This window comes from Heterodontus francisci, chromosome 36 (assembly GCF_036365525.1).
Source record: "Heterodontus francisci isolate sHetFra1 chromosome 36, sHetFra1.hap1, whole genome shotgun sequence".
Lineage (NCBI taxonomy): Eukaryota > Metazoa > Chordata > Chondrichthyes > Heterodontiformes > Heterodontidae > Heterodontus > Heterodontus francisci.
In genome coordinates, this window is record NC_090406.1 from 34,407,929 (window position 1) to 34,480,017 (window position 72,089).

Consider the following 72,089-nt stretch of genomic DNA (forward strand, 5'->3'; position numbering starts at 1 on the left):
CTATGATTTCCAAAATTCAGTTAGCCTAACATCGGTCATTGGGAAAATGTTGGAATCTATTATTAAGAAAGTCTTAACAATGCACTTAGAAAAGTACTGTATGATTAGAACAAGTCAACATTGCTTTATTTATTTAATTTTTTTTTAAATTTAGAGATACAGCACTGAAACAGACCCTTCGGCCCACCGAGTCTGTGCTGACCAACAATCACCCATTTGTACTAACCCGACTGTAATCCCATATTCCCTACCTACACTAGTGGCAATTTACAACTGCCAATTTACCTATCACCTGCAAGTCTTTGGCTGTGGGAGGAAACTGGAGCACCCGGCAAAAACCCACGCGGTCACAGGGAGAACTTCCAAATTCCGCACAGGCAGTACCCAGAATTGAACGCGGGTCCCTGGAGCTGTGAGGCTGCGGTGCTAACCACTGCACCACTGTGCCGCTTTTACTAAAAGGGAAATCCTGTTTGACAAATTTATTAGAGTTTTTTGAGGATGTAACTAGTAGGGTAGATAAAGGGGAACCAGTAGATGTCGTATACCTGGATTTCCAAAAGGCATTTGATAAGGTGCCACACAAAACGTTAATAGGCAAGATAAAGGCTCACGGAGTTGGGGGTAACAGCATAGATAGAGAATTGGTTAATGGAAAAGAAGCAAAGAGTAGGCATAAATGGGGCATTTTCAAGTTGGCAGGCAGTGAATAGTGGAGTTCTGCAAGGATCAGTGCTGGGGCCTCAGCTAAAGCCTGGCTTGGGTATAAAATTAAAACCTGACCCGGGCCCGTCCTGCCAACAGCCAACCCGAACCCGACCCAGGCCCGAGTCCTTTAATTTTTTTAAATGCCTGACCCGACCTGAACCCAACACATGTGCTTGGGTTTGGTCGGGTAGCCAGGCTTTACTGCAGAGTGCGGAATCCGGACTGCACATTTCCCACTTTGACGTCCTGAATGTTCATTTGAAGATTACTTCCGGAGCAAGGAAGCACTGTCCACGTCCAGCCTGACCCCTCAAATCAAACGTAGAATTTATTCTTAACTTTTTAAATATACAGAGTGCACGAGCATTTGCGGTTTAACATGATTTTGTCAATCTGAGGTTCTGCGGACGGGGATGAGCAGTGCTGCATCACCTTCATTCAGCAGCTGTTGCCAACAGGGGGTCTCCCGAGCCCGAATGCTGGACCCAGAAGACAGAACCGACCCGACTCAAACCCGACACATGTCGTCAGGTCAGGACAGGTTCGGGTTGGGTAGCCACGCTTTAGCCTCAGCTATTTACAATCTATATTAATGACTTAGATGAAGTGACAGAGAGTAATGTATCTAAGTTTGCTGATGATACAAAGGTCAGTGGATAGGTAAGCCTTGGGGAGGACACAGAAAGGCTGCAAAAGAGTTATAGACAGTTTAAGTGAGTGGGTAACAAGATGGCAGATGGAGCATAATGTAGGAAAGTGTGAAGTTATTTACTTTCATCGTAATAATAGAAAAGCAGAATATTTTTTAAAAGGTGTGAAACTTGTAGGTGTTGATGTTCAAAGAGATTTGAATGTGCTTGTGCAAGGAACGCAGCAGGTTAGCATGCAGGCACAGCAAGCAATTAGGAAGGCAAATGGCATGTTGGCCTTTATTGTAAGGGGATTGGAGTACAGGAATAAGGAAGCCTTGTTATAATTGTTTATGGTTTTGGTGAGACCACATCTGGAGTACTGTATGCAGTTTTGGTCTCCACATTTAAGAAAGGATATACTTGCATTGGAGGCAGTACAGCGAAGGTTCACTAAATTGGTGCCTGGGATGAGGGGGTTGTCCTATGATGAGAGGTTGAGTAAACTGGGCCTGTATTCTCTGGAGTTCAGAAGAATGAGAGGTAATCTAATTGGAACATGCAAGTTTCTGAAGGGGCTGGATAGATACTGAGAGATTGTTTCTGCTGGTTGGGGAATCCAAAACACAGGGACACAGTTTCAGGATAAGGGGACAATCATTTAGAACTGAGATGAGGACAAATTACTTCGCTCAAAAGGTTGTGACTGGTTTGAATTCTCTAGCCCAAAGGGTTGTGGATGCTCCAGTGTTGAATACATTTAAGGCTGGGATAGACAGATTTTTGGTCTCTCAGGGAATCAAGGGATATGGCGAGCGAGTGGGAAAAGTGAAGTTGAAGCCTAAGATTAGTCATGATCGTATTAAATTTAGGCCAGAATGTGCAGTTTTTGCAGATGCAGTCATTTAATTTGCACTTGAAATTTTTATATACTATTCTCACAGTGAGAAACATTGAAAATATTATACCTTGTTGAATGAGGTACAAATGAGCTTTTAATGGCATGCTAAATCAGAATTACTGCTGAACAATCTCTCCGGCCTGAAAAAACAGCATTTCATAAATTTGTTTATGATATTTCAGTTTCTACCTTAATCCCATGTACATGTCAAAATCTTTATTTTGCTTTCTGTAAAATGATTAAAATGTGGTTTCTAATCCATGCTTTTATTTCTTGGTTTGCTGTCTGTGAGAATTCTTCAATCTGATTGGTTGTTGAGGCTGCTTGATGATTTCAATGTTGCTGGATGCTATAGATTCCCTATAGGTGGCACCAGATTAAAAGTCATGTTGCAATAGGGCAGAGGTTCTCATCCCCAGGGTCCATGGCTCCCCAGGGATCTGCAAGAAGATTTCAAGGGGTCCACCAAAAAAACTTACACAAAGTAAAGCTGATCCTTATTAACAGTGCTTGCACCTGGGATGATGCTGCTACCCAGTGGCCCCACGGGGAACAGCAGCTTTGAGAATAGTTTCAGTCTCTGGTTTATTCATTTCATGGAATCATAGAAATTTACAGCAAGGAAGGAGGCCACTGGGCCCAGCATGTCCACGCCAGCTGACAATAAGCCACCCAACCTAATCCCACTTTCCAGCTCTTGGTCTTGTACTTTTTAAATGTTATGAGGGTTTCTGCCTCTACCCACTCTTTCAGGCAGTGAGTTCCAGAACCCCACCACCCACTGGGTGAAAAAATATCACCTCAAATCCATTTAATCCTCTTACCTCTTACCCCAAATGTATGTCCCCTGGTTATGGACCCCTCATCCAAGGGGAATAGGGCCTTGCTATCTAGTCCCCTGATAATTTATACACTTCAATTTGGTCTCCCCTCAGTCTCCTCTGTTCCGAAGTAGCAACAGGTCTACTTGGATTTTGAAGTAGCAGTCGAGCAATAGGAGTTTTCTTGAGCTTTCAGGATCACCCAAAATACAAGGAGCAACAGGAATTACTCTTGAGGCAGGGATTCTTCAGAGACTGGAGGCAATAGGCATCTGCTACCTTTGACAATGCAGGGCCTCCTCTCTGCAAAGCAGTGTTCCTCTACAGAGTGTAGCAATTCCTCTTTTCCTGGTTCTTTTTTCTCTCCAGGGGTCTTTTTCTCTCTCCAGGCAGACCACAGCCACACCTCAAATGTCATTCTTTCCAAGAGATGCAAGTGTTCCTTTTCAGAGAGAGTTTTTTTCCTCTGGTCTGCAAACAAGTCCCTGGCAGACTTCACTGCTAGCTGCTTCCAGCTCCCTGGTCTTTTTTTACACACTGCAAAACTGAAACTCTAAGAATCAAGTCATGTGACAGTCATAAATCCTCTTGTCATTTCCCTGCTGAGTTGCTTGGAAACAAGTGCCTTGTAGTCTGGGTCACTCAGTTCAAACACCTAGTTTCAGCACTCATTGTTCACAGAGAAAAATCCTTTTTCTCAGTTTTTAAAAATACACAGAATTTTTAGCTTTCAAATGAAAAAAAAAACTCTTGTGACACGTACCATGTGTCCTAGACAACACATCTGCAGGAAGTGTCACCTGCTGCAGAAGCTTGAGCTCCAGGTTTCGGAACTCGAGAGGTGGTTGGAGTCACTGTTGTGCATCCGTGAGGTGGAGGACTACATAAATAGCACATTTAGGGAGGTGGTCACACCACAGGTTAGGAGCATGCAGGCAGATAGGGAATGGGTGACCGCCAGGCAGTCTAAGAGAACCAGGCAGGCAGTGTAGGAGCCCCCTGACTCCATCTTGCTTGCTAATCGGCTTTCCATTTTGGATACTGGTGAGGGCGATGGTTCCTCAGAGGAGTGCAGCCAGAGCTAAGTCCGTGGCACCATGGGTGTCTCAGCGCACAGGAGGGGAGGAAGACGAGTGGAAGAACAATAATGAAGGATTCAATATTCAGGGGATCAGACAGTAAACGCAACTCCAGGATGGTGTGTTGCCTCCCTGGTACCAGGGTCATGGAGGTCAAGGAACATCCTTCTGGGGGAGGGTGACCAGCCAGAGGTCGTAGTTCACATTGGTACCAATGACATAGGTAGGAAGAGGGATGAGGCCCTGAAAGCAGATTTTAGGGAGTTAGGAAGGAAATTAAAAAGCAGGACCTCAAGAGCAGTAATCTCAGGACTACTCCCAGTGCCACGTGCTAGTGAGCATAGGAATAGGAGGATTGAGTGATTGAACACGTGGCTGGAGAATTGATGTGGGAGGGAGGGTATCAGATTTCTGAGGCACTGGGACAGGTTCTGGGACAGGTGGGACCTGTACAAGATTGGCAGGCTACATCTTAACAGAACCGGGACTAATATCCTTGCAGGGAGATTTGCTAGTGCTGTTGGGGAGGGTTTAAACTAGCTTATCAGAGAGATGGGAACTTGAGGGGCAGCTCAAATTGAAAGGAAATAAAGCTGGTAACAGAAAGTTGAAAAGTAGTAAGCGACATTAGAAGGCAGGTGAAACAAATGCGAGCATCAACTAGGCTTAGAATGGAAAATGATGTCAAAAAGACAAATTTAAGGGCAATCCACCTGAATGCACACAGCATTCGCAACAAGATAAATGATTTAAAGGCGCAAATAGAGGTTGGAGGTGGGGGTAGGGTGCCTCAGAAGCAAAACGATTGAAAACCCCTGCACAGGGGAAATCAACACTCTAGAACCCACTAACTCTTTGTGGCCAGCTTTCTCCCTCCGAAGTCAGTGGTAAGCACTTTCCCTTCGCCGTTGACTGCAAACTCTGTGCCAGTAAGCACGGGGCGACTTGCTAAAACAGTTCACTTGTTAACATTTTAAGGGGAAAATGGTGCATTGCTGTCATGGTGCATCGGCCACTTGCAAATCACAGGCTGCTGGCTGTCATTTGTGGAGCATACTGCTGCGTCCTTCAGCGGAGTTAGATGGCAGTCGGTTAAAAGGGCAGAAATATAATATACCATCTATTATGCAGCGCTGACATTTGAATCGACCAAGCACTGGTTTTCATCCAGGAGCTGTCCGCCTTGTTATGGTGCTGAATTTCACGCAAGAGGCGCTTTGAGAGGGAAAATATGGGACTAACCACTGAACCATGCCCTCATGCTCTGTTAAGTGAACAATGCGATTGCTGGAACGTTTATGCATTTTGTCAGCATATTCGCTGCCGTTCACTTTGAAATATAAAGATGCCATTGAGCAAAAAGCTTTTCTTTTTTAGGTCGCAAATGAACTCCAAACTGCTGTTGAATTAATTTTAAATTTGAAAAATAAAACAATTATAGTAAAACAACCAGACTGTTCAAGTAGCTTTATAATCTGTGATTCATTTTAGGTTCTGTGTAAAACGTACAGAATGACATGAAGAAATGTGTATCCGTTGAAGGGCTAACTACCTAACAATGATTTACTGCTGGAACCATTTAGTATAGCCAGATCCTGTGTAATGGCTGGATGTAGAAAAATTCACATTGAGCTTCTGTTCACGTAGCAGAGATCTTTCCGAAAGGCTGCAGTTCCATATAATGGTCACAGAAAAATTAAAACAAATTTGTGCATAGGTTAAAGCCAAAGCTGTTTAATGTTAACTCTGATCCTCTCTCTGCAGATGCTGTCTGATCTGCTGAATGTTTCCAGCATTCGCGGTATTTGTTTTTGCTTCCGACAGTAATTGTATCTCTCCCAGCTTTCTTCCCTCCTAAAAAGATGCTGTCTCATTCTAGCTGCACAAGTCACTTTTAACTTACATGCCCCTGCAGTCAGAAAACAACACTGGTTTTAATTAAGGGAATATTTAGAGGTAGTTGCTTTTCAAAAGAACAGGAAAGCTGTTATTTGGGCAATTACCACTGTTTATTTAATAATCGTCCACATTTGATATTTAAAACAATAAGAACTGGCATTGTATTTTTAATGTTGCAAAATAACCTATGGCTTTTATGAGGAGAAGCCTTTGAATAGACATCAAGCAGGAGTTAGAAGAGTTGGAGAAAGTGAAAAGAGGCAAGTTTGAACTGGAGGTTTTGAGGAGTCTTTTGGATGTCGGGAAAATGTGACAATGCGGGGAAGGGGTTAGGAAGTGAGTTGCAAGGTGCAGGGCACTGATGGTGAAGTGGTAAAGCAGATGGAATGGGAAGGAGATTGGACTATTCAGGAATGTGATGTATTTTCTCAGAACAAAACATGATGCTAGAAAATTCCTCCTAGGCCAAATACACAGGTTGTGTTGACACCAAGAGCTTTTGCTTTACGTCAATGCTAATTGTATAAATATAGCAGTGCACAGCCTGGAAGAGTCCATCTGCTCGTCTTAACATTTGACGAATATCATATACTACTGTATACCTCTCAATTCTTTTCTTAGTCAAATATTTATTGACATTCCTCTTGAATTTACCATCGCTAATGGGACAATAGTTTAAGAAGTCGAGGTGCCATGTTTCACAATTAGTTATGTTCCCTTTTGCAATTAAATATGTTGTCAACTCGGGTGTGAAGTCACTGAATTGAATTTAGAGATCGACTTATTTCTTGGAGGTGGCTTTGATTGCCTAGGCCTCATGCTAGCTGGAAATCTTTTGGCCACAAAATTTGCCTCCATAGTGTTCATATTTTTAGCACTACAGGTGTCATTTTGCTTGCAAAGTTACATCCATACATTTTTTTCTTTTGTTTTTGGCCTTTATACCCCAGGCCCTTTTATATATTTTTGTTCAGGGGGCCTTTATTCCCCAGGCCCCCTTTATATACATTTTCAAATAACTATTAAAAACAGATAAATAAACCAAAAACTCAAATTAAAATGCCATTCTTGGCATTGATGATGCACTCCAACCCCTGCGGTGCCCACCGGTCGCAGAAAGCCTCAAGCTTTCCGGTGGACACCGCATGCTCCTTTTCCAGGGACACCCGGGCGCGAACGTAACCACGGAAGAGGGGCAGGCAATCAGTGCGGATGGACCCCCCAATGGACCACAGCCTGGACTTGTGAATTGCTGCCTTGGCCAGGCCCAGGAGCAGACCGAGGAGGAGAACCTCCTCCCAGCCCAGGCCCCTCCGCACCGGGTACCCAGTGACCAGGAGCATGGGGCTGAAGTGCAGCCAGAACTTGAGGAGCAGCCCCTTTAAATATGCAAACAGGGCTGCAACCTCGCACACTCTATATATATGTGGAATACGATCTTGTCCAGGCTGCAGAAATTACAGACGGCCTGGGAGTCCGTGAAACTGCTTAAAAGTCTATTGCACGGGACTGCCCTGTGCAGCACCCTCCACCCCAGGTCCCCGATGTAAAGGGGGAGGACTCCCATGTAGAGAGACCTCCACTGGGGTTTCCTGTCATGCTACAGGCCAAGGGGAATGGTAACTAAAGCTCCCATGACTGAGAGCAAGTTGTCTGAGCAGAACCCTTGAAGTGAGAACCAAGGCTTTCACTACGTGTTGCCAGATGGCAACACAAACCACCAGGGCATGTCTGGCTGGCGGACAAGGGTAAGGAAGTGAGAGTGTGCAGGAGCACCACATACGGAAAAACCCCTCTGCACCGTTTGGAATGGCAGGGAGGGCATTTCTGAGAGGTGGCTTGGGTTGTGTGGGACCAGCTCCCTTGGAGGGTTTCGGGGGTTACATCCATACTGCAAGTACACACTTCCAGGGCAGCCTGCGCCGGACGCCACTTTGCTGAGGGCATCAGCACAGCCTTTTTGGGGTGTGCAGTAGAAGTATGCAGAGTCAGCAGATTGATTAATTTGATACCACCAGTGTCATTTTCATCATCAATGCTCCAGCTAATGTCCTCTCTTAACCTTACACAGCTGAACATTCATTCAGAAGCAGGAAGGAACCCCACCACTACTTAAAGGGATCACCAACTACCTTCTGGTTAGTTGCTGGTTGATTTATAATGGCTCTGTCTGAGTTTGGGGTCATGCTAGGAGTTTTATAGTGCTATTAAAGTTGGTGAAATCAACAGGGGCGATGTTTCACATAGTGAAAGTCTTGGTTCTCACTTCAAGGGTTCTGCTCAGACCACTTGCTCTCAGTCATGGGAGCTTTAGTTACCATTCCCCTTGGCCTGTAGCATGACAGGAAGATTGCGCAGAGGGAACACAGAGAAGGACAAGCTACTTGTAGAGGGAGGAGGAGGAGGAGGGCTCTCAGCAGGAGGCCTTATCCACTCAGGGGGTAATTCTCCTATCTCAACCTCACTGAAGAACAGTGTATGGGATGCCTCCATTTTATGGAGGTGCTCACTGAAATCTGCTACCTGCTGCAGGCAGACCTGCAGACTCAGAGCAGAGCGAGGACAGTACTGCCAGTGGCTGTAAAGGTGACTGGGGCCATTAACTTCTTCATGTCAAGATCCTTCCAGACTAGAGAAGGCGACTTCTCTAACAAGTTGCAGTTCACTGTCCACTGCTGTATGAGGGAGGTGACTGACACACTGTATGCCAGAATACATTGCATTCTCTCTTTCCAGAAAGAATCAAGTGGAGTGTGCATGTGGCTTTGCCAGTTTAGTGGGCTTCCTCATGTTTCACATGCCATTGACTGCATACAAGTTTCTTTGCAGGCCAGCATCTAAATGCAGAGAAGTACTTCAACTACAAAGGTTTCCATTCCCTGAATGCGCTGTAGGTGTGCTACCATGTTCAGCACATCATGCAGGTGAATGCTCAGTATCCTAGCAGCAGTCGTGATCCCTTCATTTGGAGTCAGTCCACTGTTCCATCAGTATCATAGCCACCATGTCAAACCAGAGAGTGGATGCTGGGCAACAAGGGCTATCTGCTGACCACCTGGTTCTTGAATCTGGTGTGCAACTCAACCAGATATGGGCAGCATGCTTATGAAAAGAGCCATGCTGCCACAAGAAAGATCATTGAACAGACTATAGGGTGCTCAGGAAATGCTTCCACTGCCTGGACCACTCTGGAGGACTCTGGAGTATTTGCCAGAGCATGTGTCATGCTTCGTTGTGGTCTGTTGTATCCTGCACAACCTCACCATCATGAGGGCACAGCCCTTGCTAACATGTATATGGTGAGCAGCTGAGAAGGATGAGCAAGGGAGGAGGCAATGAACACATCCCCTTTATGGCTGGGCTGTCCACTATCAGCTCATCCAATTGCGGTACCAGTGAACACAACTAAAATTTCCCATTCTACAACAGTCCCACACCTTACCATCCCTTGACAACTGACCATTACAGTGTCCTCCTGGCCACAATGCTGAAATGAAAGGAATCACAAAACAAATATTCCAAACCAACTTTATCAGACAAACCATCCAATATTCCATACAAGAGTCAACTAACTGTCCTATGCATTCATTCCCTTAGAACATGTCTTCTGGGTGCCTTGCCTGGTCTATGCATTGCTACCCCAGTGACTGCAGCATGGCTGGTGGAAGACTGCTGCTTTTTACAGGGAGACTGTAGATGGCCTTGTAGGATATCCTTGAGCAGCTCTGGCCCTAGAAAATCCCGCTTTGGACTGCATCACCTCAGCATAGGGCAGCAGCAGTCTAGGCTGGCGGACAACAGCAAGGCAGTGGTGGGAGGATGAATGCTGTCATCCTGAGGGTCAATAGCAGGTTCACGATCCACTCCCCTGGAATGGCACTTCAGCAATCCTAGTAATCTGTTGGAGGCCGCTTTGTGCACTGGTATCTGCAGCCTTGATGGCAGCAGTCTGAGTCTGCACAGCAGCAAGCTGAGATATCGGACCTCAGTCTGAGCTTCCACTCCAGCACTCAGACATTGCGTGGCTTCTGTTTATGCTGCAATGGCAGTTGAGACATCGGCCATCAGCTGCTGCATCACGGTTGGGTCTGCAAGTGTTCTCATGAAGTTGGTCGCCATTTCCACTCTTCTCCAGCCACTGCCAGCACCTGCTGGAGGCAGAATCCACCCCCCCTTTAAGAGGTGCAGGCAGACTTTAAGTAGTGCAGGCTAGCACTTGGGTCCCCTGCTGAGGCTTGCAGATACTCAACAGCATGTTTAGCCCTGGGCTGCACACTGCTATCATTTAAATTAGCAGCCAGCAGGAAGTTTGCGTAATGCCTGCACTAGTGGGAAGAGGCGCAGGTTAATTGTCCATTGTGATCTCTATGGCCCATTTTCGGGCCTTATCCAATTTCTTTCCCTTCAAGTTTAATTTTTTACGTTGTTGAGACAGTGGTGTCGGGGACTATGTATTTTGAACGTTCACCGTGGTTTCTCAATAAAAAATGCATTGTAAGTCACAAGAGCAAAGTTTGAGTACAGTACAAATGCCACTTGAACCCCAAACTAAATTACTGTCTTCTACTCCCTGTCCAAGACAATACTGTTTTAATAATATCTATTGTAATCTTACAATAATAACTATATGATAACCATTAAGTAGAACCAGAGGTACATTATTGAAGATGGTATGGAACAGTTTATACATAAGATTCACAGAATAGTATGAAATGAATATTACTCTGCAGCTCTAAGGCAGAGTTCTAAGTGAATTAAGAAGCTAATATATATTATAGTGAAAGCACTACCTGCTCAGAGTGAAAAATTTAACTTCTAATCTTCCATTATTTAGCCCCCAGGTGGCAGACCAACACAATGTAGCTCATAAATCAATGGGTATCAGTCCCAGAATGTTTAATCTCTGCACACTGGCTGATGTATGGAGAGCTTTCAGTGATTACGCAGTACACCAGAATTCAGACTTTAGCTATTAACCTGTCAAAAAGAAGCTCATCTGCCAGTTTACTCCCCTTCCAGGGACTGGCAAGTTGAAATAGTTTGCAAGGAGACCTTCATATTCTTGAATGTGAAAAAAAAGCATTGATAGATCAACCTGGTCAAAGTGATCTTGCAATGTTCTGACCTCTGCAACCTGATTGGCTAAAATATGGCCTTTGCAGCAGTTGTCCTTTAAAAATTTTTAAATGTATTTTTCTCCAAAGTGAAATGTGGCAGCATGGAGGCAGAAGGAAACAGGTAATTGAAAGAAACACTATGAAGGTCACTGATTTTAAGGAAAAATGATGTGATCACGGAATGCAATCCCCAAGACGCTACTAAAAATTCTGGCGTCCCATGTAATCAAAACAGAATGTCATTTATTCAGTTACCCACATTAGAATAGATTAAATTAGGGTAAATGAAATTAAAATTAAATTGAAAAGAAAACAGAGGAGGAAAAGTGGGCAGGGCGGCACAGTGACCATAGATAAAGTATCAATGTTTAGCCTGAAGCAAAATGTATGTTAAGTGTTTAGTTTAAGTAGTTATGTATTAATATTCCAATAATAAATCCATTTCTGGTGTCTGTGTAGACTTATTACTCTAACAATGGGCTTAGTTTCAGTGTCACAATGCATGAGCTGAAAATAAAACTGATAAGCCCAAAGAGGTCAGAAAAATCCTTGGACCTTCCATAAATCTACTTTTGCAAACTCTAAAATACCTTGCTTGGTTTTTAAGGTTTTTTTTCAATTGTTCTATCACCCTGACTCTTGCTGGCCTACTCTCCCATAGCCAAATAGTCATTCTCAACAGGCTGTTTGATCACAGTGGTTATCACATCTGATCTTGATCCTATCTTCCCTTAATGTTCACACATGGGCACACTCTTAACTGGTATTACTAGATAATGATCAGGAGCAAGTGGCCAGTCTGATTTATGCCCTGACTGAGCCAGAGCTGTTAAGGCCAGCTGTAGAAGTCCTTCTACCACCTTGGTGAAATTGACCTGAGCACAGATGAGGGAAGTAATGGTAGAAATAATGGAGGCTCCAACCACTCTATCCACAATCTTTCAGTCTTCCTTGTACGTTTCAGTGGTGCCAGAAGACTGGAGGGTGTCAAATATTACACCCCTGTTCAAAAAATGGGAGAGGGATACATTTGGTAACTACAGGCCAGTCTACCTAACATCGGTGGTAGGGAAACATTTAGAGACAATGGGCAGAATTTTATCTTAGCAGACCTACGCAAAGCAGGGAGGTGGTAGTGGGTTGGGGATCCGTTTGTTCTGTCAGCAGGCTTTGCAGTGGCTCTTTAACTCAGGCACAGCATTAGCATCCCGCTTCTGGGTTTCCGAACAATCGGGGTTGGGGGGCCGGGGGGGGGGGGCAGTGGTAACGGGGGGGATGGCAAGCCGAACCTGTGAAAGGAAGGATTTCTAGCTATAGGGACCCCAGCCGGGGTCAAAATGGCTCAATTCTACATTGATTGCTGTGGCTTCAGCAACCACAGGAATAGAAATGAATCCTGGGAATGCTGCTCCTCGGGTCTCTGGCTTTTACCTTGAGGTCCTGCTGTGGGACCTGAGGCACTGCAGTGAGATGATGTTTGCCAAGGACAGGAGGAAAAGGCCAGCCTCTCAAACCAAGCAGGCGTGAATGGAAGTGGCCGAGGAAGTGATCAACAGGAATATGTTCCCTCGAACCTAGAAACAGTGCCCCAAGAGGTTCGAGGACCTCAGGAGGGCAGGAAAGGTGAGTGGCATAACACTTCCAGGTGCCAAGCCCCACACTCTGACTTTCCCAGCTTTTCCCGCACAACACTCCTCAGACCAAAACACCGTGCAGCTCCACTCATTCCTCTCTCTCCAGGCACTTCACATCCCCGTCTGAAACAGCCAACACTCACACTCACCCTCATCTTGTGTCACCTCACACCAATGCCTCATAGTCACCCTCCACAAATGTTTCCTTCCCTCCTTGCTCTCCACACTCACAAATTTCAGCTTTTTCTCCAGTGACAGCCACCTTGACAGGCACTGGCAATGCTCGCATCTGGACCCACTGGGCAGAGATCTTGCTCAGGAGGCTGCAGATGTCAGCAGTGACCTGCCACGAAGGCCTGAGACTTCTGAGGCTCTGGTGATCAGACATGTCAAGAGAGCTGATCCTCTGCCTCTTGACCTCTGTTGGGGGTCTCACCTCCTTCCAGCTGGATCTCAGTCTCCATGCCCTCTGCTATGTGGAGTGGCATGTGGCTGAGGAGAAGGCACTTGGAGCTGCTGCCGGTATTGCTCCTGGAGCTGTTGCTGTTGGTATTGCTGCTCCCATGCTGTGGTGAAGGTGGGGAGCAGGGAAGTGCAGCTGAAGGTGAGTGAAATGCAAGACAGATGAAGTGCCTTTCAGGAGGTTGACAATCACCTGTCAAGCAGTGAGAGCATTCTTTCAGAAGAAGTGCTGTGAGCAGCAGCCTAGGCATGCCTGCAGCTATTTAGTTTCACTGATCAAAGGTTTCCCAGCCTGTCAGTTAGACTGAAGAAGTTCTTTACACAGTGCACTCACCAGGTTGACCCACGAGCTGGCTGTTAAAGCCAGAATGCTGGGTTAAATCCTCACTTCATTGCCTCTTTGAATATTTTAATGACGTACCTGACAGCTCCACAGGGGCTTCCCACTCCCCTGCATACCCAGCAGGATTAAACCCGGGAGTGGGCGAGATCATGCCATGCCATGCCCTGCAGCCAAACCCACCTACCCTTGGTAGTTAAAATTATACCCAATAAAACAAAACAAAATTATTTGTCACTTGAAAAAATATTGGTTGATAAATGATAGCCAGCATGAATTTGTGAACGGCAAATTGTGTTTGACTAACTTGATTGAGTTCTTTGCTGAAGTAATGAAGGGGGTCAATGAAGGTAGTGCCTTTGATGTGTATTGGGAGAGATTAGAGAAACTGGGATTATTCTCTGTATAGCAGAGGTTAAGGGGAGATATAATAAAGGCATTCAAAATTATGAGGTGTTTTGATAGAGTAAATATGGAGAAAATGCTTCCACTAGTAGGAGGGTCGATAACAAGAGGACACAGATTTAATGTAATTGACAAAAGAACCAGAGGCAAGATGAGGAGATTTTATTTTAATGCAGTGAGAGGTTATAATCTGGAATTCACTGGCTGCAAGGATGGTGGTAGCAGATTCATTAATGACCTTCAAAGGGGAATTTGATAAATACTTGAAGAGGGAAAATTTGCGGGGCCATAGGGAAAGAGCAGGGAAGTGGGACTAATTGGATATCTTTTTAAAGAGCCAGAACAGGCATGATGAGGCGAATGGTCTCCTTCTGTGCTGCATGATTCTAGAGAGGAATGAACCTGGGATCTTTCTGGTTTGTATTGTGCAGTACTTTTATTCATTAAACTATCAGTGGAGCAAACGAGTCTAAATATTAAGTAAAGTCAACAATATTTTAGTTGCTGGCCATCACACATCCTATAGTAGCACTGTAAAGCCGACACGACTGATATAGATTATATATTCATGTATTCCAGCATTATTTCTGAAAGTCCACATGAATGAAATCTCAGAATGTTAAAATGTTCCATCGCTTCATGTACAATTAACCTCCTTAGACGGTGTCATGCAAAGAGAAACATTGATTGGTTGACATGGAGAAAATGAGGTGTCAGATAATTTAATCAAGGTGCCAGCCAGTGATACTCAGCAAACATATGACTAGGTGGTCATTTGTCAGCCATGGCCCAGCATGCTAATTATTAGCAGGGCTAGTTTGGGTCTTAATACAGCTAAATTTCACTCAGGAGCTAAGAGGCTGATTCAACAGATAGTTCTGAAATATACTGGAAGCTGACTTGATACAAATGAAATGTATATTGAATTTTTCCACCACCTTTGTGGCTAAGGCAATAATGAAGTTTGGTTATGATGTTGCTCAGGACTCTGAAGCTATATTACCATCAGTTTTCTGTCAGTTTAACACAAACTTCTGTTATCTCAGTTAATGAAGTAGTACAGTAATTACAATTGGTCATAGCGTCACAGGACTTGGGAAAGGTGGAGGCTCTTGACCTATAACCAGCAAGACATTTCTCTTTTTAGACTACAGCTTGATGGGTGTCAACTGTCATCCAGTACTTTGACTAAAAATGGCCACATTCAGGGGTGCATCTAGGAAACAAGTGTTGGGGTTGGGAAGTGGGGTGGGCATGGCCAATGTATCGGACATGAACAGAAGCAAAATTTCCCCCTTCAAGTATTTATCCAATTCCCCTTTGAAAGTCATTATTGAATCTGCTACCACCATCCTTGCAGCCAGTGAATTCCAGGTTATAACCTCTCGCTGCATTAAAATAAAATCTCCTCATCTCCCCTCTGGTTCTTTTGCCAATTACTTTAATCTGTGTCCGCTTGTTATCGACCCTCCTACTAGTGCAAGCAGTTGCACCATATTTACTGTATCAAAACCCCTCATAATTTTGAACACTTTTATTAAATCTCCCCTTAACCTCTGCCACATGGAGAATAATCTCAGTTTCTCTAATCTCTCCAAATACCATCAAAGGCACTACCTTCATCGACCCCCTTCATTGCTTCAGCAAAGAACTCAATCAAGTTATCAAACACAATTTGCCTTTCACAAATTCACGCTGGCTATTATTTATCAACCCATATTTTTCCAAGTGACAAATAATTTTGTTTTGATTTTTTTCATTTCCCAGCCCAGGTTTGATGGAGCCATTTTGCAGTAACCCAAACACTGCAGGACTGAAACCACTCAATTCGACAGAGACTGGAGACTAAATCTGGGACCTTCTGATCTGACTGGCTCAACATTGGAATAAAAAATTCACTTATCCACGAAGATGTTGGAGAACTTTTGGTGAACGGATGTGCATAGGCATCACTTTAGTGTCTCAGAGCTCCTTGGATCACATCACCCACTGGAACCAGTTAGCAGGCAGGAGGATTATGCTTTTAATTATGCCATTTATATTCCAGTTCTCATTCATGTGTATAGTATAAAGCTAATTACTCTCATCAAACGCAATGGGAACATTTTTATTACTTATAGTGACTGACCTAATTAAACGTTTTTCCAGTGGATTTGCAGAAGTTACTGCCATAAGAGTTTTATGATTTACATTCAAGACTTTGACTCCTTATGTTACTCTTTTAAAATTTCTGAGATCTCAGCCCTCTGTAACTCCCAAGTCTAAGAAAAAAAACAATCAGTTCTGTTTCTTCCATGGCTCATGCACAGTCTATCTGATCATGAATTCATCATTTACTCTTCTTCCAGTCTATATACAGTCTACCTGATCATGGACTCTACCCCACTACTTCCTCTTCCACAGCCCTATTACAATCTTCCCTATCTCGCCTATATAGTATTCCTTGATTCTCAGAAATAATCAAACAAAATTTCAGAGCCTGCTATTCTGACAATATTTCCTGCATCCCAACAGCATGGAAACCACCATGTTCTGTGGAGTATTTGATTATCTCAGTCTGTAACTATCCCTGTAGCATCTAGTCCAAATCTCAACCAGATAATAACCCAGCTCCTTCTGAAGCAGTGGCTATCTCAACTCTTAAATGCTTCTTCAATTCATTCAAAGTCAGACCAACAGAATATCAACAACTATGACAAAGACCAGTTAATACTCCACATACGTAACTATATACATTTTATATTGGCGTGATTTATGGACTTGAAACAAAAAAGTAGCCTTTATACTGTTGTGAAAAAAGATCATAATTATAGAGAAGCTCTCCTTGTGGTTTGGTTGCAAATTGCATTGCCCAGTGTAGAACAGCCATACAGAGCAGGAAGATTTATGCAGAATTAGCTAATCTCAGCCAAGGACAGTGAGAGAGGTGTTAAAATTTGTGTTCACTCTGCTCCAGACTTGGGAACAGAAACATCTGGCATGGCTCCTGCTTCTGATTGCTATCCAACAACGCCTGCTGGGGAGATCAGATCTATTGTAAGGGTACAATCCATTGTGAATTCTCTCACAGAATGAATAGCCAACCAACACTCGCTGACTAGGCAGACTAGAAAGGCCATGTGTAGTGAGGTTTTGGAGGGACCTGTAGAACAGAAATCCAAAACAGTCAGTGCTTTCAGCAGGAAGGGGAGAAAATTAGAAGGGAAATAATGGAAGGCCATATCAACCTTTACAGGACCATGGACAAAGCTACTCAGGCACAAACCGAGCAGAATTAAAGGACTGGATTTTAAGAAGCCCTCAACGTCGTGATTCGTGTTGGGGTTGGGCCTGAAGATGGCTCTGGATGAGGCCTGCCATGGACCTTGATGCCGGCAGGGCCTGGCTCGATCCTGCCGGCGCCAGCGAGGCTCCGCGGCGGCCCCCTTGCTGCTGGACGACAGGACCACAATTTGAATATACAAATCAATAAAATTAATTCATTTACATACACTTATCAGATCTTGAGGGCCCGCCGTGATCTTCGGTGTGGCGGCCGACACTCCCATGGCTTCAGATCCCCATCCGGGGAAACGAGGCGCGACACTGGTGGGGAGGGGGGAGGAAGTACGTTTGTCAGTGCGGGGAGGTGGGGGGACGGGGACGATCAAATGCACATAATGGGTGCAGGGCATGGTGGGAAGGGTTGAACTTTAAACTTTGTGCAGTTTGGGGAAGGTCAGATGTAAAAGGTAAGTGTTTTGGAGGGAAGGGCAAATAGTTATCGTAATTGTTATTGGGTGGGTGGGAAAGGGGCAAAGAATTGTATTTATTTAATTTTGGTGTATATTTCTTTAAATATTTAAATAAGCCAGCAGGGCAGGCTGCCCTTTAAAAATAGCACCAGTGCCTGCACACAGGTAGCTGATCATTGCCGGAAATGGACAGCCCGCCCCCTCCACGTGATTGGGGGGGGTGGGTGAGCCGCCGTGCTTAAGATCGCGTAGGTCTTTGGCGTGTGGCCCACGCGGGCGGTCATAGACTCCAGCCCAAAATGTTTTATTTAAAATTGTATTTTAATTGTTCATTTTGGGAGTTTGCAGTTAGCATTGCAGTAAGAAATCACTGCTTCAATTATTACTGTAAACTTAGTGTTTGTTACAGTGTGCAAGCCAAAAGCAATGCTGGTCAGGCTGGGAGTTTGCCTGAGCTTAACCAGTCATCTAAGAGTTAACTTTCACACTGTAATTGCCATATAATCAGAAAATATAATATTTATTAAAAGATCTTCTATAAAATCATAAAAATTTCTGTGAAACTAGCATGAATCTCTCTTTACATTCAATTTGAATTTTCCTTTGACCAAAACACTGATTATGATGAACTTCAGACTGAAGGCAATCGGTCGTGGTGTGATACTGCATTGTTGCAATAAAAGGAAGGGGAAAATCATAGAAATTGCAGTGCAAGAGAGGCCATTCAGCCCAACATGCCAGTACAGGTGCTAGCTCTTTGACTGGACCTGTCTACTTTATTCCTATTTCGTGACATTTTTCAAATATTTATCCAATCCTCTTTTAAATGTCATTATAATCTTTCCCTCTAGGACTTGATGCCTATCATTGAGTCTGGTTCAGTTTTGATTAGCAAACTGAAATGGCTAATATACATTTCATCTCTCACCGGCCTATTTTGGATGAAGATAAATTCACACATGGTTCCTGGCAACCTTCATACTCTGATTTATATTGCAGAACCACTCCCAGCTCAAGTCATTCTCGAATATGGCAGAGGCACTACTCACCCAGCTTTGCCCCGTTTACGTGTGGTCACTCCAAAAATGTGCTTGTGCCTTTAGTTTTGTGACTGCACACTTTTCTTGGAATTCAGGGGAAAGGCCAAACAGGTGAGTAATATAAATTCTGAAATGCTGGTCTTTGTGGCCAGGTTGAGTGGGCCATCCGGTTAGAGCCAGACAATGGCAGCCTGGGGCATCCAATGACATCTGCTGTTGGCAGCTCTCTGTCTTCAGAGGCAGGTGCCTATAGTGGAGATGGGTAGATATAATGGAGGCAGGTATATATTTTTTATTCGTTCTTGTGGTATGAGTGTCGCTGGCAAGGCCAGCATTTGTTGCCCATCCCTAACTGTCCTTGAGGAGGCGGTGGTGAGCTGTCTCCTTGAATCGTTGCACTCCATGTGGTGTAGGTACACCCACAGTGCTGCTGCTAGGGAGGGAGTTCCAGGATTTTGACCCAGCGACAGTGAAGGAATGGCGATATATGTACTATACTATACCTCCGCGGGCTCAGTTGGTAAGTGCACTGTCCAGTGTGGTACAGACCAGGGGTGTCTTGGGATTGATCCTGACTATTTGCAGGGTTAGCTAATTGCAGTCAGGGCAGTAGTTAAAATGTTACAATTGCTCTCAGTTTGGCTAAAGAGAGTGTTCCAGCTGCTGATTGCTCTCCAGTGTCCTGCTGGAATGTGTACATGTGGAGGTCTTGTCATCACAGGATCAGGGTCAGCTCTGATGCCCTCTCCCCCAACCCCTAGCCCCAAGACATAATTGAATAATCTACCAACACTTTCCATCAAGGCAGTCACATAAAGAATGCCCATTTTGGGCAGGGTACAGGCTGGTAAATAACCCATATAGAAAGAAAGGATATAATGAGATGATGGTGGGGTGGAGGGGTGTGGGGTGCAACACAGGACTTTTTAAACTGGCACCACAACACCTTTCGATTGCAGTTGGTAGCTGTCAGTGAGTCTCAGTAAACGATCAAAAGTTCTTAATTGGAATAGACTACTCATGATCTGAACAATATAAACCATGTCTGCGCTGCTTCCTGTCTCACAATTACCAACTCAAATTATAGTAAGCAAATCCCATCACTAAGGCAGATTTAACAAATTAAATCAAAACCAGAAAATGCTGCAGACATCCAGCAGATCCATCAACAGCCAAAAAGAAAAAAAGGCAGGTTAGCAATTCAGGAAGCGATCCTGTGTCAGGGCTTTTGAGCTATGTACTTCCAGCGTTTTCTCTTTTCGTTTCATTTCTCAGCCTTCATAGCTTTTCTCCCTATGATGATATTCACTGCTATTGTAGCAATGTAATACTAGTTTTATATACTGGCTAGTTTGTCAGACCTCTTCAGACAGGTATGTTGCTCTCAAGACGTTATAGGAAAATCCCACTTCAATCAATACCTTATACTGTTCTACGAAGCACTTCTTGTCTGCTACTCATAATTTATCCCCTCAAATTACCCCCACTAGGTTTTTTCTACAACCCAAAATACTCTCTCTCAAGCCACAACTCAACTTTAGTAGAACTGATTCTAGAATTGGAACGTTTACACAGTTCAAATGGACTCCATATGAAAAAATATATATATAATATGTACAACCACCACAAGACGTTGCTGAATCCTATTGACTACACTGAAAGCTATAATTTTGTGACCAAAGTGGTTATGTACCCACCTCTTTCATCTCAGTGGAAACAGTCTTCAGTTCCCCTAGAACCAATTCCAGGTCTTTCACAATACACATTATCTGCTCCTTCACCTTGGATTGAGTATCCTGTGCCTTTAAATCCTCTCCAGTCCTGCTCTGTTTCTCAGACATTGTGTGATTTTGGTTTATCCTCCCCTCTTGTCTCAGCTTTCACACTCCCATGCCTTGTCTGTGCACAAGGCAGACTGCCTGGCTGCCTGCAGCAAAGACCTCTCTTCTCTCTGTCAGTGTCAGAGTTATACCCTGCATATTTTAATATTCAATCAGATCTGAACTCTCTTAAAGCTACCCCACTGCCACTAAGAACACTCAGTTATAGGAGTTGCATTTCTAACAGTGCAAGACAAATGCTATAAATAATATTTTCATATTATAAGGACACTAAAAAAATTCTATAAGATAAAGAGAAAAGGATATTTAAAACTACAATGCAAACCTTCTTAAAGTCAGACTAACAGTGATAGTTCAGAATAATTGACAGAAAATATGATTATATGAACCATCTTCCAGAAGATGTTTCAGGTGAGTGAGGCTCTACGTATTCTTGTAAAATTGACCCTTTCAAGCCCCAAGTTGCAGTTGTAGACCAATTGGACCATGGTTAAGGCTTTTCAGCTAATTGAACAAATATTGAAACAAATAAAAGCAAAATACTGCAGATGCTGGAAATCTAAAATAAAAACAAGAAATGCTGGAAATACTCAGCAGGTCTGGCAGCATCTGTGGAGAGAGAAGCAGAGTTCTGATAAGGGTCACTGACCTGAAATATTGAAACAAAGTTGTGTACAGCTTGCCTATTGGCTCAGTTTATAACTGGCCTTCCCAGTGTGTGGTACTGAGCCATACTGACATCAGAAGATGCTACATTCAAAATGCCTGTGCTGACTTTGCTGATCATTGTTGAGGTGCTACAATTACCATCCGAATTTCTGAACTAGGAAGTGCGAAAAATATCAGCTATTGGCATTGGCAGCTTGCTGCTCTTAATCACTGACTTATAGCTTCTACTGGAAGTCCAGGTGAGGGCAGGATTGAGTTTACTGTGATGCCCTCTGTTGTACACCAGACAGTACTCATTGTATGGAAAAAAATTCAAAAGTAAAGGAAAGCCATTTGGGAACAACCAGAGGAGAGGCAACACCATGGATTTATATACTTCCTTCAAGAAATGAGTGAAGAAAACTGGAAAAGCAAACCATGTTAAGAATGCAGAATCTCTAAACTTCATTACAGTCCCATGCTGATACCTTTATCCTTCCCTTACCTTCTTCCCCTATTAAAAATGAAGAAAGGGAAAGAACTTGTAACTATCTACCTAATAGCATTGTAGGAGTACCTTCCCCAAACAGACTGCAGCGGTTCAATAAGGAGGCTCACCAGCACCTTCTCAAGGACAACTAAGGCTGGGTAATGCCAGCTTTGCCAGCACTATAAATAAATATGGGTTGCCAAAAGACCTCAAGAGACAAAGTGTGGTCATCCACATTGGATGCTCCTGGTTGCTTTTAATTCTAACAGGCCAAGCTGTGCTCACCGCTATAGGCCAGTAATACAGACTTTAGATGATTGCCCTGTTTGGACCTTCCATTGGAGAAGCTCCACAGCCAGAAACAAACTCAGTGTTGAGACATCTGAACAAATGCACGTGATTATTCAATAATGACTGGGTTTATTTATATTGACTGACTAATTCTTATTAAGATGTGGAAATCTGAGCTGATTAATTCCAATCGACCCATGGCTTTTCATATATTAGCCTTTCTTTTTGTTATATAATTACCACAATGTTTTACATAATTTTAGTGAGTTCAGATCAAAGCGATGGATTGAATCATAAAGTCCCAAACATCACAAAAGTATAAGAACATGAGAAATAGGAGCAGGAGTAGGCCATGTGACCCTTCGAGCCTGCTCTGCATTCAATAAGATCATGGCTGATCTTCTACCTCAATACTTTCCTGCCCTATCTTCATATCCCTTAATCAACATTTGTCTTGAATATACTCAATAACTGAGCATCCACAGTCCTCTGGGTTAGGGAATTCCAAAGATTACAACCTTTTGAGTGAAGAAATTTCTCTTCATCTCAGTCCTAAATGGCCGACCGCATTTTCAGAGACTGTAACCCCTAGTAATAGACTCACAGCCAAGGGAAAACATCCTCCCAGCATCTACCCTGCCAAGTCCTTAGGAACTTTATGTTTCAATAAGATCCACTCTCATTCTTCTAAACTCTAAGGAATATAGGTCTAGTCTACTCAAATTCTCCTCACAGGACAATCTCCTCATCCCAGTCTAGTGAACCATTGTTGCACTCGCTCTAAGGCAAGTAGATCCGTCCTCAGGCAAGGAGATCAAAACTACATGCAGTACTCCAGGTGTTGTCTCACCATGGCTCCATACAGCTGCAGGAAGAATTCTTTACTCTTATACTCGAATCCTTCTGTAATAAAGGCTAACATACAACTTGCTTTCCCCTGCCATGGGAACTGGGGAAGTTAAATTCAATTAATTAGTATATCTGCAATAAAAAGCTAGTCTCAGTAATGATGATCATGAAACTACTGGATTGTCATAAAAACCCATATAGTTCACTGATGCCCTTCAGGCAAGAAAATCTGCCACCCCTACCTGATCTGGCCGACATGTGACTCAAGACCCACATCAATGTGGTTGACTCTTAACTGCACTCTGAAATGGTCTAGCAAGCCACTCAGTTGTATCAAACCGTTACAGAAAATTTGAATGAGAATAAAACTGGATGAATCACCTGGCGTCGACCTTGGTACTGGAAACAACAAAGGCACATCCTGCCCAGCTGACCCTACAATGTCCTCTTCACTAATATCTAGGGACTTGTACCTAAATTGGGAGAGCTGTCCCACAGACTACCACAGACTAGTCAAACAACAGCCTGACATAGTCATACTCATCGAATCATACCTTACAGACAATGTCCCAGACTCCTCCATTACCATCCCTAGGTATGCCCTGTCCAACTGGCAAGGCAAACCCACCAGAGGTATTGGCACAGAGATATACAGTTGAGTGGGAGTGGTCCTGAAAATCCTGAACATTGATTCCGGACCCCATGAAGTCTCATGGCATCAGGTCAAACACGGTCAAGGAAACCTCCTGCTGATTACCACCTACTGCCCTCCCTTAGCTGATGAATCAGTACTCCTGCATGTTGAACACTAGTTGGAAGAAGCACCAAGAGTAGCAAGGGTACAGAATGTAATCTGGGTAGGGGTCTTCAATATCTGTTACCAAGAATGGCTCAGTAGCACCACTACTGACTGTGCTAGCCAAGTCCTGAAGGACAAATCTGCCAGACTGGGCCTGCGGCAGGTGGTGAGAAAATCAACAAGAGGGGAAAATCTACATGACCTTGCCCTCACCAATCTACCTGTCACAGATGCAGCTGTCCATGATATTGTTGGTTGGCGTGACCGCACAGTCCTTGTGGAGACAAAGTCCCATCTTCACACTGAGAACACCCTTCATTGTGTTGTGTGGTACTACCACTGTGCTAATGATTCAGAACAGATCTAGCAACTCAAAACTGGGCATCCATGAGGCACTATGGGCCGTCAGCAGCTGCAGAATTGTATTCAACCACAATCTGTAAACTCATGGCCCTGCATATCTCTCACTCTACCTTAACCATCAAGCCAAGGGATCAATCTGGTTTCATTGAGGAGTGCAGGAGAGCATGCTAACCTGGTGAAGCTACAACACAGGACTACATGCATATTAGACATCAGAAGCAGTATGCTATATATAAAACCCATAGGGCAGTGGGGATCTGGAACTCACTGCCTGAAAGGGTGGTAGAGACAAAAACCCTCGCAACATTTAAAAAGTACTTGGATTTGCACTTGAAGAGTCGTAACCTACAAGGCTACAGAGCAAGAGCAGGAAAGTGGGATTAGGTTGGATGGCTACTTGTCAGCTGGCACGGACATGATGGGCCAAACGACCTCCTTCTGTGCTGTAAATTTCAATGATTCTATAACGAAACAATCCCACAACCAATAGATTAGATCAAAGTTCTGCAGTCCTGCCACATCCAGTTGTGAATGGTGGTGGACAATTAAACAGCTAACAGGAGGAGGAGGCTCCACAAACATCACCATCCTCAATGATGCTGGAGCCCAGAACACTAGTGCAAGAGTCAAGGCTGAAGCATTTGCAACCATCTACAGCCAGATGTGCCAAGTGGATGATCCATCTCGGCCTCCTCCTGAGTTGCCCGGCATCACCAATGCCAGTCTTCAATCAATTCGATTTACTCCATGTGATATAAATAAATGGCTGAAAGCACTGGATACAGCAAAGGCAATGGGCCCTGACAACATCTCAGCTGTAGTGCTGAAGACTTGTGCTCTAGAATTAACCATGCCTCTAGTCAAGCTGCTCCAGTGCAGCTACAACACTGGCATCTACGTGACAATTTGGAAAACTGCCCAGGTATGTCCTGTCCACAAAAAGCAGGACAAATCCAATTCAGTCCTATCAGTCTACTCTCAATCATCAGCAAAATGATGGAAGGTGTCGTCGACAGTGTAATCAAGCGGCACCTAAACAGCAACAATCTGCTCACTGATGCTCAGTTTGGGTTCCGCCAGGGCCACTTGGCTCTAGACTTCATTCCAGCCTTGGTTCAAACATGGATGAAACAGCTGTATTTTATCATATCACAGAGACACCTCAAAGGGCTTCACATACAACAAATTATTTTTTGAATTGCAGTCATTGCAGGTGGATGTGATATCCATTTTGTGCACATTAATATCCCAAACACAGAAATGAGCTGACTGACCAATTGATATATTTTTGATAGTGTTGCTTGAAGGAGTATCAGCAGTTGGACAGTAAAAATTCCCTGCAAATAGTGCTTTGGGAATTTTACTGTCCTACTGAACCACTGGAACCAGCTAATTCTTTACACTTCACCCTTACAGCCAACACAGAGGCTTCACATTCTTTCATCCTAATGAGCCACAGTAGATATCAATCTTCGACCCACAGCATTATCCAACCCTTTTGAATGGCACTTTAAATATTTAGTAGGTGGCAAATTCTCTGCTAGAAAAATTTAATCTTTGACAATATTTGAATAATGTAAACAATTTTCTAACATAATCTGAAGTTAATCCAAAATATTTAGGTGGGAAGGTAATTTTCCAATATTGTACTCTCAGAGCTGAGCCTGACCCATTGCAAGAATGTTTCAGAAATTTGGGGGCTTGGTTGGACATGATTTTCCAAGCATTTCATTTAAAGGTTGAAAAATCATTTGCAGGGCATGCCCGAATTTTCAATACACTCTCCTGGCAGGTGATGCTCTCTGGCAGGAGCACATGGTCTGAAAATTGAAAGTTGTCAGAAGAACATAAGAACATGAGAACATAAGAAATAGGAGCAGGAGTAGACCATACGGCCCCTTGAGCCTGCTCTGCCATTCAATACATAGCTGATCTTCTGCCTCAACTCCACTTTCTCACTCACTGTCCATATCCTTTGATTCCCTGAGAGGCCAAGATCTGACAATTCCAAAGATTCACAACCCTCTGAGTGAAGAAATCTCTCCTCCTCCTCAATCCTAAATGATTGTCCCCTTCTCCTGAGACTGTGCCCCTATATTCTAGATTCCCCAGCCAGGGGAAACAACCTTTCTGTGCTTACCCTGTCAAGCCCTTTCAAAATATTGTATATTTCAGTGAGATTACCTTTCATTCTTCTAAACTCCAGAGAATATAAGCCCAATCTACTCAGTCGCTCATGATTGGACAACCCTCTCATCCCAGGAGCCAATCTAGTGAACATTACCTGTACTACCTCCAATGCAATTATATCTGTCCTTAAATATGGAGATCAAAGGTGTATTCCAGGTGTGGTCTTGCCAAAGCCCTATACAATTGTAGCAAGTCTTTCTTATTCTTATACTGCAATCCAATTGTAATAAAGGCCAACATGCCATTTGCCTTCCTCATTGCTTGCTGTACATGCATGCAAACTTTCTGCATTCCTTGTACGAGTACACCCAAGTCTCTCTGAACATCAACATTTAGAAGTTTCACGCCTTTTTGAAAAATATTCTGCTTTTCTATTCTTACTACCAAAATGAAGAACCTCACACTTCCCCACATAATACTCCATCTGCCACCTTGTTGCCACTCACTTCACCTATCTATATCTCTTTGAGTCCTCCTCACACCTTACATTCACACCTAGATTTGTACCATCAGCAGACTTCGATACATTACTCTCGGTCTCTTCTCCTAAGCCATTAACATAGGTTGTAAATAGCTGGGGCCCCAGCACTGATCCTTGTGGAACTCCACTGTCAACTTGAAAATGCCCAATTTATCCCTACTCTGCTTTCTGTCTCTTAACCAGTCCTCCATCCATGATAATATATTACCCTCAACTCCATTAGCCCTTGTCTTGCATAATAGCTTTTAGTGTGGCACCTTATCGAATGACTGGAGTGTAATGTAGGAATGGGTGCGTGACTGTGAAGCAGTAACCAAGACCAATATACATTGGATCAAAATTGTTTATTCGCCTGAAATGATCCACTTAATACTGCTCAGAATCACACGATAATTACAGATGAGCATGGTCATGTGGCCCATCCATCTAGAAGTACCCTAAAGTGCCCCAGTGCAGCATTTTATTGGTTTTGAAACCAAATGTTTTTGCCTCCACTATTCTATCCAAGAGTTCGTTCCATATGTTAATCATTCTCTGTGCGAAGAAGAACCTCCTGATATAGTTCTAAATTTACCTTTCGCTGTTTGAACCTGTGGCATATTGCCTTTCTCCTGCAATTTAATTTAAAATAATTGTAAATGTGGTTAACTCTTACATGCCCTCTGAAATGGCCGAGCAAGCCACTCAGTTGTACCGAACCGCTACAAAGTCAATAAAAAGGAATGAAACCAGACGGACCACCCGGCATCGACCTGGGCACCGGAAACGACAACGGCAAACCCAGCCCTGTCGACCCTGCAAAGTCCTCCTTACTAACATCTGGGGGCTTGTGCCAAAGTTGGGAGAGCTGTCCCACAGACTAGTCAAGCAACAGCCTGACATAGTCATACTCACGGAATCATACCTTACAATGTCCCAGACACTGCCATCACCATCCCCAGGTATGTCCTGTCCCACCGGCAGGACAGACCCAGCAGAGGTGGTGGCACAGTGGTATACAGTAGGGAGGGAGTTGCCCTGGGAGTCCTCAACATCGACGCCGGACCCCATGAAGCCTCAAGGCATCAGGTCAAACATGGGCAAGGTAACCTCCTACTGATTACCACCTACTGCCCTCCCTCAGCTGATGACTCAGTATTCCTCCACGTTGAACACCACTTGGAGGAAGCACTGAGGGTGGCAAGGGCACAAAATGTACTCTGGGTGGGGGAATTCAATGTCCATCACCAAGAGTGGCTCTGTAGCACCACTACTGACCGAGCTGGCCGAGTCCTAAAGGACATAGCTGCTAGACTGGGTCTGTGGCAGGTGGTGAGGGAACCAATACGAGGGAAAAACATACTTGACCTCGTCCTCACCAGTCTGCCTGCTGCAGATGCTTCTGTCCATGACTATATTGGTAGGAGTGACCACCGCACAGTCCTTGTGGAGATGAAGTCCCGCCTTCACAATGAGGATACCATCCATCGTGTTCTGTGGCACTACCACTGTGCTAAATGGGATAAATTTCGAACAGATCTAGCAATGCAAAACTGGGCATCCATGAGGCGCTGTGGGCCATCAGCAGCAGCAGAATTGTACTCGACCACAATCTGTAACCTCATGGCCCGGCATATCCCCCACACTACCATTACCATCAAGCCAGGAGACCAACCCTGGTTCAATGAAGAGTGCAGGAGGGCCTGCCGGGAGCAGCACCAGGCATACCTCAAAATGAAGTGTCAACCTGGTGAGGCTACAACACAGGACTATCTGCATTCCAAACTGCATAAACGGCATGCGATAGACAGAGCTAAGCGATCCCATAACCAACGGATCAAATTTAAGCTCTGCACTCCTGCCACATCCAGCCGCGAATGGTGGTGGACAATTAAACAACTAACTGGAGGAGGTGGCTCCACAAATATCCCCATCCTCAATGATGGGGGAGCCCAGCACATCAGTGCGAAAGATAAGGCTGAAACATTTGCAACAATCTTCAGTCAGAAGTGCTGGGTTGATGATCCATCTCGGCCTCCTCCTGAAGTCCCCAGCATCACAGATGCTAGACCAGCCAATTCGATTCACTCTGCGTGATATCAAGAAACGGCTGAAGGCACTGGATACTACAAAAGCTATGGGCCCTGACAATATTCCGGCAATAGTACTGAAGACCTGTGCTCTGGAACTTGCCGCACCCCTAGCCAAGCTGTTCCAGTACAGCTACAACAGTGTCATCTACCCGGCAATGTGGAAAATTGCCCAGGTATGTCCTGTACACAAAAAGCAGGACAAGTCCAACCCGGCCAATTATCGCCCCATCGGCCTACTCTCAATCATCAGTAAAGTGATGGAAGGTGTCATCAACAGTGCCATAAAGCGGCACTTGCTTAGCAATAACCTGCTCAGTGATGCTCAGTTTGGGTTCCGCCAGGGCCACACAGCTCCTGACCTCATTATAGCCTTGGTTCAAACATGGACATAAAAGCTGAATTCAAGAGGTGAGGTGAGAGTGACTGCCCTTGACATCAAGGCAGCATTTGACCGAGTATGGCATCAAGGAGCCCTAGCAAAACTGTCAATGGGAATCAGGGGGAAAACCCTCCGCTGGCTGGAGTCATACCTGCGCAAAGGAAGATGGTTGTGGTTGTTGGAGGTCAATCATCTCAGCTCCAGGTCATCACTGCAGGAGTTCCTCAGGGTAGTGTCCTAGGCCCAACCATCTTCAGCTGCTTCATCAATGACCTTCCTTCATTCATAAGGTCAGAAGTGGGGATGTTTGCTGATGATTGCACAATGTTCAGCACCATTCGTGACTCCTCAGATACTGAAGCAGTCCGTGTAGAAATGCAGCAAGACCTAGACAATATCCAGGCTTGGTCTGATAAGTGGCAAGTAACATTCATGCCACACAAGTGCCAGGCAATGACCATCTCCAACAAGAGAGAATCTAACCATCTCCCCTTGACATTCAACGGCATTACCATCGCTGAATCCCCCACTATCAACATTCCAGGGGCCATCATTGACCAGAAACTGAACTGGAATAGCCATATAAATACCATGGCTACAAGAACAGGTCAGAAGCTAGGAATCCTGCGGCAAGTTACTCACCTCCTGACTCCCCAAAGCCTGTCCACCATCTACAAGGCACAAGTCAGGAGTGTGATGGAATACTCTCCACTTGCCTGGATGGGTGCAGCTCCAACAACACTCAAGAAGCTCGACACCATCCAAGACAAAGCAGCCCGCTTGATTGGCACCCCATCTACAAACATTCACTCCCTTCGCCACCAAGGCTCCTTCGACAGCACCTTCCAAACCCGCGACCTCTACCAACTGGAAGGACAAGGGCAGCAAATGCATGGGAACACCACCACCTCAAGGTCCCCTCCAAGTCACACACCATCCTGACTTGGAACTATATTGCTGTTCCTTCACTGTCGCTGGGTCAAAATCCTGGAACTCCCTTCCTAACAGCACTGTGGGTATACCTACCCCAAATGGACTGCAGTGGTTCAAGAAGGCAGCTCACCACCACCTTCTCAAGGGCAATTAGGAATGGGCAATAAATGCTGGCCTGGCCAGCGACGGCCACATCCCTGAATGAATAATACAAAAAAAAATTATGTTTTTATTTGGTCCAAATAGTTTTAAATAATGTATGGTATATATCTATTCTATCAGCTCTCAGCCACCTACTTTTGAAACTATAGTTTAAGATTTTGAAGTGTAAAATCTGGTGTGTAAACTCAACTGTGTGATTTCTGGTATGTGATAGGCATGTTCTATATGGTATTAAAGTTGGCCAGTGGTAGCATTCTTGCCTCTGAGTCAGAAAGTAATGAGTTGAAGCCCTACAGTCCAGAGACTTGAGCATATAATCTTAACACTCCAGTGCGGTCCTAAGTGAGTGCTGCACTGTCAGAGGTACCATCCTTTGGATGAGGCATTAAACTAGGCACCGTCTGCCTGCCCAGGTGAAGATAAAGAATTCCCATGGCATTGTTCTAAGAAGAGCAGGGGAGTTCTCCTGGTGTTCTGTCCAACACTTATCCCTTGATCAACATCACCAAAAAAAACCAAGATAATATGATCATTTATCATGTGGGATTTTGGGACCTTGCTGGGGGCAAATTAGCTGCTGTGACTACACAGTGACTACACTTCAAAAGTACTTCATTGGCTGTAAAGCAGTTTGTAATGTCCTGAGTTTGAAAAGGCACTCTACAAATACAAGGCCTTCCTTCCTTCATAAATAATATGTATAGTTGCACAAATAACTTCACAGATACGAACAGAACACCGAGGACTGCTGTCACACTTATTAGTTAGTCTGCTATTTCTTTGCAGTCAGATGGGCTTTTTCAATGTGGTGTCACCTTTAGAGTAGCTCAATATATATATGCACTGCCTGTGCGCGATTTTATGCAAATTGCACTTCTGTTGCTGTTAACTCTTCCAATTTGTTGAATATTGTAAGTCAGACTTAGCGTTCATCTTGGAGTTGACACTTGTGGTTGGAATAATGTGATATTCTGGTGGTGTGCAAAGATCTATTATAAAAATTACTCTAAACTCTCACTGGGCACCTGATGGCTGATGCAAAGCAATCTCAATGAGAGAGAAAGAAATCCACTGATTGACCATGGGTGTGAAATTAACAAGCAAATCCCAGCAACTGGTCAATTCTTTCAGGAGTGGAAGGGAGAAATTTGGTGAGAAAAAGATTCCAGCAGCATAATGACATATAGCTGGACACTACCCAAGGGGTCAGGATGCTGCAACACATACCTAGTTGTTCAATACAACATTACAACAGTGGCTTCACTTCAAAGGTACTTCATTGGCTGTAAAGTTCTTTGGGACATCTTGAAGTCATTGAAGACACTATAGAAATGCATGTTCTCAATTGTAATGTCAAGGGCATAATCAAAACTTGATCTCAGGAATTCTGCATCACTTTACATCAGGAAGTAAGAGGGTATGTATTGGTCTGTGCCTGCGATTCACCCACTCAGATCTCCTGATTTCATTCATGCTGCTGCAGGCAGTTGCCAGGTGGAAGGATGGTGTTACAAAAAAACAGAACGAAAACATATATCTGACAGGGTTAGATGAAGGGGGATGTGAGGAGGCTTGTGTGGAGCATAAATGCCAGCATAGACCAGTTGGGATGAATGGCCTGTCTCTGTACTGCAGACTTGATGTAAACTCAATGAAAAGCACATAAACCAATTGTTCTTCTTTAATGGGACTCCTCCACTTGCTGTATGGAAGCTGAGATAATCCCACCTAATAACACTCCATTATGTTGTATTCTGGTGAGTTAAGAGAGAATAGCATGCTGAATCTGTAATGATGTTTCTTTTTCACTGCAAACTCAGTAGGTCCTACGACACTCATTGGTAACAGGAACAGTAATAGCCCATTAGGCCTTACAAGCTTATTGCTTTTTGATAGTTTTCAATCCAATCTACCCACATTCTCACCAAATCCTTCAATCTCTCCAAAACACATCTAATTGTCCCTTGAACCTATTTATACTGTCATCTTTGAAGTTCTTCCCTGGCAGATACTCAACATTCCCTTGGGAAAGAAATAAGTTCACTAATATCCAGAAGAAGTTCCATTCATTCATTTGTTTCTTTTTGTTCCTCTTTTCTTCCCTCCTTTCATGATGTTGCTGATGTGCTGAGGTACAGTTCCCTAATCCCCACCTGTCCTTTTAGTATGTTGTCCAAGTTGCTCATTGTTAATGTGTGAAGTTAGATATTGCAGACTATTGGACAATGGGGGATTCACAGTATGAGCCTGATCCCAATATCCACACATGTGCTTTCCAGCAGGAGTCACTGGATTGTGACCAGGAGCAGGAATCCACGTTGATTCCTTTTCCATCTTTGGTTCAGGGGAAAACTGAGGTCAACCAAAGCACCTTGACCGAGGGCAGCTAACTTATGGGGCTGAATCTTCATCCTGGGGTTGGTAACTCAATGCCTGGAAGATTTCCGAGTCCCGACCCTGCACAGTGTCAGCTATTTTGAAATGCAAAGGACCTAATTGGCACGAGGGTGAACTCGGTGCCCAATTAGCGGTGCTGGGAGCAGCCTGGAGGTGGGACTCAGTAACGAAGGGCCCTTTGAAAAGGCGAACAGCAACCATGACTGGGCTTGCTTTTTAGTGAAGCAATGGAGCAGCAGGGATCTCAGAGGGCCAGCGCTGGCATGGGCAGTCATCCCCGGGCAGCAGCACAACTTTCAGATGCCTCCCTTGAGGCTTTAACAGCTGCAGTGTCTGACAGGAGAGATGTTTTGTTCCCAGCGTCCAGAAGAAGAAATCCACCTAGAGACACAGAGCGTGCCTGGATGGAGGTGATGATGGAAGTCAGCATCTGAGAAGCAAGTGAAGGACGTGGGTCCAGTGTCAGAAGAGATTTAATGACCTGATAAGGTCGGGAAAGGTGAGTGGCAAGCGGAACCTGGTAACAGATCACTAACACTGTACACATGAGCATGCAGACGAGCTGACCTCACAGAATGTCCATAGTTCTCCCTAACATTGTCCGGTCAAGTGTCTAGTCACATTACTGAGATGGCAGCCACCCTGAGATATGGGGCGCAATTCAGAAGGGGAAATCACAAGGGGATGCAGCAGTTCATGTGACTGTCATGCTGGAAGAGATGAGGGTGGGAAGCTCACTCAAGAATCATTTGCTTCTCATCTTTCAGGAAAAGGGAGCCCACAGCGCATGGGAAATGTCTCGAACAGGTGCTGGTGTGGCTGACTCCACACTCTGACCCTGGTGGAGGAGGCAGGACTGGAGATCGCCTGGGTGCCAATGCATCAGTCCATGTGGGATGGTGAGATGGGAGGCTGTGAACAGCAGGGTCATTTGATAGCTCTATCCTGAGATGAAGGGCATGGAGGAGACCCTTGACCAATGTGTAATGTGGCTGTTCGATCACTGTTGTCTAAGGGGTTGGCTGTGTTGTGGCACTTGTTGAATAGGACAGGTTCTCATTACCACCATCTTGTGTTTCCTACAGGGCCAGCTTCAGAAGGGGAGGAGAGTGCAGCGCAGACACACTCACCTCGGTTGGACCCCAGAGTAGCTTAGAACGGGAAGCACTGGGTGAACCTCGCATCACACGTGAGCAGGAGGAGAAGCGTGAGGTGGAGTCAGCTGTGGGCAGTTACCCCTCAGAGGACGGAGGACAGACACAGCCATGCTCCGCTGCGTGAAGATACTGGGCTTCGGGTGTCACAAGCAAAGATGATCTTCCTCGAGAACTAGAGGCAGTTAAGTTCCATTTGTCTGAGTTCCCGGAGACCCTGAGGAGTAATGGGCAGGCAATGAAGGAGCCCATGCAGTGCATGTGCTCTGTCATGACTCAGGGATTTGATCACTTGATCTCCTCCATTGAGAGATGAGGCAACCTCTTGGAGAGTCATTTGCAGTACCACACTGAGTGGGTGCAGGAGCAGGCACACAAATATGCACAGAAAGAGTGAGACTCTCTGTAGCATCGACCGCAGTGTCACTGAGGGCGCTGAGATGCTCGGAATGGATGCCAGCTGCATCCCAGTCAGTGGCCTCATCCAACATCCGAGGGTGCCAGGAAAGAGCTGAGACAGTCGAAGTGGCAGATGAAGGGGCCAACCCTCAGGGGCACCAGCATCACCCTTCGGCTCCTCTGACTCAGGAACGATCTGTGCACTAAGGCCCTGTGACAGAGGCAGCCCATGCAATGATGCAGGCGTGGCAGCCTGTGGCGGATTCCCCATGAGCACCTCCAAGACAAGGACAGAAGCCGCGGGCATCTCAGCCAGAGGCAGAGATTAAGGAGCAGGCTGCCTCCACCTCATCCTCTGCCACAGGGGGAGCACCCTATAGAAGTGGTAGGGAAAGAAAGGCACAATGCCATTAATTTCACTCAATGGGTCACCTCGGTGCTGTTGCCTACTTTTGTCTGCTCTTTGTTTTCATTTCCAACATACAAACATATGAATTAGGAGCAGAAGTAGGCCATTCGGCTCCTCGAGCCTGCTCTGCCATTCAAAAAGATCATGGCTGATCTGTTTGTGTTTCAAATTCCACACTTCCATCTACCCTGATACCCCTTGATTCCCTTGCCTAACAAAAATCTATCTACCCCAATCTTAAAAATATTCAATGACCCCGCCTCCACCATCTTCTGAGGCAGAGAGTTCCAAAGTCACTTGTTTATGTGTTCAAACTGATATGTATGTTATTGATGTTTCATGTCAAAAGGGGAATGGAATCTCAGATGGGGACAGTAGGAGGGCCCTGGGATTGCTGTATTTCCAAGCTCTGTGATGCTGGAGAATGTTAGTGGTGGAAACTTAATTCCCCATGGTCATGACTGTTAATGGGACTTCACAGATGTGGGTCATCGTGGAATGAAAGCCCACCATGCCGAAAGGTGAGTTCTGGGATTATCAGTCGTAAGGACTCAGAGGTGATCAGGTGAAATGCTGTTGAATCAGCGTGGCCTTTGTGGCCATGCCAGCCTGCGGTTTTCCCTGAGGTCTGATAATGATTGGCGGTGTCCTCCAATGCTTGGCCGCCGGCCACCTCTGGTGCGATCCCTTCCTCCTCCTCTTCCTCCTTTTCTTCCTCCTCTTCCTTTATGGGTGCAATCGATGACATCCTGAAGCCCTCTGGGCTTGCACTGGCCATCTGTGTCAAAGTGGATATAGTCCCATGCCCTGCAGAATATGGTATCCATGATCTGCCTGGTGGCCTGATGAGCTGCCAACTACCAGATGCCACCTTTGGTTTTTGTATTCGGTCGGGGTATGTGGGCGTTGCTAGCTAGGCCAGCATTTACTGCTGATCCCGAATTGCCCTTGAGAAGGTGGTTGTGAGCTGCCTTCTTGAACTGTTGCAGTCCTTGGGGTGTAGGTACACCAACAGTGCTGTTAGGAGGGAGTTCCAGGACTTTGACACAGCGACAGTGGGGGAACGGTGATATAGTTCCAATTCAGGATGGTGTGTGGCTTGGAGGGGACCTATGTCTGCAACGGATCCCTGGAATGGCCTGGTTGCAGAAAAATTCAGGGCGAAGATGATGGCTGCAGGCAAGGCACTGCCAAGGGGGCTGCGAAGCTTCAGGTCATTGTGGATCAGAGCACAAATGTCTGGGATCATCTGCCTAGATAGGCATAGCCTCCTACAGCACTGGCACTCTGGCATTTGCAGATGGCTGACTCTTGGGCAGCACACCTGATGTCTTGGGTAGTGCCTTCTTCTCCTTGCAGCCCCCTGTTGTGCTCCTCTGGCCTCCTCCTGTCCAGCAGGTTACATTTGCTGCAGCTCATCTTAGCTGCTCTGTCCAATGTCAGAGTAGCCTGTTCCCAACTGAACTCCCTCACCAGGGGTTTCTTCATTCATCAGGCCTTCCTCTGCCAACTCTACCTGCCCAAGTGATGCCAGCGGCCTCACGTCACTTTCCAGATTCATACCACTCGCCTCTGACAAATGCAAGTCTTTCAGTTCCGGCAATGGCTACTCTGTGGCACTGTTTGAGCAGCTGAGCTTTATTCTGTGCTTCTACAATATGTTAAGCAGGCCTTCCAATAGTCTTCATGGCCCCTTGCAGTGTTCCCGATTTCTACACCCTGCTGTGTTCCAGAAATGGTGTTTTCCCCATGCCCTTCTATTGAAACTTGGGCACTGCTCCTGGCAAGGCTTTCAATGAGCTCCTCAATGAGCTCAACAGCCAATGAATTGGAGGCTTGTGGGCTTCTCATTCCCTCCCTACCTGTGTCCCTTTCAAAATTGCTTCACTTTCTGGAGGTGGAAGGACCCGGTGCCAACCTCTGAGAACACGATTTTCAAATTGCGCACATACTCGCACCTGCACCCGCACCCAGTGGCATTTCAAAATTCAGCCCATGATCTCTTTCAGATTGAATCTAGGTTCCCGCTCACCTTTTGTTTTAGTGGAAGACCAGGAAGTGCAGCTATGCCAAAGTAAGAGTTTTGTGAAACTGTCAGGCTATTTTAGGAGCATTTGAAAACAGTTGCCAAGCTATGAGAAATTTCTAGAATGTTTTCCCAACCCTTTCTGTAATGGAAATGCACTGTTAATTTATAATCTATAATGAAGCTTGAAATAGCTATTAGTTTGTGAGCTAATTGCTTTCCCAACAGCTAAATTAACACATTTATGTTCATATTTCTGGATTTTGTATCTTGCTATTGATTGTGCTCCGTATTTCTCAGAGTATTTACTTTATTCAAAATGCATTAATGATTGTCATTAGCAGGCTAAAGAAAGCTCACATGATCAATAAACCGCTCAGTTCCTACCACTATTGATTTAAATCATACTAGAGGGCAGGCTGAGTCAACACCAATCTACCTTGTTAAGTCCTATGTAAGTGTCTCTACTCCCCTGCTAGCTGGAGTTATTAAGGAATGGAGTCATGTGTTCAGCATCAATCGTATGTAAAACATTTGAGATTCCCTGCATCTGTTTTAGAATTTTGAGCTGCACCAACTTCCATGCTGTTGGTTGCGTGTGATTTCCTGCCACACAACAGTTCCTCGGGAAATGCATGCTCCGTGGCATGGTACTGGACTATACACACCAGGGAGGTCCCTGAGCTGTATTGACTTAGCTGATCTCAGCCAGTAGGAGTACGGGCACTACAATGACACCACCCATTCCACCGCCCCCCGCCCCCCAACTCTCAGGGTCCTGATCACTATGCAGTGACCCTTGCTGGGAAGCGTGGATATTGAATGGGGAGAGGATTGAGGTTGGCTGCTTTGCCAGCCCTTTCCCGCAGTGATATAACCTGATGATGCTCAGGGTTTAGGCTCATGCATGGCTGCTGAGAGACAGGGGACTGTACGTCAGGGAGGGGAGTCAGCACCTTCAGGGGAGGATGGGGGGCTGGTGCTGGTGGGGGAGTGAGCAAACCCATGTGTTGAGAGTACTGCTCCTGGTTCTTGTTTTGTATTTTTATTTTAATGAAGAGGCGACATTTTTGTTCTATAGTTAACAATGAACGAGTGGCCCCGCAGGCGTCCTGGAGCTTATTTGACTTTTACTTTTAGACTTTTAAAGGACATCTGCACTCTGTTGACAGCTACGCAGGGGTTGGTGTTAAACCTATCCAGTTGGCTACTTTCTGCATCAATGCAATGCAAAATCAAGCTCCCATTGACACAGAGTGCAGCAGAGCAGAAAGTAAGGCAATCTCATGGGAGTTTTATTTTAAATAATGTGAGGAATTTTAAAATATAAAATCCTGAGTTATATTGATTTGTAATGCAATGTAATGTAATTGTGAAACATTTTAAACAATATATAGCTTTAATTGTCTTTCTATTGCTATTTAATATTTATTGAATTTGGAGCAGTTATGTAAGATTTGTAGCACTTTCCAACCTGGAAAATTTTCAAAGTGAAATGAAACTCAGTATCGGAAAGCATTAGACACCAGGTCATATTCCTAGCCATGTCAGCTTTCCTAAGTCTCTCCCCTCCCCTCATTGAGGTTTACTGGGGTCATTTTCACAGCTGCAGCCTTCCTCCTTTTCAGGGCCAAAACAGTTTTCATTAGAACTGAGGTGAATCATTTAATGATTATCAAATTAGAGTCATAGAGAGATACAGCACCGAAACAGGCCCTTCGGCCCAATGAGTCCATACCAACCACCATTTATACTAATCCTACATTAATCCCATTTCCCTTTTACATCCCCACCTACCCTCAATTCTCATACTACCTACCTCCACTAGGGGCAATTTGCAATGGCCAATTTACCTATCAACCTGCAAGTCTTTGGCATGTGGGAGGAAACTAGAGCACCCGAAGGAAACCCACATGGCCACAGGGAGAACTTGCAAACTCCACACAGGCAATAGCCAGAACTGAACCCAGGTCGCTGGAGCTGTGAGGCTGCAGTGCTAACCACTGCACCACTCTGGGAATATTTAGGGAATAAATCACAGAAAAGATGAATAAAAGACTTCAGGATGTTCCAATGTGCTTTACAGCTGATGAAATACTTCTGAAGAGTAGTCACTGTTGCAATGTAGGAAATGCAGTAGCAAATTTTCACACAGCAAGCTTCCACAGACAATAATGAAATAAATGGAGGTGATGCTTAAGGGATAAATATTGGCCAGGCCATTGAGGAGATTTTCCCCAGCTCTTTTTGAAGATGTGTCACTGGGATCTTTTCGACCCAGCTGAGAGGGAAGACAGGGCCTCAGTTTAGCTGCTCATTCCTCAGTGCTGAAATAAAAACAAGAAATGAGTTTTGACGAAGGGTCATTGATCTGAAACGTTAGCTCTGTTTCTCTCTCCACAGATGCTGCCAGACCTGCTGACTATTTCCAGAATTTTCTGTTTTTATTTCAGATTTCCAGCATCTGCAGTATTTTTTTTGTATCCCTCAGTACTGCACTCATGTAGAGGCCTAGATTCTGTCTCCAGAGGGGACTGGGAAGGGTATTGTAAAATAACAAAACCGAGAATAGAAAGCTGCTCCAATGCCTCAGTGGGTAAATGCACAGACCAGAAAGATCCCATGTTCCATCCTAGTATTTCTAAAGCTAGTGATCTCAGCCAGGACATCAGTAGAGGGACCACTATTGTCAACAGCGCCCCTGGGTGAAGGGAGGGAAAATGAATCAGCCGGCTTTCCTGTTCCTGATTGCAATTCAGTGATCTATGCTGGAAAGTGCCATGTCGGGATATCAGGGGCAAAAAGAACAGGACGTGGCTGTAACATGGTTTAATAGCCTGCTGACACTCACTTATAAGGAATGGTTACTTAGGTAAGGAGTTGAGAGCCTGCCAGCACGGCAGCAAGAAATCCTTACAACAGCCAGAGCCTGTAGAGCAGCCGTGAAAGAATATAAAGGAAATAGCGCTTAAAAATGAGGGGAATATAACTAATTAAATAAAAACAGAACTGTCAGGCATTGATACAGGTAATGACATAAAGTCATCGAACAGTCTTATAGCTCTCTGTATTGGTAAGAGAAAACAGTGCCAATGGAACTGCTTCCAGTTTAATTGGATGGCATACAGGAAATAGCATGCTCTCATTGTGCCCATAGTTACACCACAGTCCACAAAAACAATCAGAAAATGGGCAACCTAAGATGGAAAATGGTAAGAGATTTTAGCAATAGATTCAGATTGAGAGTATTTGCTGCTTTATGAGATCATGTTTCTGGTGCTGTCGGGGCTGGGTTAGGTGTATAGGCGGGAGAAGGGGAGGGCAGGAGCAGGGACAGGAAGGAAATAAAAACAGAAAATGCTGTAAATATTCAGCAGGTCAGGCAGCATTTGTAGGAGAAAAACAGAGTTAATGCTTCAGGTCTGTGGCCTTTCATCAGAACTGTATTTTATCAATATTTTCCCTCAGGAGATTAAATAGATGGGGTAGAGTCCATGATAGGGTAGAGCCAACACCTTCCACGGTTAAAATAACTTTACTAAATCATGCACTCTTGGTGTTCATAATGTCTCAATCTGTCATTGGGTTCCTACCTTGTAAATACTTCAGATTGTGTGTTATGTGGAATTCCATAACCCTGAGAGCAGTATCACGGTGCAAGTATGCTGAGCAGGATATTATCATCATACAATATTGAACATTGCCAAATTTCATTTACTTCACCTTTTATCCAACACTTGATTTAATTATTAATTATTGAGAAGAAATGGCTTGTCATTCCCATTCAAAAAGAAATGAAAATATTAGCTATTTACATATTGAGAGTATAAAACCTCATTCTATTTTGAAACTTTGCAATTTCCAATTTTCTTCCTCCAAGTGTTAGCTTTGATCAGTAGTAGGACACTCACTTTTAAATTGGAACGTTATTGAGTTCAAGTCCCACATGGACTCGACCACATAATCTAAGCCAATATTTCTGTGCAGTATTGAGGGAGTGCTGCACTGTTGGAGGTTCCCTCTTTCAAATGAGACATCAAATCAAGACTATACGTGCTTGTTCAGATAAATGTAAAAGTTCCCATGCACTATTGAAGAAGAGCAGCCAATTCCCCTGATGTCCTGCCAAAATTTATTCCCCAGCCAACATCACCTAAGGAGATTAACTGTTCACTTACCTGTTGTTGTTGCTGTTTGAATTCCTTGCTGTCTGGACATTGCTGCTGTGTTTATCTACATACCAACAGCAACTGTAGTTCAAAAGTACCTCCTTAAACCGGACTGATAGCAATTGGTCTGATGCTGCATGCAGGAGTGAACATCATACCACTGTCGCAGTGCACCATGTGCAGTATGAATGTAGTCCATCAAAAGCTAAGTTGGAAAGTTCACATACCTTGAGGCACCTTAAGCTGCTTTCCTATTGGTGTTCAGCCAGGGTCTCATGTAGGCTGGGTTTTGGCGCAGCTGCTGATGATATCAAAATAAATTTGCTCAAGATTTTAAAATTGAAGATCCATTTTGGGGTTTCCCAACTATCACCAGTCTTCCTGGAGCCTGTAATTGGGCTGTTGTGGTGCCAGAAACACATTTTGCTCGTGATGCCCTGGCACCGAGCCATGATGTCACTACTTCATGCATGTTCACCAGCAAAAGTGCCTCAGCCAGAAAGCCCATTCATGGTATAGTGAGCCCCACAGTGCACAAAGTTTAATGGAAGATCTGCTGCCTTAACAGCTACTTGATACAAGAAAATAGCCCAATTAGCTCAACCTCCCATGATCCAGACTTCACTGTGCACCTGATTTATTGGGAATGCTTTTTACGCTGGGAGGGAACCCAGACACAGCTGATATGAAATTTAACAGACTGGAAGCCAGACTCGGCATGCCCTTGCCCTCTTTGCAGCTGAACAGACTCAGATTCATACTGGCAGTGTATCTCAGGTCTTCCAGTTCCTCATCATATTCCATAAATTCCACGTTGCATGAAGAATATAATCTGAATATTTCTAAACCCAACAGACCCACCTAACACACACATCAACACAACATTCAAGGTGATGAAACTTTAATGAGATGTTAACTGTGATCAGGTGCTGTGAGGACCCAGGCATCAGATCCAGTATTGGGATGCTTCATAAGAGGCCTAAAATTTAAACAGGGGACATCATCCAAAAGGAAGACTCTATCGTGGCTCAAAGCACATCTCCAATACAATCAATGACTTTGAAATACAGTGTCCATAGGGTCATTTTGTGCAAGATTCCACAAAAAACATGAATGAAGTGTTCAGTTTTTATTTTGGTGGAGTTGTGGTTCAGTTGGTAGCACTCTTGCCTCCGAGTCCAACCCCGAAGATTGTGGGTTCTACGTCCTACTCTAGCATAAAAATCAAAGCTGTCACTCCAGTGCAGTACTGAGGGAGTGCTGCACTGTTGGAGGTGTCTTTTCTTGGATGAGATGTTAAATCAAGGCCCTGTCTACTCTCTCAGGTGGATGTAAAAGATGGCATGGTACCACTTTGAATAAGAGCAGGGGCATTATCCCTGGTGTCCTGGCCAATATTTATCCCTCAATCAACATCACTGAAACAGATTATCTGGCCATTATCATATTGCTGTTGTGGGAGCTTGCTGTGTGCAATTGACTGCCATGTTTCCTACATTACAACAGTAGCTAATGTTACGACCGAGGTGGAAAGGAGTGCACTATCTTTTCTAGTTCCACTTCTCCACAGGTCACAACATATATTTAAATGTTCACCCAGTTACCGGTACAGCCAATCATACACTCTAATCGCAGAATAAAATACACCAACCAGGTTTCTTTAATAAACAACAAAATTAGCAGTTTATTATAAAACAAGACTTAACCAGCAACAAAGCAAAGCATTAACACATAGATTGAAATATGAAACACACACAGTTTGGAAAAAAAATACAGAAGGTCTCTCTGCAGTGGTCTGTTACGAAAAAAAGACAAAAAAAGAGCACTTGGGCCAAATACTTGCTAATTTTTGATGAAAAAAGAGAAGTTATGGAAAGATGTCTGTTGTCCCTTTTTTGGTCTGGCGTACGGGTATACAGAGATGGGTCACTGAGATCGTTCCAGAAGCAGTCCGTGCTGGAGATGTCGAGAATTATTCTAGTAGGCTTTCCAGGATAAATGCGGCATCAGGGATTTCTGCCAGCACACACTTGAATTGCAGGATTTTTGTTTCAGCTTCTCAGGAGCTTCTCAGCAGCACCAGGAATTTTAACTCTCCCACACTGGATATTTGCAGGATTTCTTCAAAGAGGTAGAGAAGGAAGTGAGCTGGGTGGTTTCTTTTTTCCTGGACAGGAAAACACCAACTGTCTTCAAACAGTTCACACCCAACTGCACTGTAAACAATGTCCAAACCCCAAACAGAGATGTCAATCTCCTTAAATCCATAAACCTTGACATGCAACTTCTTTGTAACTATTTTTCCCCAGGTCACCAAGAATTCTGTTGTTTACTGAGCCCAAAGCAGTTGATTTCCAGCAGGGGTGCTTTTCAAACAACATCTTGTGTCCTTTCAGTGAACTTGGTAAGAAAACACATCCATGGAATATTTTCAGTTTTAACACAAGTCCACAAAAAAAAATATTTTAAAATGGAAGAACTTTTATAACACTGTACTTCAAAATTACTTCATTGACTGCAAAGTGCTTTGTGACATCCTCTGGTTGTGAAAGGTGCTATATAAATGCAAGTCTTTCTTTTCTTGGGTGAGGCCACTACGAGAACTGTGTTTTCTCCATCAACTTTGCGGTCGGATCTTTAACAGACACCTGAATCTCTAAATTTAACATCTCACCTGAAAGGCAATACCTCTGACAATGCAGCACTCCTTCATTACTGCACTAGAGTGTCAGCATAGGCCATGTGTTCAAGTCCTGCAATAGACCATCAACCCACAACCTCCTGACTCAGATGCAAGAGTGTTACCAACTAAGCCATGCTGACCCACTGTTATATATATATATATCTAAGACCTTTTATAATGTTATAACAACGGTAACCAGTAGTGTTTACAGTAAAATCCCCACTGCCCCTCACCCTACCCTGGAAGGGAGCAAATTGGAGTTTATTGATAACTTAAAAATGACAGAAAATGTACGTATAGTGTATAGAAATTGATTCCAGTAAGAGAAAATTGTTACTATATCAGGAAAACAGTGTTATAATATGAGAACAGTGTTACTTTATTAGGAGCCAACTGGGTGGCTCTTAAACTGGGGTCCATAGTGAATTTCTAGGGGGTCTATGAAATAATGTAAGAATGAATGACATGGGCGAATGCCTAGGGTGCCATGATCAGGTTTGGCTCACATCTCGCCACCACGTAGTCACTCAGGATTGTCTGCTGCTGCTTAAGACGCTGCGCTTTTTGGTTAAAAGCCCCTAGTAGAATGATACGGCAAATATAAACGGAGTCTACTGCCTCTTGCATTGGTGCATTGTCACTCAAAGAGACACACAAGGCTGTCGAATTAGTCTCAACACATCCTTCAGCCAGTCTCCCAGTGATCTGTAGGACCACTGCTTTACTAGACATCTTAAATCAAATTTTATTTTTAATTACACGAGATTTTTACAGGTGTTTTGGGGGACCACATCCTGCAATTCTATCCAGTTTTCCCTGAAAAAAAAAATTGGCTTTTATATAGAATGATTTATTAGTGTCATTTTCAGACATCACATTAAGGGTAGACAGGCTCTGCAGTGAGAAGCAGGCACACTAATCTCACAGACACCTTTAAGTAAATATTTGTTTCCTTCAAAGCATTATTATAACATTCTTTACATGCAGCACTTTCATACTATGAGTATTATGCAGTATTATAATTTATAATTTGGCTCCAAACCTCATTCCAGCCTTGGTCCAACCATGGACAAAAGAGCTGAATTCCAAAAGTGAGGTAAGAATGACTGCCCTTGACGTCAAGGCAGCATTTGACCAAGTGTGGCATCAAGGAGCCCTAGTAAGGTTGAAGCTAATGGGAATCAGGGGCAAAACTCTCCACTGGATGAGTCATACCTAACATACAGGAAGATGGTTGTTGTTGTTGGAGGTCAATCATCTCAGCCCCAGGACATTGCTACAGGAGTTCCTCAGGGTAGCATCAGAGCATCTTCAGATGCTTCATCGATGACTTTCCTTCCATCATAATCTGGGATGTTTGCTGAGGATTGCACAGTGTTCAGTTCCATTCACAACTACTCAGATAATGAAGCTGTCTGTGCCTGGATGTAGCAAGATCTGGATAACATTCAGGTTTAGGCTGATAAGTGGCAAGTAACATTCACGTCACACAAGTGCCAGGCAATGACCCTCTTTAACAAGAGAAAGTCTAACCACCTTCCCTTGATGTTCCCCAGCTTTGCCATTGCTTAATTTTCTACCATCAACATTCTGGGGGCTTACCAATCACCAGAAAATGAACTGAACCAATCACATAAATACTGCTACAACAGCAGGTCAGAGGCTGGGTATTCTGCAGCGAGTAATTCACTTCCTGACTCCTCAAAGCATTTCGACTATCTACAAGGCACAAGTCAGGTGTGTGATCGAATAGTCTCTACTTGCCTGGATTACTGCAGCTAAACAAGACTCAAGAAGCTCGACACCATCCAGGACAAAGCAGCTCACTTGATTGGCACCCCATCCATCACCTTAAACAGTCACTCCCTCCAGCACTGGTACACCTTGGCTAAAGTGTGTACCATCTACAAGATGCACTGCAGCAAATGACCAATGCTTCTTCAACAGCACCTTCTAAACCCACAACCTCTACCACCTAGAAGGACAAGGGCAGCAGGCACATGGGACCACCACCGCTTGGAAGTTCTCCTCCAAGCCACACACTATCCTGACTTGGAACTATGTCACCGTTCCTTCATTGTCACTGGGTCAAAATACTGGAACTCCCTAACAGCACTGTGGGAGGACCTTCTCCATATGGATGCAACGGTTCAAGAAGGCAGCTCACCACCACTTTGTCAAGCGCCATTAGGGATGGGCAATAAATACATCCCACGAATAAAAAAAATGGAATTGAGGTCCAAAACTACCAGGGTCTAATTGTATGGCAGAACAGTCTCGAAGGGCTGATGTCCCTAAGTAAAAAGTGAAACTAGCTACAGAAATATGGAGGTCAGAATTCCAAATGCTTTACAATTTGTGCTACTTTTTTTTAACTTGCGCTTGGAGTGGCAATCCATTTAAGTGAATTGAATTATTGGAATGAATCCATTGTAAGTGGAACAAATACAGAAACAGCAGAGCCACTCAGAAGGTCAGGCCCCATCTGTTGAAAAAAAAATGACGTTGCAAGTATAACCTCCTCAGAACTGAAAGGTGTTAGAGATGAACAGCATATAAGAAGGCAGAGGGCAACTGTCCATTGCCACAGCAAGTGTATTTTATTACCCTCAAGTTCATTACTGTATTCAACTAGGCAATTCTTGTCTTCCTTTCTTCGCTTAAAGGCACTGACTTGCTAGGGTTGCTGGTGAGCCCAGGCATTGAGTGTTAGCAGATGATTATTCAGCCGTGAAGTGTAGCACAGCCTTACCCATTCTGGCCTCACCCGATATCCACGCTTTCACTGGAGCATGTTTGGGGACAGGATCGTTGGAGCAAGGAGGCAGAAGAAATAAATAATTGGGAGCTTTAAAAAGTAGGGATAAATGTTTAGTATAAGTAGGAAAGAGTAAAATGAAAATAGGTTAGAGAGAGAGTTGAGAAGAGTAAAGAAGTTGAGGAGAAAAGAAATTACCATGTGAGTTTTTATTTCTATATACAATTCTGTTTTAAGTATTTAACATAGAAGTTGAGAGTTAATATTTCAGTGATAAATCTACTCCCAATGTTTGAGTAGATTTTTTAATGAATACCAGTGTTTGCTTCAGTGCCACGATGCGGTTTATACTGAGATTTCTGAATGTGGAACTTAATGATCTCAATAGATGTACAGTGTGGCCAGAGGCTGCTGTATGTGAACCAGCACTTCACATACCCCACTCACACAAATATAAAAGCAGCTAAAGGCACTCAGACCACAGACACTGGACATGCTTGGCAGTCTAAGGGTTAAAACTAGGATCACCCTGAAATCCATTTAGTGCCCTATATATTACAGTAACATTGATAGCTCCTGACGACAGTTGACTATTATGGAGTAGGGGGGAGGGGGAGGGGAAGGGGTTACAGCAGCAATAATGAAAACATTGCTGCGATTAACTGACCCGTTCCACTGCTCGAAGCAACCAGTTACAGTCCAGCTTGATAGCTGCAGTCCATTTCTGTTGGTTTATGATTGCATTGAAGTAATTTAAGAAAAAAATGGGAAAATCGTTACAGTCTAAATGAGCAGGCTATAGCCTGTGGTTTGCGTTGGCAGCTCACAATAATCTGTTTTATTATCAACCCAGTGCCACTCATCAAATACTGTTGCCTGGTGATGTCAGCATCAATCTCTTCTTCCTCCACAGATGCAATCCTATGATCTGTTCCTCACCACCCCGCCAAGCATCATCGCGCTGTTGAACTTAGGGACACTACTTCAAACTAAGCAATAGGACAAAGGTACACTGGTTGAAAGTGTAGTCGGGAAGACCTTTGTCACACACAGAATGATCAATCCATGGAGCAGAATTCCAGGTCAGGTAGTGGAGACAACGCCCTGCTGTCATTTAAGAGACTGCTGAATAAGAACATAAGAATGTAAGAAATAGGAGCAGGAGTAGACTCTATGGCCCCTCGGGCCTGATCCACCATTCAATAGGATCATGGCTGATCCTTGGCCTCAACTCTACCTTCCTGCCTGCTTCCCAGATCCCTTGATTCCCTGAGAGACCAAAGGTCTGTCTATCTCTGCCTTAAATATATTCAACGATGGAGCATCCACAACCCTCTGGGGTAGATAATTCCAAAGATTCACAACCCTTTGAGTGAAGAAATTTCTCCTCATCTTGGTCCTAAATGATCGACCTTTTATCCTTAGACTGTGCCCCTGTGTTCTAGATTCCCCAGCCAGGGGCAACAACCTCTCAGTGTCAACCTTGTCAAGCCCCTTGAGAATCTTTTAAGTTTCAATGAGGTCACCTCTCTTCTTCTAAACTACAAAGAATATAGGCCCAATTTCCTCAGCCTCTCATCATAGGACAACCCTCTCATCCCAGGGACCAACCTAGGAAATCCAAGTATACTACGATTACTGGTTCCCCTATATTTACTCTACTAGTTACATCCTCAAACAGCTCCAGTAAATTTGCCAAACAGGATTTCCCTTTCATAAAATCATGTTGACTTTGTCTGATCAATTAGTGCCCAATTAAGGGCCTCATCCTGGCGCCATCGCAATTAGCCTTGCAGTGCGCGGGCCTGTTGCTGCATGGGAAGCATGGCAGGAAAAACCATTTGGGCTGCTTGCCGGATCCGTGGGGGTGGGGGGTTGGGGGTTGGGTCCCTGGTTAAAAGGCACTTGGTGCCTGAATGAGGGACCCGGCATTGGGAAGTGGGGGAGCCACTCTGAGAGCCACCCCTCTGCCCTTGCTACTGACCCCCTTACACTGCCCTCCCCGTGACCCCCACCCCACGAGACCACTCCCGCCATGACCTACCTATGGCCGAGGTCCAGCATTGCCCTTGGCCCTTCGGTGGGTGCTCCGCTGGCAGCAGCCACTGCCTCTGCAGTGGCGCTGCTCAGTTAAAGAGTTGCTGGCCTCTGATTGGCTGACAGCTCTCAGAGGGTGGGACTTCTGTAATAGGGTTCTTGATCGTGGAAGGCCTGCCGCTGTTCAGTTAAGTGCCAAATTGGCATTTGATTCTGTGCGCCTCCCGCAGAAGAGGCGATGTGGGACTCTTGGCTTCGCTTCTGCCAGACAGATAAAATCCGGCCAAAATATTTGTTAATGTGTCTGCCAGTTCCTAATTCCCCATGATAATTTCTCCTGGCTCTGCCTCTAAGGGATCAACTTTCATTTTAGCTACTCTCTTTTATATACATGTAAAAGTTCTTAAAATCTGTTTTTATATCCCGGGCTAGTTTACTCTCATTTTTCCCTTTTTACTAACTTTTTGGTGGCCATTTGCTGGTTTTGAAAACACTCCCAATCCTCTGACTTATTACTATTCTTTGCAACATTATAAGCCTCGTCTTTTAATCTAACACTATCCTCAACTTTCTTAGTAAGCTACAGATGGAACTTTCTTGCTGAGTTTTTGTTTTTAAATGGAATATATTTTTGTTGAACATTTTGAATTCTTTCTTTAAATGTTTCCCACGGTTTATTTACTGCATTATCTTTTTGTTTATTTACTCAATCAACCTTAGCCAACTTTCCCCCTCAATACCAGTGTAATTGGCTTTGTTTAATTTTAAGATTCTTTTTTGGACTGGAGTATGTCACTTTCAAACTCAATATGAAATTCAATTGTATTATGATCACTTTTTCCCTGTAGGTCTTTTACCAGAGATTACTAATGAATCCTGCATCATTGCACAATATTAGATCTAAAATAGCTTTACCCCTCTTGGTTCTACAACATATTGCTCCAGGAAGCTGTCACAAAAGCATGCTATAAACTCATCTTCCAGACCATCTTTGCCAATTTGATTGGTCCAGTCTATATGAAGATTAAAATTCCCCACAATTATTACATTGCCTTTGTTACAAGCTCCAGTTATTTCTTGCTTAATGGTCTGTCCAACTGTATAACTATTAGTAGGAGGCCTATAAACTACTCCCACCAGCATTTTCTGACCCTTGTTATTCCTAATCTCTACCCATACTGATTCTACTGTCTGATCTTCTGAGCCACGATCCTTTCTCACTACTGTCTTTATGCCATCCTTTACTATCAGGGCTACCCCTCCTCCTTTTCCATCCTGTCTATCTTTTCAAAACATTGTGTACCCTGGAATATTTATTTCCCAGCCTTGGTCACCTTGTAACCATGTCTCTGTAATGGTGATTAGATCTAAACCATTTATCTCCATTTGTACCGCTAGTGCAGCTATCTGATTGCGAATACAATAAAGATACAGTGATGGGATAGGAAATGTCGGACTGATGTGCCAATGGCCTTACTATTCTGCATTTATCCTGTGATAATGTGAAATCAAGTTTTGTCCCATTGTTTTCAGCTGTAGCTCATTCTTAACTACATATCAACTATTCAGCAGTGGCTGATGAATTTACAAAATCAGCCAGCTCTAAAATCCTTGTAATTGTACCACTTTCCAACTAATAATGTCTGTTTATCAAAGGGAATAAGTGAACTCTTTTCTATAAACCTTCATCTTTCTTACTTGTAAACATTCCTGGGGTGATGCAGTACATATCAGACTGCAATAAACGATTGCATTTTTCTTTATGTGGCAATAGTGAGGGTAGGAATACTCTGAGGCATTTGGCACTTAACTCAACTGGTCAAGATTACGTGTTATTTCATGGCTGTGTGTGCAGAGAGAAATGATGATTGCTTTCTGCTGTCAAACAGTTTCTTCATTTGTTAAGCATGTTGCAGAGTAATCATCAATAGGCCCACTGTCTTTGCACTAGTGACTGTAAAGTATTAAGATGAAACTCGCAATTATACTCTGTAATTTCTTCTTGTATCCATCTTTCTCCTGAAGGCATTGACTGCTTGTTGGAGTCAGTTCCATCGGGACCCACAGTCTTCTGTTGCCTATCAAAGTAGGATTCTTCCAGTATGATTTAGACAGTGCTGTCTATTTTGACTTTTGGGCATCAAACTGGCGGAATATGCTGGCCGGCCGTCTGTTCCGGCATTGAAGAGAAGCCCATGATTTTGAGGCCCTCCACCTCATTTAAATCTGGCAGCCAAACTGCAGAGCTGCAAACAGACGTCTTCAAACCACTCGTCGGACCAAGGCTTCAAGATCGGGCCGGGTGGCCAGCAGCAAGGCATTAATGTCAGAGGATCCTGATTTACATATTAAGAGGGGGCCTATCACCTGAAACAGGTGGGCAAGTTGGACATCTAGCAGTAGGCCCTATCAAAATGGAGCTGGCCGCATCGTTAGCATACAAACCCCATTTGAGACCATTACTGCCCCGTTAATGCTAGGCAAAGGTGTTCAAAATCGAACCAATGAATGTCAGAAAAGCATTCACCACAGTGGGCATCACAGGCTTCATCTAATGTCCGCATGCACATTTTACAGTGAGAGTCACTGGGCAGTGATTAGCAGCAGGAACCCAGCTTGATTTTCCTCTTCCCCAACCAATAGGCAATAAAACCAACCCCTCTTCAATTGCTGCCTCAGCTGACATTCTCTAACTCAGTTACACAAGAACAAGCTATAGTTGTTGAAAATATGTAGTGGCATATTGTACACACAAACGCTCACTCAATCGTGCAAAAAATCTAGCGTCACATTTGAATCGCCAGACCAAGCTACTAAGAATTTTATCACGTAGGCTGGGATTTTCCAGTTGCTTTTGAATGCAAATCATCTCAAGTGGGGCTGCCTCTTTCCCACTATTGAGACTGCCCTTGACCCTGGTCAAATATCTAGATTGGGGATCATTCAGCCTCCATTGGAAAATCTACTGGAATTGGAGTGGAGAATTTCAGTATTATGCCTTGGAGCCCTGACACAGAGGGAGAATCGCAACAGACAGCAGAGTAACAGTAAAACAATTATTAAAATATTTTTGGCCTTCTCTTCAGCTTGTGCAAGGCCATGCTCCGTGAGTCCTTGTGCAGGTCCTAGCTGATGAACAAGGGTTGCTAACCCTCCAGGACTGGCCTGGAGTCCTCAGGAATTCAAGATTAATCTCCTGGACACTGCTGCAAGCAACCCACGAAACAATAATCAAAGGAGCATTAAAAAAACGATGTTTTCTAATTAATGTCAAACAGTTTTGTTCATTAAAATACTGGAGATGGGACAGACAAAGCTGTTTGACTGGGTGGGGTGATCGGAGGCAGGAGGTCACGTGATGACATCTCCATGAATAAATACAACCAGAGTTAGCAACTCTGTGTTGAACAGTTTTATAGCTCCCTTCATTGACTTTAGAATGCTGAACATTTGGGCTTAACAGATGCCTCTCATGTTCAAATGCTTTATTTAGAGGGAAATATGTTGTAGAATGCATTTTCATAGATTTGACACACGCTAGCCTATACATGGAGGAGGTGCACAGAGGTGGAATCTTGGTGGCGGGCATCACTAAACAATTTTCTGCCTCCCAGTCATGTAAGATCTTCCAAACAATTGGTTCAAGATAGGGCCCAGAAACATTAGGATAAAAGTTTTTGTTTGCTCAATATAGAGTGCGCAGTCTCTTCCCATAGGGACACACCCACTTACGTTATTCCAGACAGTTTCCCTACAGAGTAATGTACGAAGGCAGTATTCCGTTGAGTCAAGAAGCCCTAGCAAAACTGAGGTCAGTAAGGATCAAGGGGAAAACGCTCCAATGGCTACTGCTGTCAGAGGCCAAATATTGCAGCTGCTTTGTCAATGACCTTCCTGTCATCATAAGATCAGAGTGGGACTGTTTGCTGAGTGGGTGGTAATATTTATCATCTGTAAGTTCCAAGTAATGACCACCTCCAACAGGAAAAGCGCAAACATTTTTCCCTGACCTTCAAGCATACTACCATTGATGGATCCATCATAAGCAACATTGTGGGGTCAGCTCTGACCAGAAGTTTGAGTGGACCAGGGCAGATACTGGGTACTTTTTGATGAGTGGCTTACATCCTGACCTCTCAAAGCCTCTCTGTCAAATAAAGTGCACAAGCCGGAGGTGTGAATGGAATACCTAACACTTATCTGGATGAGTGCAGTGACAAAACCCCTCAAGAAGCTTGACACCATCAAAGATAGTGCTGTCTGCTTGATGGGCACTCCTCTAGTTGACTCAATATCAATTCTGTCCACCACTGGCGCACTGTGGTGGCAATATGTACCGTCTACAAGATACACTGCAGCAACTGTCCAAGCTTACTTTGATAGACACTTCCCAGTCCTGCAATCAGGAAAGACAAGAGCAGCAATATCATTGGTGTTCCTCCAAGTCATTCACTGTTCTAACTTGGCCATATCTTTCTCCATTGTGACAAGGTCAAAAATGCTGGAATACCCTACTTAACACCATCACCACAAGGACTGTAGCAATTCAAGGACAAGTCTTTCCACCACCTTCTCAGGGCAACTAGTGATGGTCAATAAATGCTGCCTTGTCAGTTCTATTCACATCCCAGGATCAGATTTTAAAAAGAGCTGGAAATGTCAAGGCTTAGGGACCCCAAGTGTGGAAGGGTGAGCTGGAGTTTAACCAGCTAAAACTGAAGTTTATCAGCACAAAGCAGGAGTGAAATTCCTGTGGTTTGTTAAGGGCATTAGCTTGCAGGGTTAACTAGAGTTGATTGAGGACAATCCCAGGCTCCAGTAACAGATCTGCTCTTTGAGACTAGCTGGTCAGTGACAAGAGCATTTTACGATGTAATGTATAATGTGTTATTGTTCTGTTGCTAAACTGAAAGAGTATTTAAGCTGCCTACCTATTTAAGGTCACAAAGCCTAAATGCTACAAGGAAGCACATTCTGAGGTATAGAGAAAAGTCTTCGATATCCTGATATTAATGTACTACAATTACAGCAGTTATTCAGTGTCCATTTATTGGAAATCTGATCTAGATCCTGGATTCAACACTGTAACAATAAATATTCAGTCACTTAGACTCATAAGATTAGTTTGGATGAAGAGGGCCTTTCATTCTTCCAGATTGCCAGCCCCTCTGTTTCCCTAGTACAGCATCCAGCTGTTCCTTAAATGAGTCCAGTATCTTGGCTTCAACCACGTCCAATTTCCATCTCAGTAGAAAGAAAAATTAACATTTATATAGAGACCTCAGGATGTTCCAAAGCACTTTATAGCCAATTAAGTACATTTGAAGTGTTATCACTGTTTTATTGTACAAAGTTTGACAGCTAATTTGTGCACTGCATGTTCCCACAAACAGCAATGAGACAGATAAGTGATCAGATAATCTGTTGGTTGAGGGATAAATATTGGCCAGGACACTGGGGATAACTCCCCTGCTCTTCTTCTTTGAAGTAACATTGTGGGAACTTTTACAACTATCTGAAAGGCAGACATGACCTTGATTTGATGGTTCATCTGAAAAGCAACACCTCCTGTAGTGCAACACTCTCTCAGTACTGGAGTGTGGGTCTAGATTTTGCACTCAAATCCTAGAGTGGAACCTGAGCCCAAAACCTGCTGACTCTGAGGTGGGTGTGTTACCACTGAGCCATGGAAGAGAGTAAAAGTGGCTTTCAAGATCCCAGCAGATTGAGTCTATGTTATATTTGAAGCTGTGCATAGACCAGTATTCTTCTTGGCTAAGTTAGTAACTGTATCAACCTGTATGACATGCAGACCAAGCAGATTCTGTGTTGAATTTCCTAATTTTGTTCAGGATTTTGTTGTTGCTACACTTAACTTCTGGCCTCTAGGCAAGGATGAGGTTAATAGATCAGCCAAGATCAAGGGTAATAAGCGTCTATTTCTGGAAGGATAGAATTGAAAAGTTGCAAAGTTATGCTAAACCTGTAATGAACCTTGGTTAGACCTCACTTGATGTACTTTGCAGTTCTGGTCGCCATATTATAAAAAGGATGTAGAGGCACTGGAGAGGGTGCAAAAAAAGATTTACACAGATGATACCAGAACTACAAGGTTATACATATCAGGAAAGAACGAACAGGCTGAGTCTCTATTCTCTTGAAAAGGGAAGGCTGAAGGGTAATCTTATACAGGTGTTTAAATTATGAAGGGTTTTGATAGAGTTGATGCAAAGCAAGGATTGAATTTTATGACCGGCAGCAGGTGCAGAAAATGGCGGTGGTCCCGCTTGTCTCGTTAGTGGCTGTGCCACTGCAATTACATGGCGTGCGACCATTTTTACAGAATGGTGGTGGCCATCTCCTCCAATCACATGGTGGGAGCTGCAAGTGAGACGCCGTTCACACTGTCAGCTGATGTCGGAGCAGGTACTGGTGCCATCTTTAAAAGCCTGCCAGCCTGCGTTCATTCTCTCACTGGATTCTGCTGCAGCTCACACACTGAAAACATCTGTAGATGAACAAAAATTGCAACCTCAGCGAGTAGCCCCCCCTGGGCATACTGCTGAGTATGTCAGAGGTCAGAGCAAGGGTGGTGCCACGCTTCAGAGATGCCCCCCTGTTGATTCTCCTTCAGGCTGTAAGGGAAAGGCAGGAAGTTCTCTTCCCCAGCGATGGAAAGAAGAGGACCTCCCGCCTGGCCAAGCAAGCCTGGGTGGAGATTGCAGAGGAGGTTAGCAGCCATGGGGTCACTCGGCGCAGCTGAATCCAGTGCAGGAAGAGGGTCAATGACCTCCTGCATTCAGCACATTCACCGCAAGTGGCACATTCCAAAATTGCTTTGTGTGATCTGGGTGTCACTACACAGTGTGCCACATGGTGAGGGTGCCACTGACATTCCAAAGACAGGGAGAGCAAATCAGATTTATGACAAGTCTCCCTCATTTATACCTCAGCTCAAGTAAATCCCATGAGTCAGTATGAGATACAGTACATCCCCCAGGTGTTCACGAGGGGCCCATGTTAGCAGAACCGTCATGGTGAAACGTTTGGCAATGTTTAGTAGCTATATCCTTGATCTTGCAGGAGAAGAGGGCCTATATCAGGAGGAAGGTGGCCAGGACCAGTGGCGGAGTGCCGGACATACTTCCTCTGAGCCAGGCCAAAGAGGAAGTCCTGGAACTAGCTGGTTGCCAAGGTGGATGCACCATTTCAGATGTTGAGATCAAGGTCCCAGCGCAAGAGAATGTTTATTACCGGTCAGCTGAAAATCCAATAATAATGGAGAAACAGCACTGCATGCTGTCCTTAATGGGATATGTGTAGCCTAACCCACACATGTTTTTTTCATTGTATCTTGCAGGTCGCCGTTCACAGGTGACCATATCCCCAGAAAAATCCCCGTTAAGGGCAAGGTTTACAATTGGGGGAAGGGTAGATATGATGCTGTCAGGCAGGAACTGAGGAGCATAAGTTGGGAGCATATGCTGGCAGGGAAGGGCACGGTCGAAATGTGGAACTTTTTCAAGGAGCAGATAGTAGGGGCCATTGATAAGCATGTCCCTGTCAGACAGGGAAGGGATGGTCATGTGAGGGAACCGTGGTTGACAAGAGAGGTTGAGAGTCTTGTTAGGAAGAAGAAGGATGCGTATATAAGGTTGAGGAAAAAGGGCACAGGCATAGCTCTGGAGGGATACAAGATGGCCAGGAAGGATCTGAAGAAAGGGATTAGGAGAGCTAAGAGAGGGCATGAAAAATGCTTGGCGGGTAGGATAAAAGAAAACCCCAAGGCCTTTTACGCGTATGTCAGAAATATGAGGATGACTAGGGGGACCGTAGGTCCGGTCAAGGACAATAGCGGGAGACTGTGTGTTGAGCCGGAAGAGATAAGTGAGGTTTTGAATGAGTACTTCTCTTCGGTATTTACGAATGAGAAGGGGTGTATTACTGAAGAGGACGGTGTGAAACAGACTGGTAAGCTCGAGGAAGTGCTCGTTAGGAGGGAAGATGTGTTGGGGTTTTTGAATAACTTGAAGATAGACAAGTCTCCCGGGCCTGACGGGGTATATCCAAGGATGTTATGGGAAGCAAGGGATGAAATTGCAGAGCCGCTGGCAATGATCTTTTCATCTTCTCTGTTGACGGGGGTGGTACCAGGTGATTGGAGGGTGGCAAATGTTGTGCCCCTGTTCAAGAAAGGGAATAGGAACAACCCTGGGAATTACAGGCCAGTTAGTCTTACTTCGGTGGTAGGCAAGTTGATGGAAAAGGTGCTGAGGGATAGGATTTCTGAGCATCTGGAAAGACACTGCTTGATTCGGGACAGTCAGCACAGTTTTGTGAGGGGTAGGTCTTGCCTCACAAGCCTGATTGAATTCTTTGAGCAGGTGACCAAGCAAGTGGATGAGGGTAAACCAGTGGATGTGGTGTACATGGATTTTAGTAAGGCATTTGATAAGGTCCCCCATGGTAGACTTATGGAGAAAGTCAGGAGGCATGGGATAGTGGGGAATGTGGCCAGTTGGATTAAGAATTGGCTAACTGATAGAAGGCAGAGAGTGGTCTTAGATGGTAAATACTCAGCCTGGAGCCCAGTTACCAGTGGCGTGCCACAGGGATCAGTTCTGGGTCCTCTCCTGTTTGTGATTTTTATTAACGACTTGGATGAGGAAGTCGAAGGGTGGGTCAGTAAATTTGCAGATGATACAAAGGTTGGTGGAGTTGTGGATACCGAGGAGGGCTATTGTCGTCTGCAAAGGGACTTGGATAGGTTGCAGTGCTGGGCTGAAAAGTGGCAGATGGAGTTTAACCCTGAAAAGTGTGAGGTCGTCCATTTTGGAAGGACAAACACGAATGCAAAATACTGGGTTAACGGTAGGGTTCTTGGGCATGTGGAGGAGCAGAGAGACCTTGGGGTCTATGTGCATAGATCGTTGAAAGTTGCAACTCAAGTGGATAGGGCTGTGAAGAAGGCATATGGGGTGTTAGCGTTCATTAGCAGAGGGATTGAATTTAAGAGCCGTGAGGTGATGATGCAGCTGTACAGGACCTTGGTAAGGCCTCATTTGGAGTACTGTGTGCAGTTCTGGTCGCCTCATTTTAGGAAGGATGTGGAAGCCTTGGAGAGGGTGCAGAGGAGATTTACCAGGATGTTGCCTGGAATGGAGAATAAGTCTTACGAGGAAAGGCTGAACATTCTAGGCCTCTTCTCATTAGAACGGAGAAGGATGAGGGGTGACATGATAGAGGTTTATAAGATGATCAGGGGAATAGATAGGGTAGACAGTCAGAAACTTTTTCCCCGGGTGGAGCAAAGCGTTACAAGGGGTCATAAATTTAAGGTGAAGGGTGGGAGATATAAGGGGGATGTCAGGGGAAGGTTCTTTACCCAGAGAGTGGTCGGGGCATGGAATGCCTTGCCTGGGGAAGTTGTTGAGTCAGAAACTTTAGGGACTTTCAAACGGCTTTTAGATAGGTATATGGATAAAGGAGAATGATGGGGTATAGATTAAATTGTCCTTGACAGAGGACAAAGGATCGGCACAACATCGTGGGCCGAAGGGCCTGTTCTGTGCTGTATTTTCTATGTTCTATGTTCTATGTTTAACCTCTGAGGAAGAGGAGCACTCTCAAGGCTCCATCCCATGACTCTCCTGCACCTTTCTCCGGTGCAGATATGTTCACCTTAGTGGGAATCCGCTTGCCTTTAGTATCAGGGTCACAAACTGGTGAGAGCACCACACATGTGCACAAGCAGCTGGCTGAGGTGGAGGCAACTGAGGTCTTTGATAGTCGGAGGACTGTGGGTGTCCAGACCCATGCTGATCCTCAGGCTGATGACAGGTCTCTGGTGTTGAAAGCACAGGGAATTCTGGAGCTGCAGGGAGAAGTAAGGCAGCATCTGGCAGAGATGCCAGAGGTCATGCGTAGCCTTGAGCGAACAGCAAGGGAATCCATCCATACCATAACTGCTGTCATGTTCCAGGCATTCGAGCACATGGCTTCCTCCATCGAGAGGTTGGCAATCCTTATGGAGAGCCACATTCCACAGATGCGCCATAATCTGGAAACCCTTGTCTTGGCCATGAGTTCAGATCAGCAGTAGCAAGACGAGAGAAGGAACAGGTGCCTGGAGAGTTTTCTAGTCCTAGTCCTTCTCTGGTGAGTAGAGAGGTTCAAGTGAGCCTTGAGAGGGAGGAGGGGAGGATGCGCTCCACATCTGGGGTCTCCTCTCAGGGCATTTCGAGCATGGACACCAGCTTCTCAGCCCCTCCGCCCGTGAGTCCCACAGCTGCAACGCCTGAGGAGAGTCCTTCACTAGTGCAGGAAACCCTCAGGCAGCCAGGGCCCTCCAGGCCTCAGGCACCCAAAGGAGGCCTGCTGAAGTTATCATAGGCCAAGGGGCAGCGTGATGCCTGCCTCCAGCTCAGCTGCTAGCGCAGGGGTTATATCTCGCAGGAGCACCCGCAAGCATATTAAATAAAACACCTAGACATGGATATTCACGAGTGACACAACTATGACATGTATACTTTAATTAAATGCTCTTTTGTACCAATCATTAGCCTTCATTGTGTGTAAACCAGCTTCCATCATGCTTTAATTGTGACCCTCTGAATGCCAACATATGCCTTCGAGCTGTGCCAATGTGACCATGGACCTTATTATCATGGCAATGTGAGAGAAAAAGTAATCAACAAATGCTCTCCCATGGGCACTAGCGCACATTATAGGTGACCTTCATTCAGATAACACAAATGGAAAGGAAGCGGATGACTACATGATGGTCAGTATATATTGCATTGTTATTGAGTAGACATCAGGGTGGGTGAAATCGGGTCATTATGAGGTTGTCTCTTGCTTCCTTTGTGCGTTGCTCACCATGCCTGGCCTCCATCGCTGTGTTGTCTTCTTCCATAGCTGCTTGGCCCTGTCTCTCATCCGCATCCTCTTTGCCGGAGGATGTTTGTTGCTCACACATGTCTTCCTCAAGTAAGGACTGCACTCCCACCCGCCGCCCCCCCCAAAGTGCTAGATTATGTAGAGCGCAGCAGGCGCCACGATACGCAAAAACCCTCCCTCGCTGGGGCATACTGCATGGCTCCACCAGATCGATCAAGGCAGCGGAACCTCATCTTCAGCAGCCCAATGGCCTGCTCGATGTTTGCTCAGGTGGAGTCATGGAAAGCATTGTACCTCTCTTCTGCAGCATTGCGAGGGTTCCTCACAGGTGTCAGAAGCCATGTCTTCAATGGGTAGCCCTTGTCCCCAAGAATCCACCCCTAAAGGTGAGTGGGGAGCGTGAAAAGTTGTCACAACTGGGACTGTCAAAGTATGTAGGTGTTGCGGCTGTTTCCCGGGAAGCGGGCACACACTTGTAGGAGACACATTTGGTGGTCGCAGACCAGTTGAACATTGATTGAATAGAAGCCCTACCTGTTGATGAAGGTGGCTGGCTGGGCTATGGGAGCCTTGATGGCCGCATGTGTGCAGTCTATCACACTTTGCACCTGGGAAATCCAGCTTTCATCCCAAATCTAATGGCCCTCTCAGGGTGACTGATGAGGTTGGTTCGGTAGCGTACATAGTTGCCGGTCCTCTTGAACAGGGCATTGGTCACCTCCTTGATGCAGCAGTCCGCTGCTGCCTGGGAGACCTCACACATGTCCCTGGTGGATCCCTGGAAAGATCTCGATGCATGAAAGTTAAGTGCCACAGTTATCTTTAAAGCCACAGACATAGAGTGACCACCAAATTCCATTGGTCACAAATCGTCCTGCAGAAGGCCGCATAAATGTGTGATGGTCTCCCTGGATAGCCATAGGCATCACTGACCGTGTTGCTCAGGAAGGTAGGTGATGCGAGTCCTGTCGACACTCTGGCGTACTTGGGTCCTTAGCCTTGCCGGCTGCTACTGTTCACGTCTTGGAGCTTCAGGCTGAAGTGCAAATGTCTCTTGGGCCCACCTCCATTGGAGGCAAGGGGATCCAGAAACACAAGGTGAATGAGACTCATGGCAGGTGCCCTGTGCCCTTAGGCTCTCTTCCGATGCAGAGATGAGCCTGTCTAGCCAAATATGTTTGTTATTCTTTGCTCGTCTGGATGCCTGACGTGGCTCTAGAGTAAAGGTTACTGTTGGTCTAACATCTTTTCCAGGTGTATGAGACATCATACACATAACAACATCATATATGATATCCTCTAATGGACCTCTGACACACACAACCTATACGCTTGCAGAGCTCCCCCCATTCGCACATCCCCCTTGCAGAGCACCCCAGTACACATAACCCCCTTGCAGAACACACCCAGTACACACAACCTCCTTGCAGAGCTCTCCCTTTGCTACTATGGTCAGGTTACTTTCCCTTTTGCGGCACCGAGGCCTCTTGTCTCGGTACCACCAGCTTCTCGGGGGCGTGAGACTGAAGGCACGTGATTGTCGCACGTCACACAAAAAATTGCGGGACATTCGTTGGATCACAGATAATTAGATTCAAATCAATGTAAAGCAGCATTTCATGCATTTAAATTACGATGCCGTTGCAATGGGGCATCAGTACCACCATGGTACTTCCCCGTCTCTGATATAATTAGAACAATGTGGCATGGCGCCGGGTTTTGCAGTGGATGACTCTGCGGCAATTCTCCGTTTCCCCCACCGCCTCCCCCCACCCTGACCCATGCCACTGAGCCTGCCTTAGACGGGAGCATAAAATTCAGCACAGAGTGGAAAATAGCAAACAAGAGGCCATCAATATAAGATAGTCACCAAAAAATCAAATCGATTATTCAGAAGCAACTTCTTTACCCGGACAGTGGTGAAAATGTGGAACTCGCTACCACAGGGAGTGGTTGAGGTGGATAGAATAGATGCATTTAAGGGGAAGCTAGATAAACATATGAGGGTTATGCTGATAGAGTTAGATGAGCAAGGGTGTGAGGAGGCTCAAGAGGAGCATTATTGCTGGCATGGACTAGTTAGAATAAACAACACGTTTCTGTGCTGCATACTCTGTAATTCTTTAGCTCCTACTCCTGATCACTATTCAGTGACCCATTAGTAAACGATGCAGTTGTGAGGACATTGGGTGAGTATTGGGTTGGACAGTACTCCCATGGTAGAGCAGCCTGTCTTGTCTCACATATGAAGAATGTCCATTCGGGAGAGATACTAGCGGACAGAGGTAGCCCATTGCAAAGTAAGCAGCTTTAGGAGAGTGGGGTAAAACTAATAAACTGTAAACTCTCTGAGCTTGCACGTAAATTACATCCCACATAAAAAAGGCTGTTAACTTTATGATCCACAATCTAAGACTGTCTGGAGTGCTCCAAATGTGGATGTTTCAAGTGTGAAAGATTTTTTGCCGGGAAATGCCAGCTCGATTTCATGGACCATCTTCTAACATTCCTCTCAGGAGCTGTAGCTCTTTCTCAGCATGTTTCAGCATTGAGAGGATTGTCACATTCCACCTGAGGAAAACAGATGACAGACACCCCGAGCAAATAAAATGTTCAACCTTTCATCTGAAATGTAAGAAGGCCATTAATCAAAATAATGACTACCACTTCATTTGTATGCAGTGGTGTCTTTCTCCATCGCCAGCAAAAGTATTGAGTAATTAAATATTATCAATCTTTTCTGGGAGCACTAGTCACATTCCTGTTACCTGAATCTAACCATTTCCTAAAGCTTGTATAAATGAAAGAAAGTGCATTGTTTCATGTGAAAAATGAACTACTTAAAGACTGCATATGCACTGCAATATAATGGAGCATTTATATAAATAGTTTTGAGGCATAAGACACATGGACAATGAAGTGAGTCGGCACTGTTTAGGGTTTTATTCATAGCCATCTGAATGTAGTTGTTAAAATGCCTTGTCTCATTCTCTGGGTGTGTGTCACACTGTTGCCAGGCCATTTGTCGGTGGAAATTCTTGGTTTCTCATGTTCTTCTCCATCTACGTGATTGGCATTGAATTTTTCTGGCCCTGTTTCCATTACCGAGTTTATATTAGGCTGACTAGAGGCTTTAAGCGGTGAGTTTGTTGTAAACAACTCTCACAGTCCTGAGCAGGATGCCAGAAAACAACGTGTTGGTTGATCCTCCTCTCACTTCCGATCCTTTCTCACTTCTACAGCTGTATCAAAATTCATCGCAGCTTGGGCAGCACCAGTGAGTGGCCTCAGTGCTTATTTATTTATTTAGAGATACAGCACTGAAACAGGCCCTTCGGCCCACCGAGTCTGTGCCGACCATCAACCACCCATTTATACTAATCCTACACTAATTCCATATTTCTACCACCTACCTATACTAGGGACAATTTATAATGGCCAATTTACCTAACAACCTGCAAGTCTTTGGCATGTGGGAGGAAACCAGAGCACCCGGAGGAAACCCATGCAGACACAGGGAGAACTTGCAAACTCCACACAGGCAGTACCCAGAATTGAACCCGGGTCGCTGGCGCTGTGAGGCTGCGGTGCGAACCACTGCACCACTGTGCCGCTTCTGATTGCTATCAAACTCTTGATGGCTATCCAGTGATTGTCATGAATGAGGATATCAGATTTGGCTGTGCTGCACACCACAGTTGAATAGCCAGTGAAGCCTCCCCCCCCCCCCCCACCCGCCCACCCCTCCCACCCCACCCCACTGCTTGGGGGCTCTTAATTGATACATGACACTTTGGCAAGCCAACAGAGGGCTCTTGTACCTATTGAACTGTACCTCAGCTAGAGTCAGCACTTTGTGAGGAGAGGCTAAAATAGTTATCTGTCTCCTCAACAATGCTATTGCAGATTTACATCAAATAGTCAATGACAAGAAGACCTCCTAACTGTTCCCTCTGACCCAGAAATTGTCTTTTTTGACTGACAGCCAGAAGAGAAGCAAGATGGCTGTATAGTAAAAAGCAGGTTTAATTACCAACTAGCATTCAAGAAGAAACACTATAACACGCACATCAAAACAGTTATCTGTTCCACTATGAGCACAAACCCCATGCTAGACATTGCAACCATCTGCTGAGCAAAAGAATATACTGCAAAAGTGCTGAATGGATTTGGTATTGATATCTAGCCTGCTCATCATTATCAGCTTTGAACTCTGTAACTAATTAGCAGAATAAGCTGTGTGCTTCCTGCACGGCCAGCCTGCTCTCAGGGGACACAGTCATTCTACCTGCCTGTCTATGAGAAAGAATATCACGACACATTGCCAGAAAATATCTCTGACTTTCATCAAAATCTCAGTGCAAAAAGTTGTACAAATAGTTAATACCAAATAATCATCATTTGAGAATCAGCAGGCAGTATTGTGTAATCTAATAGTGGACTACAAGAGAAAAAGATTCTGATAGATGATTGTTTTCTTAACTCTAGCCTACAAAGTCCTTCTTTCCAACACATCCTTTCAGTTCTCTTTCTCTTTTAACAATGCCATTAAGGTCAGTGATCCTCTGAACTTCCCTCTCTTCTTCCTCCCAGGTCTCGAATACTCTGCCCTACACACTCTTCCTCCTCTCTGCATCCTTGCGACACTGAAATCATCGCTTAGTCTCCTCCTCTGGTCCTTTCTTGTTCAGGCCTCGAGGTTATGAAATTCCTCACCTCTCTCGGGCTTTCTTTCCTCCTGCAACCTAAAGGTTTTAAAACCCAATCTTGGCCTTCCTTACTAATGCCTCCTCTTGTACTCTGCTTATCTTGGTGCTCACCTCAACTGTTGGTATAAACTAGGTTCCTGAATATTAAAATAGTTTACATGTCCTTTCTTGCTATAATTTATGTGTAGGTTTTATTGAAGTGCCTTCTGTTGCAGAGAAGGGGTGAGGGATTCATAGAGTTGTAGCGGCAGAGAAGGAGGCCATTTGGCTCATCGTGTCCATGCTGGTTCTCACTCGAGCAATCCAGTCAGTCCCACTGTCCGGCTCCATCCCCATAGTCCTGCAAGTTTATTTCCCTCAAATGCCCATCCAATTTCCTTTTGAAATCATTCATTGTCTACATTTCCACCACCCTCATAGGCAGAGAGTTCTGGATCATTACCACTCGCTGCATAAAAAAGTTCTTCCTCACATCCCCCTTGCATCTCTTGCCCAAAATCTTAAACCTATGTCCCCTAGTCCTTATACCATCAAGTTAATGGGAATAACATTTCTTTGTCTACCCTATTCAAAACTGTCATAACCTTGTACACCTCTATCCCCTTTGCTCCAAGGAGAACAACCCCAGCTTCTCCAACTTAACCTTGTGGCTAAAATCCCTCATCCCTGGAACCATTCTGGTAAATCTCCACATCCTTCCGAAAGTGTGGTGGCCAAAATTGGATGCAACACTCTAGCTGTGACCTAACAAAAGTTTTATAAAGGTTCAGCATAACTTCCCTGCTTTTGCACTCAATACCTCTATTTATAAAGACCAAGGTCCCTTTAGCTTTCCTAATTGCTCTCTCAATATGTCCTGCCACCTTCAAAGATCCATGCACATGAACCCCAGTCCCTCTGTCCCTGTACAGTCTTTAGAACTATCCCATTTATTCTATATTGCCTCTCCCTACCCCTTTTGTCAAAATGCACGACCTCACAATTCTCTGTATTAAACTGCATTTGCCACTTGTCTGCCTATTCTGCTCGCCTGTCTATGTTCTGTTGCAGTCTATTGGCATCATCCTCATTGTCTGTCACACCTCCAAGTTTGGTATCATCGGCAAAATTTTGAAATTTTTTTCTGTATTCCAATATCCATATCATTTATATATATATATCAAAAATGCAGTGGTACTAGTACTGAACCTTGGGGAACATTGCTGTCTACCATCCTTCAGTCTGAAAAACAACCATTTAGCACGACTCGCTGTTTTCTGTCCTTAAGCCAATTTTTTTAGCCAAGTTGACACTTCTTCTTTGGCCTCCTTATCTCGAGAGACAATGGGTAAGCGCCTGGAGGTGGTCAGTGGTTTGTGAAGCAGCGCCTGGAGTGGCTATAAAGGCCAATTCTAGAGTGACAGGCTCTTCCACAGGTGCTGTAGAGAAATTTGTTGACACTGACCCTCCTATTACATGAGCCTCAATTTTGTTAACCAATCTTTTATGTGGGACTTTATCAAGCACTTTCTTAAAATTCATACAGACAACATGCATTGCTTTTCCTTCATCAATCTTCTCTATTACTTCATCATAAAAATCAATTAGATTAGTCAAGCATGATCTGCCTTTTACAAATCCATGCTGGCTCTCCCTAATTAACTCAAACCTCTTCAAGTGCCTATTGATTTTTTTCCTGATTATTGTTTCTAAAACCTTACCCACCACTGATGTTAAACTGACCGGCCTGTAGTTACTAAGAATGTCCTGACACCCTTTCTTGAATAAGGGTGTGACATTTGCCACTCTCTAATCTTCTGGCACCTCCCCGGTATCTAGGGAAGATTGGAAGATTATGGCTAGCTCTTCCACTATCTCCATCTCCACTTCCTTTATCAACCTGAGATGCAAGCCATCTGGACCAGGTGACGTATCCATTCTAAGCCTAGCCAGCCTTTCCAGTACATCCTGCCTATCAATTTTCAGCTTACCCATTACCTCTAGCATCTCTGCTTCTACTGATATTTTATCAGCATCCTCTTCCTTAGTAAACACTGATCCAAAGTACTCATTAAGTATTCTAGCATTGCCCTGCACCTAGAAGCATATATCACCCTCTTTGTCCCTAATAGGCCCCACTACACCTCTTACTGCCCGCTTACTACTTACATGCCAGTAAAAGATTTTTGGGTTCCCCTTTATGTTAACTGTCATAATTCAATTAATTGATTCAATTTCATTTTGTTTTTATACTGCATTTACAGTTCTCTGGGCAATACAGTTTTGTTTAGACCCAAGGCTATTTTTCCATCACAGTCTATGGAGAATCGTGACAGGAGATATGGAGGATGGACTGCTTGGGAATTTTCATAATGGGACAGCATTTTTTCTCTTCTTATATATCTGTCTCACTCTTTGTTCTAGCTCTGTCTTCATTCTATCTCTCTCCTTTGTTCTATCTCCTTTGTTCTATCTCTCTCCTTACCCTTCTTTGTTCCTTTTCTCCATCTTTCACTTTTTCACTCCCCCCATTCCCAGAATCCTTCTTCTTTGGCATCTATTTAAAGGGGCGTTTGTCTTCCTTTATCCTCTCTTTCTGCAATTTCCTGAGATCCAAACAAGGAGGGGCAGGGGCTACAAAGCTATTTGAGTAGTGTGCTTCAGTTGCACTGAGTTCAATCAGATCAAAGAATCCAGCTGCTATAAACCAAGACCTTTGACAGCAGAGGCGCATTTTCACATTTCCCAATCCTTAAACTGCCACACATGTTCTGGAAAGTAGTTTTAGAGTTCAAATCATGATTAGTTTGAAATAATGAAGAAAGAAGGACTTGCATTTATATAGTGCCTTTCACGACCTCAAGACATGCAAAATTTTTACAACTAATGAGGTACTTTTTGAAGTATAATCAATGTTGTAATGTTGGAAATGTGGCAGCCAATTTGAGCACAGCAAGATCCCACAAACAGCAATGAGATGACGACCAGATAAATTGTTTTTAGTGATGTTGGTTCAGGAATAAATATTGATCTTCGAATAATGCCATGGGATCTTAACATCCATCTGAAAAGGCAGACGGGGCCATGGTTTAACATCTCTTCCACAATACAGCATCTCTAGCAGTGCAGCACTCCTTCAGCACTACACTGGATTATCAGCCTAGATATGTGCTCAAGTTTCTGGAGTGGGGACTTGAAGCCACAGCCACAGAGGTAAAAGTGCTATCAACTGAGTCAAGGCTAACAACATTTGGGACTATGATGAGCAACACAGGAAAAACACAGTTACATTGAACTTGTTTTTGCACAGTTTTATCAGCTTTGACCCCCACTCCTCTTCTGAAGGCATTGAGCTACATGTCCATGGGCACTTAGCCCTATTCAGCACCATCCCAAAATTACCATTCTTCACCTGTGAGTCTTGACAGTGAGAGCGTCACAGCCAAATCCAAACTTGCACAATCCAATGGGGGGAGGGTATCACTGGAAAGCAATTAAGGCTGATCTACCTCTTCCTAACCCAGGGTCACTGAGACCAAATGTTTACTCTCCAATTGTTGCCTCAGGTGAGATCAGCTAACTTAGCACAGACTAATGACTGAACCTAAGACCTCCTGATCTGTACAGCACAAACTGCATTTTACTAACGTGCTTATTTGGAGGGGGCTACATTTTTCCTTTGGGATTATCCTGATGCTCTAAACTAATAAAAAGTTGTCTCATGAAGCAGACACCATTGCAAACACCCAAAATAAATAATTTTTATCAATGTTACCAGATATGCCACCATTGGCTACACATGCTAACATATCAGTGATAATCCTTGTTTAATAAATATTCGTGATGTATGAGTATAATTTTGAGGCAATAACAAGTTCAGGATTGGATTACATATTAATAATCTGAAAGACTAATGTCCAATAAATCATAGCTGGGTTTCATCTTAAGACTAATCTTAGCCCATGTTCATGGTGACTAACCTTAAATGAGTAGAAGTCATTTTAATTTAATGGTTCATAATATGTAACACTGGAACTACCCCAATGGCTCAGCTGTTGAATGCACTGCCCAGTGTGGTGCTGAACCAGACAGCTAGGAAGGTCTTTGGGTCAACGTTCAATCTGTGTTAGCTGATCTCCGACAGGGTGGTAGAAGTGGGAGTGGGTTGTGGGGAGACCTATAGTTGGCTTCAGCACCCCTGGCCTAAGGAGGGAAAGAATCAGCCAGGGTTCCCATTCCTGATTATTATGATGGGACAGTGACTTTCAAATGGCATTGTAACCAGAAGGGTAGCATTTTCAGTGAGGGTGCTACCCACAGCTGAAGAACAGTTAGAGGTCAAACCCTGAATCCTGGAAATAATAACTGGAAATGGTGGCAGTGCACAGCAGGTCTGTCAGTATTTGGAAGAGTTTGGGTCCGTTAGGTTGATGGGCTCACATTTGGTCTGTTAACCCACCTTTCCATCTTACAGATGCTAATCGACCTGGTGCTGCTTCTCCAGCACTTTCCATTGCTGCCTCCCTGACGACACTTGTTAGGATTCTGACTTTCTCTCCTTCACCCACTCAAACACATTACAAAACAAAACAAAAACATGTTAAACATCCAGTCCAGATGGCTCCCATGTTTGCCACCAGGGCTGTGCAGAATGAGTCAATATCTGCAGGGTGACAGTGGTTGGGGGGTGGGGGGGGGGGGGGGGGTGGTGGGGGCTGCTATAACTGTCCGTAGCACTCATCAATTTCTCAGTTCTGGACCAATATTTAGCCCTCAATCAACACCACTCGAAGCAGATTATCTCGTCATAATCCCATAACTATTTATGGGAGCTTGCTGTGTGCAAATTAGCTCTTCCTACATTACAACAGTGTCGACAATACTTCTTGGCTGTAATGCACTGTTATGACCAGGTGAGAAAGGTGTCTAGAGGTCCCTCTCAACCTTCATCTGGTCTTACTGTAACAGGGTTATAATTTTTAAACACACTGTGTTTTTAGCTCCCCCTTGGTGAATCTTGTTCACCGCTTTCCAATTATAAGGTAAAGAAACCAGCATAATCAGGCTTTCTTAGGTTTAAAGAAGAAAGATAACATTTTATTAAAACTTAAACTTAAACTCTAATTCGGTTGACGCCTATGAACACATGACACGCCCGAGCTAGCATGCATACGTGATACACACATGCAAATAGAGACAGAAAAGAGCAGATGAAATAAAGTGGAAAAGTTTGAGGCAATATCCGAAGAGTTTTTGGTTATGGGTCTTCGAGCTCACTGTATAGTCCTTGCTTGTAGATAGATCTTGCTTTTCATTGGGGCTCAGTATTCTTCTTAAACCTTGTTCACTGTAGGAGACTTTTCTCTCTTGGAGTTCATGTGTCTTCAATGGATTCCGAAGCTGGTGAGAAAGAGATGGGAGCAGACAGGAGAGGCTCTTTTCAATCCAGGAGCCAATAGCTTTCTGCCTTCAAACACTGTTTCTCCAATTTAAAGCTCTCAGTTCAAACTCTGCAACAGCCAGTTAGTCATGTGACTAAACTGGTCTGACCACATCTGTTCTGTGTATTGGGAGCAGGGAGCTTTGTTCCAACACTGTTTGCTAATATGCAAAAATGTATTTTAAGGCCAGGGGCCTGGCAATTCCTTGTAACAACCCTTCTCTGCTTCCCAGCAATAATTTGAAATTTAATGTCCATGTGGCGAAATTAATGTGCCTCATTCTTGGCAGGTGGGGGCCTGCCTGACAAGCACTTTGGGATATCCTGAGGTTGTGAAAGGTACCATATGAGGAAGGATGAGGCAACTCATTCTTTCTGTTGGAAAATGCATGTGTGCTTGTACGTCTGTGAGTGTTTGAGAGTGTCTTTGCATGTGTATCTGTGTGCAAGCCAAACGTTCAACTCGGGATTGAGATGACACTTGCCTGTCATCTTCAAATAGCCTGTCATCACTCACTGTGTTTGCCCACATCTGCAGAATGGCCTCTCAGATGAGATATGTGAGGGGGACTAGCAAACCTGTAACTGCACCCAGTGAAATACAGTAACCTTAGAAGGGAAGCATTTCTGTTTAATTTCAATTATCTCACAGACTAGGGATGGAATCTGGGACCTTCCTTATCTGTATTACCACATTTACCAGTGAGTCTTCAAAGAGCTTGCGAAATGTTTCATCTCTCTTTTTCATTGTCACGTACTCCCCCAGCCTAATGTCCTTTGAATATCTGAGATCATCATTCTATTATTTTTACTCCTTTCTAGCTAACAGAAAAATCCCAATCATTTGCAACAAAATGGATCTTCATTTTGAGTCAAAATGCTTTACCTCTTTATCTGATACATTGTCTGTCACGTCTTTTTGTCTTCAGCAGAATTATTTCCAAACCAGTTTTCAATTCGTCAGTACTTTCTCCTCCAAGCTTCTGATTTTCCAACAGGAAAGGTAAAATGCTATAGCCTGTGTTCACTTAGCAATTCACAAAGACTTGAATCCAACACTCCCATGGTGCTTATGCTCTACACAAGCCTCCTCCCACCTTATTTCATCTAACCCTATTAACATATCATTCTATTCTTTTCTTCCTCATGTACTTATATAGCTTCTCCTTCAATGCATCTTTGCTAATCATCTCAACCATTCCATTGATAGCAAGTTGCATATTCTTACCACTGTCTCAGTAAAGAAGATCCTCCTGAATTCCTCTTTGGATCTTTTAGTGACTATATTATTTTGTTACCCTTAGTTTGGAATTCAATGCCATCGGCTCTGACTCTAAATATTGTTTTTAATTGGGAAGAATGACAATGTTGATTATAACTTTTCTCTCTTAGCCCAGGGAAGCTGTCAACTCTTCGCGGTTGCATTGATTTGTGCGTAGAAGAAGTTGCTCATTTATATTCTCCCTGACTAGGTGAAACTGATCACCTGTGTAAATTTCAGTTGACAAGCACTCAGCTCTCACAGAGTGTGGTTTACTCACAGAAACATATCATAAAACTTGTAATTCGAATCACTGATCTTCGTGCCCTGAGTACCAGTTTCTAGCCCATACAGCCTGATCTTCAACAAAGAATTTCCAAGTGTTGTCCAAGAGCAGAGAGTGAAATGCAGTGAATGTCAAACAGTGTGCAGCTCAGGGAATAACATTGCTGCATGAATGAATCACAGTATTATCTCCCTTTCTCCAATGATGTGCAATTTCATAGAAAGGGAATCATCATTTCATTGTTAGGCACAGACATCTACTATAATCTTCAGCATAAACGCTTTGAAAAACAGAAATGTACCATACAACTAGATTCAAGAAGGTAAAATGCCTTACAATTTATCTACAGAAAATGCTAGAAAAACTCAGCAGGTCAGGCAGTATCTGTGGAGAGAGAAACAGAGGTAGAGAGAAACAGAGTTAATAGGCTGGTAAAAGTCGGTGGCGAACCCGCTTCGGCCTAGGCCTGGGATCCGACCCGCATTTTACCGGATCCCTGGGCTTTAATTGTCCCGAGGCGGGAATTCCACCCACTTGAGGGAGGAGGTACCACCTCATTGAGCTGCCGGCCAATCAGCGGGCCAGCAGCTCTTAGTCCCAGTAGCGTCACCGGGAGCAGTGGCCCTGCTGGGACTGCAGCCCAGCCGACCAGATGGAGCCAGGAGGCGAGGTAAATTGGGCATGCCTCACCAGGGAGATCGGTCCTTCCCTGGTGAGGCTGGAGTAGTCATTTGGGAGGAGGGGGGCATCTTGGGTCCCGGGGGTGGGTTGGGAAGCAGGGGGTGGCCCTCAATCGGGCACCCCGTGCCCAACTGTCATGGCCCCCCTCCCCCGGCAGCTATCGCTGGGCAGCCTTTCACGTCCCCAGCATGCCCGCTTGCCATGAGTAAAATACCCGTTGAGGCGGGCGAGGGCCCTTAAGTGGCCACTTAAGGGCCTTGATTGGCCTCGGCGATTCCATCCCCCCCCCCACCGCCTGACCGCTGTAAAGTTGACTGGAGGTGGGACCGGGGTGGGTAGACCTCCCGGAGCCACCCGCTCAATTTTACGTCAACCCCACGCCACCATCTGACCTGCTGGAGTGGTGTAAAATTCAGCCCAATGTTTCAGGTTGATGCCATGAACGTTCTGATGAAAAGTCATCGGCCTGAAACGTTAACTCTTGTTTCTCTCTTTACAGCTGCTGCCTGAACTGCTGAGTATTTCCAGAATTTTC